Source organism: Dendrobates tinctorius, unplaced genomic scaffold (genome assembly GCF_039654945.1).
Source record: "Dendrobates tinctorius isolate UK_male_01 unplaced genomic scaffold, ASM3965494v1 ptg000064l, whole genome shotgun sequence".
In the NCBI taxonomy this organism is placed as follows: Eukaryota; Metazoa; Chordata; class Amphibia; order Anura; family Dendrobatidae; genus Dendrobates; species Dendrobates tinctorius.
In genome coordinates this window covers 28,386,699-28,458,787 of record NW_027361732.1, presented here as the reverse complement: position 1 = coordinate 28,458,787, position 72,089 = coordinate 28,386,699, and positions in this window count along the sequence as shown.

Genomic DNA, 72,089 nt, shown 5'->3' with positions numbered 1-72,089 from the left:
GTATCAAAGTGTCCTATTTTCAGTGTTGTTCCATTATAAAATGTAATAAAATATTTACAAAAATGTGAGGGATGGACACACGTTTGGGACATACAGTATATAGAGGGCAGCAAGGTTCAGCTGTGGACAGTGAGCTGTAAGGTAAACTACAGCAGCAGTCCTTAGGCAAAAAATAATGGAAAAGTAATGAAACAATAAGTGTGTGTGATGTGAGGAGATTGGATTATAAGTGTTACCTTTCTTGACCATACTTACCTATGATGACCCAGTTGTTGTATGGTTCAACTCACTATACTAAAGAAACCATGGTAAGTATGATAAATCAACATTTACCATCATCAGTCTACATATGTTTTGCCAGTGCTGTCTCTACCCTCCACAACCCAGCAAAGACTGTCAAGTTCTCAATGATGTAGCCCAAACTTGTTATATACCTGTTCCAGCAACTGCAGATTGATTTCATATAATGTGTCAAAGTAGGCACAGATGAGTATGTCTTTTTCTGTTTGGCTCTATATTGAGGATGGCCTGGACATTGTGCAAAAGCAACAGCAAAAGCTATGGCTAAGAAGCTGACCATGGAAGTAGAGTTGAGCGAATATCTTCGGTTCCTAGCTTATTTGGCAGTCTATAGCGTTACCGAAAAAGCTACAGCAGGAACCCAGCTTCTTGGATCGAGCCAACTGAATGGCTATAGCTTGCCGAATAAGCGGGGAAGCAAACATATTCGCTCAACTCTAGTCGGAAGTAGCATGACAACCATGGTTAAACTGGAAAAAAAAAACCCTTTTTCACTGTAAAATAGTTTCAATAATGACCAATTTGAGTCAGACCACATTATTTATGTGTTTCAAATAAGTGCTTTTGTGCTAGTTCTAATCACATATGAGGCTATAGACAAGTATCACCAAGAAAAGAGGGAAAAGTGGGATAAAATGTACTTAACATCATAAAGCTATAGTTGAATTGACTAATCTTACAAACTGTTGGCTTTGTACTCTTGTAAATAGTTCAAGTCAATGCCCCTGTCTAGCTGTTCTTTTTATGTACAGTAAGTGAAGTTGATAGTCACTGAATAATAGAATCATAGAATCATAGAATCATAGAATCGTAGAGTTGGAAGGGACCTCCTGGGCCATCTGGTCCAACCCCCTGCTCAAAGCAGGATTCGCTAAATCATCCCAGACAGATGTCTGTCCAGCCTCTGTTTGAAGACTTCCATTGAAGGAGAACTCACCACTTCTCGTGGCAGCCTGTTCCACTCATTGATCACTCTAACTGTCAAAAAGTTTTTTCTAATATCTAATCTGTGTCTCTTCCCATTCAGTTTCATCCCATTGCTTCTAGTCTTTCCTTGTGCAAATGAGAATAAAGTTGATCCTTCTACAATGTGACAGCCCTTTAGATATTTGTAGACAGCTATTAAGTCTCCTCTCAGTCTTCTCTTTTGCAAACTAAACATTCCCAAATCCTGCAACCTTTCCTCATAAGACAGGGTTTGCAGACCGGTCACCATTCTGGTCGCTCTTTTCTGAACTTGCTCCAGTTTGTTGATGTCTTTTTTAAAATGTGGTGCCCAAAACTGGACACAATATTCCAGATGAGGTCTGACCAAAGAGGAGTAGAGGGAAATAATGACTTCACGTGATCTAGACTGTATGCTTCTGTTAATACATCCTAGAATTGCATTTGCCTTTTTTGCTGCTGCATCACACTGTTGACTCATATTCAGTCTGTGATCTATTAGTATACCCAAGTCTTTTTCACATGTGCTGTCACTTAGCCCTATTCCTCCCATTCTATATATGCTTTTTTCATTTTTATTGCCCAGATGTAGTACTTTGCATTTCTCCCTGTTAAAAACCATTCTGTTAGTTGCTGCCCACTTCTCCAGTTTATTTAAATCTTTTTGAATCCTCTCTCTCTCTTCTCTAGTATTAGCTATCCCTCCTAGCTTTGTGTCATCAGCAAATTTAATCAGTTTACCCTCAATTCCTTCATCTAAATCGTTGATAAAGATGTTGAACAATACAGGGCCCAGGACAGAGCCCTGTGGTACCCCACTTGAGACATTCTTCCAACTGGATGTGCAGCCATTTACGACCACACATTACGACTGACTACACCATTCTACATATTTTCAAAAGATGTAAGGCTCAGTTATGAAATTATCCCTTTTTTTAATGTTTTTGACATCCTGAATTCAAATTTGACAAGGAAAAATTTTAGCAGGCTCTTGTTTCTGTGATAACAAAGTGTTTTCCTTTCACTGCTACATATTAATGCATTAAAGCAGGGCCGGACCTAGGATTACCTGGGCCCTGGGCGAAAGAGTCTCAGTGGGCCCCTTTAACACATACCACCATTCATGATGCACAGATACAGCAGAGAAATATAGGTATAGTACAATACCAATGAATTCAATTACTTTTTACATTACATGAGTTTTAGCTATTGTAAATTCTACAATACTGTAAGTCAGAAACCTCACAGCACACAAGACATAGAATGGCTGCAGACTTATCATTTTAGACTGGACAGTATAGTCCTCCATACTGTATTATCGGCACCACACAGAGCTCCATACAGAATAATGAGCCCTATATATTGCTTCATACAGAATAATAAGCCCCATATATTGCTCCATACATTATTATGGGCACCACATAGTGCACCATACAGAATAATGAGCCCCATTTATTGCTCCATACGGTATAATGAGCCCCATATATTGCTCCATACAGTATGATGAGCCCTATATATTGCTCCATACAGTATTATGGGCACCACATAGTACTCCATACAGAATAATGAGCCCCATATATTACTCCATACAGAATAATGAGCCCCATATAGTGCTCCATACAGAATGATGAGCCCTATGTATTGCTCCTTACAGTATTATGGGCACCACATAGTGCTCCATACAGAATAATGAGCCCCATATATTGCTCTATACGGTATAATGAGCCCCATATATTGCTTCATACAGTATGATGAGCCCTATGTATTTCTCCATACAGTATTATGGGCACAACATAGTACTCCATACAGAATAATGAGCCCCATATATTGCTCTATGCAGTATAATGGGTCCCAAATATTGCTCCATACAGTATTATCGGCACCTCATTGTGCTCCATATAGAATAATGAGCCCCATAAATTGCTCCATACTGAATAATGGACCCCATATAATGATCCATACAGTATAATGAGCCCCATATAATACTCCTTACTGTATCATGAACCACACACATTGCTCCATACAGAATAATGGGCTTAATATAATGCTACATACAGAATAATGGACCCCATATAATGCTCCATACAGTATAATGAGCCCCACATATGGCCGTTGCAGCTGAAAAGAGGAAATCGGTAAACTGCGCGCCTGATGGTGCACGAATTTTGGCTCATTTTTCATCGTTTTGAAATCTCTTTAACAATAACAATATGGAAGAGGCCAGGAGCCATTTGGTGAGCTGCATTTCTTGCTACATGTTCACTGACTTACCAGTGGAAAAGCCAAACTTCACATGCCACAAATGCAAGCTTGTGTCGCTGTTGGAGGAAATGTTACAAAATCTCGAAGAGAGGTTAGCTAAATTGAAGATCATTAAGGAAGGTGAAGAGTTCTTAGACAGAGCAGAATTATCTCTTCATGTTACAGAAAGAGAAGAAATTCAAAGGGCACCTGAAGAAACAGAAGAATGGAAAAGTGACCCAGAGAAGCAGGAGGATCGGGAGGCAGTCAGCTCTCATACTGCTAAGGAACCAGTACAAGGCTCTTACACAGGAGAATGATGAAGAAATACATCAGAATTAGACTTTGCCCACAAACAGCAACCTTGTACGCCTTCAGAATCCTCCTGGATGGAGAAAAAAAATGTTGTGAAGAAGAACCGAAGAGTGGTGGTCATGGGAGATTACCTGTTGAGAGGAACAGAGGCCGCTATCTGCAGACTGGATATAACCTCAAGAGAAATGTGCTGTCTTACAGGTGTTAAAATTAAAGATGTTACTGACAGGATATCAGGACTCTTCAGACCTACTGATGACTACCCATTCCTGCTAAGACATGTGGGGACAAATGACACAGCAAGAAACGACCTGGAAACCATCTGCAGTGACTTTGAAAACTTAGGAAAGAAAGTGAAAGAACTGGGAGCACAGGTGGTCTTCTCTTTCATCCTCCCAGTGGATGGCCATGGAACAAGGAGGTGGAATAAGATTCTGCAGGTGAACATCTGGCTACGTTGATGGTGCTGTCAGCAAGGATTTGGATTTCTGGATCGCGGAGTGAATTACCTATATGATGGACTACTTGTTAGAGATGGGGTGCACCTTACAAAGACTGGAAAGCATGTATTTGGAAGTCGCCTTGCTACACTCATCAGGAGAGCTTTAAACTAGAACAATGTGGGAAGGGAAGCAAAAGGCCAGAAAAAGACATACACCTGACAAAAGCTATTGAGAACTCTGCTATTAGAAGTGGGAGGAAAGAAAAAAGACAAAAAATCTAAATAATAAAAATATTGGAGAAAGAGAAACCAATCACAAACTAAAATGTTTCTATACTAATGCACAAAGCATGGGCAATAAACAAGTAGAATTTGAACTACTAACTCAGGAAAAGAAATATGATGTCATTGGAGTCACTGAAACTTGGTGGGACGATTCACATGATTGGAATACAAGGCTAGAAGGATACAACTTATTTGCAAGAAACAGACTTGATAAATGAGGAGGAGGTGTCACATTGTATGTTAGAAACACGTATATCTGCACAGAGATTGAAGCTTCAGAGACTGGGAGTTCTTTGGAAACTGTTTGGGTAAGAATGCAAGGACAGAACAATGGAAAGGACACCATTGTAGGCATTTACTACAGACCGCCTGTGCAAGCTGAAGATATGGATGAACTCTTTATGCATGAAATGGCCAAGTTCTCCAAAAAATATGACATAGTTATCATGGGAGATTTCAACTGTCAACTATCCAGACATTTGTTGGGAATCTCTCTCAGGCAACACTAACAGGTCAAGGAAATTCTTATCCTCTCTTACTGACAACTTTATCTTCCAAAAGGTAGGGGAGAAAGCAAGGGGAACTGCTACCTTGGATCTAATCATTATAAACAGGGAGGAAATGGTTGAGGAGGTAAAAGTGGCTGGGACCCTAGGAGGTAGCGACCATGCTATTTTAGAATTTTGGATAACTAGAGGAGGAAGACCTGTGAAGACTCAGACGTCAAGGTTAGATTTCAGAAAGGCAGATTTTTAGGGATTCAGAAAGAGAATTGGAGGCATCCAATGGCTGGATATCCTTAAGGACAAAAATGTCCAGGAAGGATGGGAAATCTTGAAAAATGAAATTCTCAAACCACAATTGTTAACAATTCCGAAAAGAGGGAAGAATAGGAAGCGTTTAAGGAAACCAGGGTGGATGAACACAGAACTTAAGCACATGCTAAAAAGGAAGAAAGAAATGTTTATAAAATGGAAAGAGGAAGGCATATCTAAAGAAGAACATAATGCTGTCTGTAGAACCTGCAGGGCACGAATCAGATTATCTAAAGCTGACAATGAATTCAGGCTTGAAAGAGACATCAAAAGCAATAATAAATGATTTTGGGGATATGTCAAAAGTAAAAGAAAAGTCAAAGATACTATAGGATTTTTACAAGATGAAAATTATGAAATGGTAAAACAGGATGTTGAGAAGGCCGAACTTTTAAATTCCTGTTTTGCATCTGTTTTCTCTCAGAAAGGAAATGTAACATCAACTGTTCTTCACTGTCCTATTAAGGGAATAGAAGAATCCAGGATATCTATAAACAGAAAGCTAGTGAGGAAACATTTAGCTAACTTAAATGAATTCAAGTCTCCAGGTCCAGATGAATTACACTCCAGAGTCCTGAAGGAGATAGCAGAAGAAATTTTTGAACCCCTCTCCATAATCTTTGAAAATTTTTGGAGAACAGGAGAAGTCCCTGAAGACTGGAGAAGAGCAAATGTTGTTCCTATCTTCAAAAAGGGGAAGAAGGTGGACACAGGCAACTATTGGCCGTTGAGTCTGACTTCTATACCAGGAAAGATCTTTGAACAAATTATTAAATAACATGTATGTAAGTACCTGGATAAGAATGAAGTGATTAAACAGAGTCAGCATGGGTTTGTAACTAATAAGTCATGTAATACTAACTTAATTTCCTTCTATGACAGAATCACTGATTGGGTGGATCAGGGAAATGCTGTTGATATAGTATATCTTGACTTCAGCAAAGCATTTGACAAAGTATCTCACACAATCCTTATTAAAAAAATGACTAAGTATGGAATGGACAAGGCAACTGTTAGGTGGATTCATAACTGGCTTAGTGATCGGACCCAACGAGTGGTGGTAAATGGCTGCACATCCAGTTGGAAGAATGTCTCAAGTGGGGTACCACAGGGCTCTGTCCTGGACCCTGTATTGTTCAACATCTTTATCAATGATTTAGATGAAGGAATTGAGGGTAAACTGATTAAATTTGCTGATGACACAAAGGTAGGAGGGATAGCTAATACTAGAGAAGAGAGAAGATTCAAAAAGATATAAATAAACTGGAGCAGTGGGCAGCAACTAACAGAATGGTTTTTAACAGGGAGAAATGCAAAGTACTACATCTGGGCAATAAAAATGAAAAAAGCATATACAGAAAGGGAGGACTAGGGCTAAGCAACAGCACATGTGAAAAAGACTTCGGTATACTAATAGAGCACAGACTGAATATGAGTCAACAGTGTGATGCAGCAGCAAAAAAGGCAAATGCAATTCTAGGATGTATTAACAGAAGCATACAGTCTAGATCACATGAAGTCATTGTTGCCATCTACTCCTCAGTTTTGGGTGCCACATTTTAAAAAGAACATCAACAAACTGGAGCAAGTTCAGAAAAGAGCGACCAGAATGGTGACCGGTCTGCAAACCCTGTCTTATGAGGAAAGGTTGCAGGATTTGGGAATGTTTAGCTTGCAAAAGAGAAGACTGAGAGAAGACTTCATAACTGTCTACAAATATCTCAAGGGCTGTCACATTATAGAAGCATCATCTTTATTCTCATTTGCACAAGGAAAGACTAGAAGCAATGGGATGAAACTGAATGGGAGGAGACACAGATTAGATATTAGAAAAAACTTTTTGACAGTTAGAGTAATCAATGAGTGGAACAGGCTGCCATGAGAGGTGGTGAGTTCTCCTTCAATAGAAGCCTTCAAACAGAGGCTGGACAGACATCTGTCTGGGATAATTTAGAGAATCCTGCATTGAGCAGGGGGTTGGATTAGATGGCCCAGGAGGTCCCTTCCAACTCTACAATGCTATGATTCTATAATTCTATTGCTCCAAACTGTATAATGGGCCCTATATAATGCTCCATAAAGAGTAATGAGCCCCATATATTGCCCCATATATAATAGGCCCCATATAATATGCCATACAGTATAGGATGGGCCCCATAGAGTATAATGAGCCCCACAAATAGCTCCATATAGTATAATGAGTCCCATATATTTCTCCGTACAATGTATAATGGGCCTCATATATGATGCTCCAGTGTATGATGGGCCCCATATATGATGCCCCAGTGTATACTCGGCCACATACAGTATATGATGCTCCAGTGTGTAATGGGCCCCATAAATGATGCTCCAGTGTATGATGGGCCCCATATATGATGCTCTGTGTATGATGGTCCCCATATATGATGCTCCTGTTTATGATGGTCCCTATATATTGCTCCAAACATTAAAAAAAAGAAAATGAAACACTCATCTTTCCTCGCTTTCTGCTGCTCTGGTATGGTCTCCTCAGTGCCGCCATCTTCCGGTTATCTGCACTGTGAGTGTTCAGGCAGAGGGTTTATAGACTTAACGATATTGTGCCCTCTGACCTGAATGTTGCAGTCAGGAGATGTGGAAGTATCGCAAGTGTCGGGTCCCTGAGCAAGCAGGGGCCCTTTCTTGGGTTCTGACATTGGCACAGGCACCAGGCGCCCATAGCATGCCGGTGTTCCTGATGGCCAGTGGACCTCCTACCTGCTCAGGGCTCTGGCACTTGATCGGGTGCACAGGGTGCTTATGCCGACCCTGGCTTTGGGGGGCCATCCCCCCGCTCATTCCCCCCGGCCCCGCCGCTACTCATTCTCAATCTGGCTCATTCTCCCCCACCCCCAGCTCATTCCCCCCAGCCCCGCCGCTCATTCTCAACCTGGCTCATTCTCCCCACCTCTGGCTCATTCTTCCTGCCCTGAAACCGCTCATTCTCTACCCAGCTCATTCTCCCCCACCCCCAGTTCATTTTCCACTCTGGCCCCGCTGCAGCTCATTGTCAACCCAGCTCTTTCTCCCCCACCCCCGGCTCATTCTCTATTCGGGCTCATTCACATCCTCACCTCCCCTTGTATGCATGGCTGAGTGCCGGCTGGGAACGCGGCTCACCTGAGTCCTGGCACGGTCCCTGCATGTATGTCCTGCCAGGCACTGTTATCTTTTTCCTGTGAAAGCGCGTGGTCACGTGGTACCGCTCATTGAGGTCATGGATATGGGCGCCACACCTATGGGAGTGGAGTGGCGTCCATATTCATGACCTTAATGAGCGGTACCACATGACTGCTCACACAGGAAAAAGATACCGTCACCGGAGACCATTGGAGCTGCAGGCACGGCTGGAGGTGAGTATGATGTCTTGCGGAGGGCGGGGGATCAACCACGGACTTATAAAAAAAAACCTTGCTCCGGTGCCAAGTGGGCCCCCCCATCTCGCCAGGGCCCTGGGACTTGCCGTGGAGCGCCGGGTGCTGATGCCAGCCCTGCATTAAAGTTTCATTACTTTAAAACATGATTATTTTTGCAAATACAAAGATGCAGAATATTTTGCTATGCTAATTTTCTTATATTTATTTAGAAGAAAGTAGGCAATAATTCAAATACCTAAAACATATTTACATACTACTGTGAATTGTAAAGAGTTGCAAGAAATTCCACTAAAATATTTGGTCATCATTCAGTGATGTCTTTTTTTGCTTGTCTCTCACACCCATGCATAGGATCATCTCTTACAATTGTCCAACAGTAATCTGCAAGCATTGATGAATTCCATTTTCCTTGATATCTTTTCTCCATAGCCACAATATCTTGCTGAAATCTCTCACCATGCTAATTGCTGACTGCCCTGCAGTTTGATGGAAGAAATAATATCTGATAACAGCAAGAGCAGGTGTCCACTGATGAGAGTATTCATCAGCCGATGCCTGTGCTTTAAATAAATAAATTTAAAAAAAAATGACGTGAAGTCTTTTCTATTTTTGATAACCAGTGTAAGAAATGCCTACAACTGTGGTCTGCAACTCTCAGCTGTCAGCTCTAGCAAGTTCTGCTTTTCAAGAATAGAGGGGTCCGCATTCCAATTTTTTAACATAATTTAAATAATTAAAAAAACTGCATGAGGCCAACCTCATTTTTGCGAGACAGCCAAGCTGAAGCACATATCAACTGGAAAAAACAAAAAATAATAAACAACCATAATACTCATATTTTCACCTAATCAAATGAAGACCGTGTCTCCTGGAAAAGAAGAAAAATAATAACCATGTCCCTCACTTGTCCAACGTGAAGATAATAATTACTGTCCCATGATGGTCCGGATGATTTGGAGAGTGGTCACATTGGTGATTGCTCTCCTTGCCAGCCTGCTCACGCTGAGACAGGATAATCATGCTCCTGCAGTGTGTAGAGCTAAACTGCCATTAGAAAGGTCACAGGAGTTCACAGCTGATGAACACCGGTGACCTCACTTATGATACTGCTTGCTGCGTGAACATTCTCATGCAGCGAGCGGTCCTACAAGTGAGATCACCAGGGTTCATCAACTATAAACTCTGGTCAACTGTCTCATGGCAGCTCAGCGCTATACACTTCAGTGTGAGCCAGCTGGCGTGGATAGTGGTCACATGATTGATGTGACTGCTATCCAAATCATCCAGATCTTTGTGGGACAGTATGGATTATCTTCACATTGGACAGGTGAGGGATATGGTTGTTTATTATTTTTTCTTTTTTCCAGGGGACATGGGCTTCAATGGGTTAGGTGTAATATTGAGTATAACTGTGCTTTTTTAATTTCAAACAAAGGTGTCAGTGTTTTTCTTTCAATTAAATGATGTTATGTCTTTTACAATCTAACCATGGGGTTAGTTATGGGGTTGACTCATATACACCTCTCCATTACTAGCCCCTGGGCTTGATGTCAGCTGCCAAAATAAAGATGACATCAATCCCACAACTATTATCCCACTTGCCACCGCACCAGGGCAAGTAGGAAGAGCGAGGGTAAGTGCCAGATTTGTCGATTTTATTTATGCACCATTTCTGGGAGCTGATGTTTTAGTCTGGGAGGGGAAAAATATTCATGGCCCTTTCCTAGGTTATTAATATCAGTCCGCAGCTGACTGCATAGTCTTTGCTGGTTTGCAGGTCATTTTTTGGGTGGATCTCCCTATAATAACCAGTAAAGGCTAAATAAATAGCTGTGAACTGATATTAATAGCTCGGGAACCTTTATGGCTATTTGCTCAGTCCAAGAATATTAACATCAGCCCTTAACCGTTGGCTTTCTCTCTTTCCCAATTCGTCTCCCCATATGGTGCCAACCTCCGCAGCCAGGTAGGGAAACAAAGTATCAGTTCTATTCCCTAGATATATATAATTTCAATATAATATTTGATCTGATTTATGACTACTGTGTACTCTTACATACCTATGTCTGACCCTCTCGCCAAATTGTTTTTTTTTAGAGTTTGGAGCTTTTTAGAGGAATATGTGATTAAAAGCTATTTTTTACGTCTGATTTATTTTGTTTTTTTCATACTGTTGGGGTTCAGCACCCCAAACATCAGTCCAGTTTTTTTAACATGATAACGCCACTTAAATGTTAAAGGGACAGTTTGTGATATATGCCAACGTCATTGTGAAAGAAGAAATAAAAAGAAGCCTTTTGTGAGTGGAAGTCACTGTGTTTCACTTGTAAGTTACCTTTATATGTAATTTTGTTATGATAATGAGATGACTACTGAAAATTGAAGTGTACAGAACAGAATGTGCTATTCTTTTATTTAAACAGTAGGTTATGTTCTCATAACAATACTCTGTAATAATATATCCACTTTAAGAAGTTTTATGGTTCCACAAAAAGCAGAAAACAAAATATTGTATTAAAAACTATTAGCAAAAACAGAATAATGTTGGGAAAATCTTGTGCTCTTCTTGTGTCTGTTTGCTGCCTTACTCCAAAACCTTGCAAGCACTGTAGAGTTGCCAATGACTTTATCCCTGTCAAATATTATGAAATGATTTTATCCCTGTCAAATATTATGAAATTGCACTGTTCAAAAAATAAAGGGAACACTAAAATACCACATCCAAGATATCACTGAATGAAATATTCCATTTGCAAATCTTTATTCATTACATAGTGGAATGCATTGAGAACAATAAAACAAAAAAATATGATGAATGTAAATTAAAATTCATATCCCATGGAGATCTGCATTTGGAATGATACTGAAAATCAAAGTGGAAAATCAAGCCACATGCCAATCCAGCTTCTGTGGAAATGCCTCAAGACAAGGGAATGATGTTCAGTAGTGTGGTGGCCTCCACATGTCTGTATGACCTCCCTTCAATGCCTGGACGTGCTTCCGATGAGGCGGCGGATGTTCTCCTGACGTAACTCCTCCCAGAACTGGGAGGTCAACTGTACAGACTGCGGTGCAATGTGGATGGAATGAGACGTGATGTCCCAGATGTGCTCAATTCAGGTCTGGGAAACAGGCAGGCCCATCCATAGCATCAATGTCTTTTTCATGCAGGAATTGCGGACATACTTCAGCCACTTGAGACCTAAGATTGTCATTCATCAGAAGTAACCCTGAGGAACTCATCCTGGTACCTAATAGCAGTCATGGTACTCCTGTTTAGTGCATGAAGGGCTGTAGGGACCTCCAAAGAAATGCCTCCCCTTACCATTACTGACCCACTGCCAAACTGGTCATACTGAAAGATGTTGCAGGCAGCAGAACATTCTCCATGGTGTTTCCAGACTCTGTCATGTCTGTCACATGTGCTCAGTGTGAACCTGCTCTCATGCATGAAGAGCACAGGATGCCAATGTTGAATCTGCCAAACGTGGTGTTCTCTACAAATACCAATCACCTTGCATGGTGTTGGGTTGTAAGTACAACACCCTCTTGTGGATGATGGGCCCTCATACCACCCTCATTGAGTCTGTTTCTGAAAGTTTGAGCAGACACATGGATGTTAATGGCCTGCTGAAGGTCATTTTGCAGGGCTCCGGCACTGCTTCTCCTGTTCCTCCTTGCACAAAGGAGGAGATAGCAGCCCTGTTGCTGGGTAATTTCCCTCCTACGGCCCCCTCCATGTCTCTTGGTATACTGGCCTGTCTTCTTGTATCTGCTCCATTCTCTGGACACAGCTACCCTTTTTTTTTTTATCACAGCTGGCATTGATGTTCCATCCTTGATGTGCTGCACTACCTGAGCAACTTCTTTGGGTTGTAGACTCTGCCTCATGCTACTGTACAGTACCTCTAGGGGTGAGAGCAATGACAAAATGCAAAAGTGACCAAAACAACAGCCAAAAAGGATGAGAAGAGAGAAATGGTCTGTGGTCACCCCTGTAGAACCACTCTTCTAAAGGGGTTGTCTTGCTAATTGCCTATCATTTATACCTGTTGTCTGTTCTATTTGCACAACAGCAGGAGAAATTGATTAACAATCAGTGTTGCTTCATAACTTGACAGGTTGATTTCACAAAAGTGTGATTGACTTGGAGTTACGTGGTGTTCTTTTTAAGTGATTATTCTGCTTCACAGAACTGTGTGAGTGCGGGAAGTGTCTGTACTCAGACAGTTCTGTGAAGCAGAACGATCTCACCCAGAAGTCAGACCTGTGAGTGCAGGGGGGAGAACACTGACATGCTTCTGTGCTTCTCAGCAATATACTCCCTTCACTCGCTGTCAGGCCTATGTGAGGTAAGCGCAGGGATCATAGTCGTGCACTATGGGGGTAGCGAGAGTTGGGGGAACTCATATTATGACAGAAACTAAGCATGCTCGGCCAGCTGATTGGCCATTCGACCATTCGGAGTACAGATAAAGCTTGCAGACAGAATAACGCCAGGGGAGCCAGGAGCATACTTCAGCAGATGAAAGGTTGTTATTTTTTTTAACTGAGCATAATTTTTAATAACTGTAAAATACAAAGCCATTTATTTCCTCCTTTTCTGCTTAGTTAAATGTATTCTTTATGATGGCCTTTAAATATTCCTTTTATTTTTTGCGCAGTGTATATTGTAAGCATCGCTAGTTTTGTAGTACAAATCACATTTCATGCACTGCTTGTGAATATGTTGTAACTATGAAAAGAAAGTAATGGGAAATAAAGTGGATTCCATTAATTTAAGGTCTAGAAAATCCAACAGATTTTTTCGTGGGGATAAAGTATACAATAGTTGACAATACCAGCAACTACTCGATTAGCTCCTGTAACGCAGCAGCAGCAGCAGATCTGGAACTAGAAGTTGAAACCCATAAAACAGTCTTGTCTTTCCCTAGGGTGCCATGATAAGGAAGGAGATTTTTGTGATGCTTTAAATTTGTTTCTAATCGTCTTGTAATCAGGGAATAAATTGTGCTAATTCCCAGCACTGTTCTACCATGTGGAAATGATGTTGAAGTATCTCAAGACAGTCGTGCCTGTGCTGTGACTTAGATACGTGCAACCAGTGACTTGTATATTGTGAAAGAATAAAATTAGGCACATCACTGCTCCAGACATGAACTACTTGCTTCATTAGAGGAAAACTCTAAGGGATAACTTCAAGCTCCAGTAGAGCTAGGCTTCAAGACAAAACTTCAAGCAGTGAGACAGCCATCTCAGAAGAGAAGCTTTGCAAAAACGATTAGTCTATAATATAACACTTATTTCAAATAGCTAATCTAAATGGTACATATACGTGGTTCCTTAGCACACCTTTATGTATTGTCAGAAGGCAATATTGTATTGTCCTTGCTATTTGTTTCCGTACTGTACTTTTATATTATAAATATATGTTATTAATCAAGATTGAATAGCTATACAACACTTCCAGTTAGAACACAAATGGCGTACCTTCAGTTTTATTGATACAGATGAGCTCCTACATTACAAAATACTGTGATAAGTGAGGTGCAATGATTTGCATGATAATAGCTAAAGTGTTTCTTGTACCTGAGATTAATACATAGGAGAAAGATTCCCAAATAACATTTCCAGTAGAAAGATGTTTTGTATACAGATTAATGAAAAATATAGCCTTAAAGAGGACAAATATGCTCATAAAAGTGCCTGTTGTAGCATAGAGACTCCCAAAAATATACAAATGCTGAAATATAATTTCTTACAACCTTGCATTGCACTCTTCCTCTGTATTTTCTTCTAGAAATATATGAATATATTGACAAATGGGTGGTACTGGCTGAAAGTGTGGCCCTGTACACTTTGTAGAGACACACCTCTTGGAACATGTAGTACCTAGTTTTCCATGTCTTCATAACATTTTTAGAAAGCGTGGCAAAACTCAGAATTGTTTCAGAATGTTACATTATAGGGAATAAAAATATTTGCTGAAACAGACACATGAGGATTGGCAATGGTTTCCCTCTAAGGGCATGTTCATATGTTAAAAACATTTTGTATTTCCTTCCAAAAGTGTATGAATTTCCATTTTGATAATATATTACATTACCCGTTTTAAACTTATTTTGAGTTCCATCTTGTAAAAATATTAGAAGCTTTTGCAATTGTAATAGTTGTCATGGAAAGCATCATATTTAGAGTTGAGCGATACCGTCCGATACTTCAAAATATCGGATCGGAATGGATCGGCCGATCTTTAAAAAAAAGTATCGGTATTGCCGATGCCGATACCGGAAGTCCCATTCAAGTCTATGAGACTTCCGGTATCGGAATTGGAAAAACCCTTTCCTGCCCTTGTACAGCCTCTCGGGGGTCTGTACGGGCCTTCCGGGGGTCTCTGCCGGCCTGCCGGGGGTCTGTGCCGGCCTGCCGGTGGGCTGTGCGGACTGCCCGGGGTCTGTGCACCCTGTGGGGGTCTGTACCGGCCTGCCGGGGGGCTGTGCTGATGTCCGGGGGTCTGTGCAGGCATTGTCCGATGGGACTACAAGTCCCATCGGGCGATGCCTGCTACCATGACAGTGATTGACACATTAGCCAATGATGGGACAGTAGTAGTCCCATCATCCGGCTAATGTGTTAAATGTAAAAAAAAAAAAAATACTACATACATACATACTACATGCATGCTACATACATACTACATGCTACATACATAGTACATATATACTACATGCATGCTACATACAAACTACATGCTACATACATACATATATACTACATGCATGCTACATACATGCTACATGCTACATACATACTACATATATACTACATGCATGCTACATACATGCTACATGCTACATACATACATACATACTACATGCTACATACATACTACATACATACATGCTACATACATACTACATATATACTACATGCATGCTACATACATACTGCATGCATGCTACATACATACTACATGCATGCTACATACATACTACATGCTACATACATACTACATACATACTACATGCATGCTACATACATACTGCATGAATGCTACATACATACTACATGCTACATACATACTACATGCTACATACATACTACATATATACTACATGCATGCTACATACATACTACATGCTACAAACATACTACATACATACTACATGCATGCTACATGCATACTACATGCTACATATATACTACATACATACTACATATATACTACATGCATGCTACATACATACTGCATGCATGCTACATACATACTACATGCATGCTACATACATACTGCATGCATGCTACATACATACTACATGCTACATACATACTACATGCTACATACATACTACATATATACTACATGCATGCTACATACATACTACATGCTACATACATACTACATACATACTACATGCATGCTACATGCATACTACATGCTACATATATACTACATACATACTACATACATACTACATATATACTACATGCATGCTACATACATACTGCATGCATGCTACATACATACTACATGCATGCTACATACATACTACATGCTACATACATACTACATATATACTACATGCATGCTACATACATACTACATGCTACATACATACTACATACATACTACATGCATGCTACATACATACTACATGCTACATATATACTACATACATACTACATACATACTACATATATACTACATGCATGCTACATACATACTGCATGCATGCTACATACATACTACATGCATGCTACATACATACTACATGCTACATGCATGCTACATACATACTGCATGCATGCTACATACATACTACATGCTACATACATACTACATATATACTACATGCATGCTACATACATACTACATATATACTACATGCATGCTACATACATACTACATGCTACATACATACTACATGCTACATACAAAGTACATATATACTACATGCATGCTACATACATACTACATATATACTACATGCATGCTACATACATGCTACATGCTACATACATACATACATACTACATGCTACATACATACTACATACATACATGCTACATACATACTACATACATACTACATATATACTACATGCATGCTACATACATACTGCATGCATGCTACATACATACTACATGCATGCTACATACATACTACATGCTACATACATACTACATACATACTACATGCATGCTACATACATACTGCATGCATGCTACATACATACTACATGCTACATACATACTACATGCTACATACATACTACATATATACTACATGCATGCTACATACATACTACATGCTACATACATACTACATACATACTACATGCATGCTACATGCATACTACATGCTACATATATACTACATACATACTACATACATACATATATACTACATGCATGCTACATACATACTGCATGCATGCTACATACATACTACATGCATGCTACATATATACTACATGCTACATACATACTACATATATACTACATGCATGCTACATACATACTACATGTTACATACATACTACATACATACTACATGCATGCTACATACATACTACATGCTACATCTATACTACATACATACTACATACATACTACATATATACTACATGCATGCTACATACATACTGCATGCATGCTACATACATACTACATGCATGCTACATACATACTACATGCTACATGCATGCTACATACATACTGCATGCATGCTACATACATACTACCTGCTACATACATACTACATATATACTACATGCATGCTACATACATACTACATGCTACATACATACTACATATATACTACATGCATGCTACATACATACTACATGCTACATACATACTACATGCTACATACATACTACATATATACTACATGCATGCTACATACATACTACATGCTACATACATACTACATGCTACATACATACTACATATATACTACATGCATGCTACATACATACTACATGCTACATACATACTACATGCATGCTACATGCATGCTACATACATACTACATGCTACATACATACCACATATATACTACATGCATGCTACATACATGCTACATACATACTACATACTACATGCATGCTACATACATACTACATGCTACATACATACCACATATATACTACATGCATACTACATACATGCTACATACATACTACATGCATGCTACATACAATACATTCATACAATACATACATAGACATACAGTACATATAACATAGAGTAACATACTTACCAATACTTGTCACATTGTTCTCCGAAGCCATTGTCATCTACGGAATAAATATTAACATAACAAACCACAAAAATACTCACCCATGATCCGAAGCAGTCCACGAGTGTGTCCCACGACGATCTTGGGTAGAGAACTGCAGCATCAGCTGATGCTGCCGCTCTCTACGGGCTGCAGGAATCCAATGACGGAAGGTAGGTATCCTTCCGCACTGTATTCCTCCGCCACTTAAAAAAAAAAAGTCCCTAGTCTCACTTTATGGTAAAATCTGTGTGGGAAATTCCCAGTAGTATATATGTGGTATGTATGTAGCATGTAGTATGTATGTAGCATGCATGTAGTATGTATGTAGTATATATGTGGTATGTATGTAGCATGTAGTATGTAGCATGCATGTAGTATGTGTAGTATATATGTGGTATGTATGTAGCATGTAGTATGTATGTAGCATGCATGTAGTATGTATGTAGTATGTATGTAGCATGTAGTATGTATGTAGCATGCATGTAGCATATAGTATGTATGTAGCATGCATGTAGTATATATGTGGTATGTATGTAGCATGTGGTATGTATGTAGCATGTATGTAGTATGTATGTAGTATTTTTTTTTTTTTTTTAACATTTAACACATTAGCCGGATGATGGGACTACTACTGTCCCATCATTGGCTAATGTGTCAATCACTGTCATGGTAGCAGGCATCGCCAGATGGGACTTGTAGTCCCATCGGACGATGCTTGCACAGACCCCCGGACATCAGCACAGCCCCCTGGCAGGCCGGTACAGACCCCCACAGGGTGCACAGACCACCAGCAGGCCGGCACAGCCCCCCCGGCAGGCCGGCACAGCCCCCCGGCAGGCCGGTACAGACCCCGGGCAGGCCGGCACAGCCCCCCCGCAGGCCGGCAGAGACCCCCGGAAGGCCGGTACAGACCCCGGGCAGGCCGGCACAGCCCCCCGGCAGGCCGGCAGAGACCCCCGGAAGGCCCGAAATGACGGCGCATCATGATGCGCACACACCGCGCATCATGATGACGTCATTTCGGCTGTCAATCAACTTTGAACTTCCGATTCCGATGCCCGATATTGAAAAAATATCCGATGTCGGTATCGGAATTCCGATACAGCAAGTATCGGCCGATACCCGATACTTGCGGTATCGGAATGCTCAACACTAATCATATTATTGAACAGTATATGATGTAAAATGGAGATTTTCTAAAATGCAAATATCACCACAGTTTGCATAGATACAGACTGTAACTGCAGATATGTCTAAGAAAGAAATATTTCAAGTTTGTTAATTTACTTCGCATTTACTCTCAACTTTTATACTTTGCCACATGGCTACTCAATTTTCTGTTTCCATAACCTCATTTATGGTTAGCCGCTTGGTACTTACACTTTAATAGGAAACCTAAAAATAAATAGAACAAAATCCAGAAGAGTAAATGAGCCAGTGAAGACTGGATAAAGAGTTCCCAATAAAGCAGACACAGAATGTATGAGAAAATGACTGCACATTCTTTCACAGTAACCCATTTAGCATTTTAGAAACAACATATTGGGCAAATTCTCAGTTTTGTAATATAGTGTCAATGGAACAAAATAATTACAAGTCAATAAGCACCATTTTTATAGAATTTTATCTTTGGAGATGAGAAGATCAATCTGCAAAGGATCGACTTTGAGACAAATTCCTTGAAATTCGCTGTTTCACGCAAAGTCAAACACGTTAATATTCGATTCGTAGTTTGGAAAAATAAAAAACAAAACTTGCCTGGCACCATTTCTCACACTTCTGAAGTATTAGGGGGTGGGCAAATTTCTTTTTGCATTGCTGCGTAGACTACTTCAAAATACCCTGCAGCTATGACATTTAGGCTATTGTCATATCTTGTACAGTGGTGGTCAGTACCTGGGTAATCACAGATCAGCGATTCCCAGTGTAGCATAGCTTTTATGGCAGAGTCACTTTCCAATTCCAAAGTCACTGGGTAAGTCTTTCTTTCCTTTACAGTGTAAACTCTTTTGGTCAGCAAGGTCTTCTTTCTCTCATGTAGAGTATAAGGTCTTATGGTCAGTGGGGTCCTCTCTCTCCTGTAGAATGTAAGCTCTTGTGCTCAGTAGGGTTCTTTCTCTCTATCGGTTTCTAGTATTGAGATTTGTTCAAAATTATTTGAATTAATTTTTTGAGGGAAAAATCTGATGCCTGTCCATTTGAATTTCAAAAAATCTGCTAAACTCTAGTGATTGATAAACAAACAATAATCCAACAAGCTGTTTGGCCATTGCAGAGAAAAACAGTGGCATGTAATAGTTTGGGCACCCCTGATCAAAATTACTTTTATAGTGAACTGTTAAGCAAGTTGAAGATGAAATAATTTCTTAAAAGGCTAAAGTTAAAGATGACACATTTGCTTCATATTTTAGGCAAAAAAATATTGTTATATTTTGCATTTTAAAAATTACAAGAAGGAAAATGGACCTGAAAGAGTTTGGGCACCACTGGAGATTTGTGTGCTCAGATAACTTTAAACAAGGTTTCATACCTTAGTTAACCTGTTAGTAGAGTTGAGCGACTTTGGTCGGATCGGGTTTCATGAATCAAAATTTGTTTCAGATGAAACTGGTTCGACTAGGGCAAAAAAAGTCAGAGTTTCGTCCGAAACCCGACCCCAATGAAAGTCAATGCGAAATAAGTCATCATTGAGCGGATGACATTCATCCACTCAATGCCAACTTTTATTTCCCATTGACTTGCATTGGGGTCGGGTTTCGGATGAAACTCCGACTTTTTTGCCCTAGTCGGACCAGTTTCATCTGAAACAAATTTTGCTTCATGAAACCCGATCTGACCAAAGTCGCTCAACTCTACCTGTTAGGGTTAAGGCGTGTTTACCATTATTGTTAGAAAAGGGCAGGTGATGCAAATATCCCAGCTTTATAAAACCCCAGCCTCCTCTAACCTTGTGCTACAAAACAGCAGCAATGGGTTCTTCTAATCAGCTGCTTAGCACTCTGAAAAAGAAAATGGTGGAAACCCACAAAGCAGGCGACAGCTATAAAAAAATAGCAAAGTGTTTTCAAGATGCCCTTTCCTCAGTTTGAAATGTAAAGTAATTAAGAAATGGGTTAACAGGAAGAGTGGAAGTCAAGATAAGGTCGAGAAGACTAAGTAAAATTTCAGTGAGAGCTGCTTATAGGATTGCTAGAGAAGCAAATCTGAATCCCTGCTCTATTGCAAAAGACCTTCTGAAAGATTAAGAAGACTCTGGAGTTGTGGTACATTGTTCTACTGTTCAGAGATGCATACACAAATATTTCCTTCATGGAAGAGTCATGAGAAAAAACCTCTCCTGCATTCTTACCGTAAAATTCAGAGTCAAAAGTATGCAAAAGAACATCTAAATAAGCCTGATGCATTTTGGAAGCAAGTCCTGTGGATTGGTGAGGTTAAAATCGAACCAGAATGATCAAAGGTATGTGTAGAGAAAAAAGGTCACAGAATTTAAGGAAAAGAACATCTCTCCAACCATGTGGATCAATCATGCTTTGCAGTTGTGTTGCAGCCAACAGCATGGGAAACATTTCACGAGTAGTGAGAAGAATGGATTCAATGAAATTTCCAAAAATTCTTGATGTAAACATAACTACATCTGTTGCAAAGCTGAAGTTAAAAAAGGATGGCTTCTACAATTGGATAATGATCCTAAATACTTGACAAAACCCACAATAGACTGCCTAAAAAGGGACAAGCTAAAGGTTTTACAAAGGGCCCTCGCAGTCCCCTAATATGGACATCATTGAAAATCTGTGTCTAGTCCTCAAAATAGCAGTGAAAGACAATCCAGGAATCTTACAGATCTGGAAGAATTTCCCAATGAAAAATGGATGAAAATCCCTCAAACAAGATTTGAAAGGCTCTTGGTTGGCTACAAAAAGTGTTTACCAACTGTGATACTTGCAAAAGTGGGTGCTACTAGGTACTATCCATGTAAGGTGCCCAATCTTTTACATTGGCCCATTTTCCTTTTTTGTACTTTTTAAAATGTTAAAAATTGCAATATATTTGTTTTGGGCCTGAAGCACAAAGGAAATGTGTCACCTTTAATAGTTAGTTTTGATCAGAGTTGCCCAAACTTTTAAATGCCCCTGTATAATAAGAAAAAGAAAAAAACAAATATTGATTTTTAGCAAGTATATACAATGGACTGCCTGCAAGTAGATTACGTGCTGCTTTTCAGTGTGTTACATTAATTACCTGAGTTGTGAAATATAAAGTACTCTTGGAACATTCCCAATGTATAGTCTAAGAAAGAGGCAAAACTAAATATTGAATTTTCCTGAGCAAATATTCTAGAATCTATTTTACGGACACAAACAAATCACCAGTTGAAGGCATTAATGTGTAAAGGAAAGCATTTAATGGATGTATTTAAACTGTTGCTATATAACTACAATCTGCATATAAATACATTTATATACTAGCTTTGCCTAAAAAGAGTTTGTACATATGTGCTGAATTTATATTCACCGAGTCTCTCACTTGCTAAATCTAGCCTTGTCTCTATCATATTGTTGCTATAGAAACTAGGACGAGAGGGAATCAATCTGTATTCCCAGCTCAATGAAGGCATGCATTCTGGTGCAAGGGCTCTATTGTACAATACTCTCTAGGCAAAAGAAATCTTGATGTGATGTGATGTGATTTCAGAACTTGCGTCCTTTGACTTCATAGTTTTATTTATGATTTTTTCATCAAACATTACAAAGTCTGTTCCTTTTCTACTTTCCTAATGTAGTTCATAGAATAGGCAAGTGTTGGGAAATTACCTGTCAATCTCTGTGAAAACGTGAAATTACATGGATTGAAAGCTACAGTAACTTATTGTTAAAGCGCCAGACTAATGAATTAGAGAAAAGTTGTGTTTTTCATATCAAATTAGAAATTAGTAGGTATAAGAATGTATTGCTAAATATTCTAATAAGTTCAATATTCTCAATGATTCCTGTGGACTTGAAAAGAATTTGGTTCTGAATTCTTCATTGCAAGCAATAACTATAATTTCTTTGAAAAAGTAAATTGGCAACTGTCAAAATGAGAAGTGTATGGGAATAATTATCATTTCTTTTTGGTGTAATAATTTCTGTTATAGTGCTGTGTATTCAATATCACTATCTCCTACACTTGGCGAGTTGGGAGGCGCATTACTATACCATGTCATTTCTCATCTTTTCTTTTAAATATTTGTTTAGTGTATATAATACAAAAACAAACCTGGTAATTCAACATACAAGCGAGAGGAAAGAGCTCAAAAAAGGAATTTGGGTTAATCATAAACAATATCTAATAGATACATAATAATTATATGTATGGGTAAAGATCCAAGAAAAATGAAAAAGAAGGTCTTATGAGTTACTATTGTTGTATTTAACCCCTTCCTGACATCTGATGTACTATCCCGTCCACGGGACCAGGGCCCTTATGCCCATGGACGGGATAGTACGTCATAGCGATCAGTGGCGCTCATGGGGGGAGCGCCGCTGATCGTGGCCGGGTGTCAGCTGATTATCACAGCCGACACCTGGCACTATGTGTCAGGGGCAGTCAAACATGATCGCAATGTACCGAGGGTTTAGGGAAGCATAGGCAGGGAGGGGGCTCCCTCCATGCTTCCCTGAGACCCCCACAGCAGCGCAATGTGCGGGGGCCTCCTTCCATGCATGTCCCCGGATCCAATATGGCAGCGGGGACCTTCGGGGGCCTGCAGGGAGGCGTCTTTCTCATTGCCTGCTGAGAGCAGGCTCTGAGAAAGACTGCAGCAGCTCCTGTCACATCGCTGATCTGACAGAGCGCTGTGCAACCTGTCAGATCAGCGATCTGACAAATTACAGTGATGTCCCCCCTGGGACAATGTAATAAAGTTAAAAAAAAAAAAAGTGTAAAAATAATTTATAAAAAAATCGCTTATTAAATAAAAAAAAAAATATTCTCTAATAAATTCATTTTTTGGAAATAAAAACCCCCCAAAAAACAATAAAAGTACACATATTTAGTATCACCACGTCCGAAACGACCCGCCCTATAAAACTATCCCATTAGTTAACCCCTTTAGGGAGCCCCTTAAAAAATAAAAATTAAAAACAAAGCAAAAAATAATGCTGCATTATCATACTGCTGAACAAAAAGTGCCATAACGCGCGATCAAAAAGATGGATATATATAATCATGGTACTGCTGGAAACATCATCTTGTCCTGCAAAAAACGAGCCACCATACAGCATCATCAGCTAAAAAATAAAAAAGTTATAGCTCGCAGAATAAAGCGATGCAAAAATAAATATTTTTTATATAAAATTGATTTCATTGCATAAAAGCGCCAAAACATAAAAAAAGACATAAATGAGGGATCGCTGTAATCGTACTGACCCAAAGTATAAAACAGATTTATCAATTTTACCGCACGCGGAACGGTGTAAGCACACCCCGCAAAAGAAATTCGGTTTTTGTTCATTCTGCATCCCAAAAATCGGAATAAAAAGCGATCAAAAAAGTCACGTACCTGTAAATGGTACCAATAAAAACGTCATCTCGTCCCACAAAAAATAAGACCCCACATGACTCGGTGGGTCAAAATATGGAAAAATTATAGCTCTCAAAATGTGGTGATGCAAAAACTATTTTTACAATAAAAAGCATCTTTTAGCATATGACAGTTGCCAAACATAAAAACCCGCCATATATAGTAAATCAAACCCCCCTTTATGACCACCTTAGTTAAGGAAAAATAATAAAATGTAAAAAAAAAATTATTTATTTCCATTTTCCCATTAGGGTTAGGGTTAGGGTTAGAGTTAGGGCTAGGGTTAGGGCTAGGGTTAGGGCTAGGGTTAGGGCTGAGATTAGGGTTAGGGGTGTGTTGGGGTTAGGGTTTGAGTTAGAATTGGGGGGTTTCCACTGTTTGGGCACATCAGGTGCTCTCCAAATGCAACATGGCTTCTGATCTCAATTCCAGCCAATTCTGCGTTGAAAAAGTCAAATGGTGCTCCTTCCCTTCCAAGCTCTGCCATGCGCCCAAACAGTGTTTTACCCCCACATATGGGGTATCAGCCTACTCAGGACAAATTGCAAAACAACTTTTGGGGTCCAATTTCTCCTGTTACCCTTAGGAAAATGAAAAATTGGGGATAAAAATATCATTTCTGTGAAGCACTTGGGGGGTTCCAAGTGCTCACCACACATCTAGATAAGTTCCTTAGGGGGTCTAGTTTCCAAAATGGGTTCATTTGTGTGGAGTTTCAACAGTTTAGGCACATCAGTGGCTCTCCAAATGCGACATGACACCCGCAGACCATTCCATCAAAGTCTGCATTCAAAAGCGTCACTACCCTTCCGAGCCCCGACGTGTGCCCATACAGTAGTTTTCTCCCACATATGGGGTATCAGTGTACTCAGGACAAATGGACAACAACTTTTGGGGTCCAATTTCTCCTGTTACCCTTGGGAAAATAAAAAAATTGGAGACTAAAAGGTCATGTTTGTGGAAAAAATAGTAACATAGTAAAATAGTTAGTAAGGCCAAAAAAAGACAGTCCATCCAGTTCAGCCTATAAAATTCTGTCAGAATAAATCCCCAGATCTACGTCCTTCTAAAGAACCTAACAATAACTGTAAGATACAATATTGTTACGCTCCAGGAAGACATCCAGGCCTCTCTTGAACCCTTCTACTGAGTTCGCCATCACCACCTCCTCAGGCAGGGAATTCCAGATTCTCACTGCCCTAACAGTAAAGAATCCTCTTCTATGTTGGTGGAAAAACCTTTTCTCCTCCAGACGCAGAGAATGCCCCCTTGTAACCGTCACCTTCCTTGGTATAAACAGATCCTCGGAGAGATATTTGTATTGTCCCCTTATATACTTATACATGGTTATTAGATCGCCCCTCAGTCGTCTTTTTTCTAGACTAAATAATCCTAATTTTGCTAATCTCTCTGGGTATTGTAGTTCCCCCATCCCCTTTATTAATTTTGTTGCCCTCCTTTGTACCCGCTCTAGTTCTATTATATCCTTCCTGAGCACCGGTGCCCAAAACTGTACACAGTACTCCATGTGCGGTCTAACCAGAGATTTGTACAGAGGCAGTATAATGCTCTCATCATGTGTATCCAGACCTCTTTTAATGCACCCCATGATCCTGTTAGCCTTGGCAGCCGCTGCCTGGCACTGGCTGCTCCAGGTAAGTTTATCATTAACTAGGATCCCCAAGTCCTTCCCAATGTCAGATTTACCCAGTGGTTTACCATTCAGTGTGTAATGGTGATATTGATTCCTTCTTCCCATGTGTATAACCTTACATTTATCATTGTTAAACTGCATCTGCCACCTTTCGGCCCAAGTTCCCAACTTATCCAGATCCATCTGTAGCAGAATACTATCTTCTCTTGTATTGACTGCTTTACCTAGTTTTATATCATCTGCAAATATCAATATTTTACTGTGCAAACCTTCTACCAGATCATTAATAAATATGCTGAAGAGAATAGGTCCCAACACCGACCCTGCGGTACCCCACTGATCAAAGCGACCCAGTTAGAGAATATACCATTTATAACCACCCTCTGCTTTCTATCACTAAGCCAGTTACTTACCCATTTACACACATTTTCCCCCAGACCCAGCAATATGATTTTGTTCTTTTCACGCCCGGGCGTTATAAACTTCTGTGAAGCACTGGGGGGGGTTTAAAGTGTTCACCACACATCTAGATAAGTTCCTTAGGGGGTCTTGTTTCCAAAATGGGGTCACTTGTGGGGGGTTTCCACAGTTTAGGTACATCAGGGGCTCTCCAAAGGCAACATGACACCCGCAGACCATTCCATCAAAGTCTGCATTCCAAAACGTCACTACTTCCCTTCCGAGCCCCGACATGTGCCCATACAATACACTCACTGGCCACTTTATTAGGTACACCTGTCCAACTGTGTGTTAAGACTTAATTTCTAATCAGCCAATCACATGGCGGCAACTCAGTGCATTTAGGCATGTAGACATGGTCAAGACAATCTCCTGCAGTTCAAACCGAGCATCAGTATGGGGAAGAAAGGTGATTTGAGTGCCTTTGAACGTGGCATGATTGTTGGTGCCAGAAGGGCTGGTCTGAGAATTTCAGAAACTGCTGATCTACTGGGATTTTCACGCACAACCATCTCTAGGGTTTACAGAGAATGGTCCGAAAAAGAAAAAAAATCCAGTGAGCGGCAGTTCTGTGGCCGGAAATGCCATGTTGATGCCAGAGGTCAGAGGAGAATGGGCAGACTGGTTCGAGCTGATAGAAAGGCAACAGTGACTCAAATTGCCACCCGTTACAACCAAGGTAGGCAGAAGAGCATCTCTGAACGCACAGTGCGTCGAACTTTGAGGCAGATGGGCTACAGCAGCAGAAGACCACATTGGGTACCACTCCTCTCAGCTAAGAACAGGAAACTGAGGCTACAATTTGCACAAGCTCATCGAAATTGGACAGTAGAAGATTGGAAAAACGTTGCCTGGTCTGATGAGTCTCGATTTCTGCTGCGACATTCGGATGGTAGGGTCAGAATTTGGCGTAAACAACATGAAAGCATGGATCCATCCTGCCTTGTATCAACGGTTCAGGCTGGTGGTGGTGGTGTCATGGTGTGGGGAATTTTTTCTGGGCACTCTTTGGGCCCCTTGGTACCAATTGAGCATCGTTGCAACGCCACAGCCTACCTGAGTATTGTTGCTGACCATGTCCATCCCTTTATGACCACAATGTACCCAACATCTGATGGCTACTTTCAGCAGGATAATGCGCCATGTCATAAAGCTCGAATCATCTCAGATTGGTTTCTTGAACATGACAATGAGTTTACTGTACTCAAATGGCCTCCTCAGTCACCAGATCTCAATCCAATAGAGCATCTTTGGGATGTGGTGGAACGGGAGATTCGCATCAGGGATGTGCAGCCGACAAATCTGCGCCAACTGTGTGATGCCATCATGTCAATATGGTCCAAAATCTCTGAGGAATGCTTCCAGCACCTTGTTGAATCTCTGCCACGAAGAATTGAGGCAGTTCTGAAGGCAAAAGGGGGTCCAACCCCTTACTAGCATGGTGTACCTAATAAAGTGGCCAGTGAGTGTAGTTTTCTCCCACATATGGGGTATCAGCCTACTCAGGACAAATTGTAAACAACTTTTGGTGTCCAATTTCTCCTGTTACCCTTGGGAAAATAAAAAATTGGGGACTAAAAGATCAAGTTTGTGGAAAAAATATGATTTTTTTATTTTCACGCCCGTGCGTTATAAACTTCTGTGAAGCCCGTGGGGGTTCAAAGTGCTCACCACACATCTAGATAAGTTCCTTGGGGGGTCTAGTTTCCAAAATGGTGTCATTTGTGGGGGGTTTCCACTGTTTTGGTACATCAGGAGCTTTCCAAACGCAACATGGCGTCCGATCTCAATTCCAGCCAAAAAAGTCAAATGGTGCTGCTTCCCTTCCAAGCTTTGCCATGCGCCCAAATAGTCATTTACACCCACATATGGGGTATCAGCGTACTCAGGACAAATTGCAAAATAACTTTTAGGGTCCTGTTACCCTTGGTAAAATAAAAATTGGAGGTGAAAAGATCATTTTTGTGGAAAAAATATGATTTTTTAATTGTGCGGCTGTACGTTATAAACTTCTGTGAAATCCTTGTGAGTTCAAAGTTCTCACCACATATCTAGATAAGTTCCTTGGGTGGTCTAGTTTCCAAAATGGGGTCACTTGTGGGGGGTTTCCACTGTTTAGGCACGTCATGGGCTCTCCAAACGTGACATGGTGTCCAATCTGAATTCCAGCCAATTTTGCAGTGAAAAAGTCAAACGGCGCTCCTTCTCTTCTGAGCTCTGCCATGCACTGAAACAGTAGTTCCCCCCCACATTTCAGATATCAGCGTACTCAGGACAATTTGCACAATAACTTTTGCAGTCTAATTTCTCCTGTTACCCTTGGTAAAATAAAAAAATTGGACCTGAATAATTTTTTTGTGAAAAAAAGTTAAATGTTCATTTTTTTGAACATTCCAAAAATTCCTCTGAAGCACCTGAAGGGTTAATAAACTTCTTGAATGTGGTTTTGAGCACCTTGAGGGGTGCAATTTTTAGAATGGTGTCACTTTTGGGTATTTTCTATCATATAGACTCCTCAAAGTGACTTCAAATGTGATGTGGTCCGTAAAAATAAAATGGTGATGCAAAAATGAGAAATTGTTGGTCAACTTTTAACCCTTATAACTTCCTAAGAAAAAAAAATTTGGTTCCAAAATTGTGCTGATGTAAAGTAAACATATGTGAAATGTTATTTATTAATTTTTTTGTGTGCCATATCTCTGTGATTTAAGGGCATAAAAATTCAAAGTTGGAAAATTGCAAAATGTTAAAAATTTTCCCCAAATTTCCATTTTTTTCACAAATTATTATTATTATTTATTTATATAGCACCATTGATTCCATGGTGCTGTACATGAGAAGGGGTTACATACAAATTACAGATATCACTTACAGTAAACAAACTAACAATGACAGACTGATACAGAGGGGAGAGAGGACCCTGTCCTTTCTGGCTTACATGCTACAGGATGGTGGGGAAGGAGACAGTAGGTTGGTGGGTTACAGCAGTTCTGGTGTTGGTTGAGGCGATATCACCGGTAGTGGTGAGAGAGAAGGATGTAGCGGGGTCAATGCAGGCTGTAGGCTTTCTTGAAGAGGTGGGTTTTCAGGTTCCGTCTGAAGGATCCAAATGTGGTTGATAGTCGGACTTGTTGGGGCAAAGAATTCCAGAGAATAGGGGCTATTCGGGAGAAGTCTTGGAGGTGGTTGGGTGAGGAGCGAATAGGTGTGGATGAGAGAAGGAGGTCTTGGGAGGACCGAAGATTACGTGAGGGAAGGTATCGGGAGATTAGTTCAGAGACATATGGGGGAGACAGGTTATAGATGGCCTTGTAGGTCAGTATTAGTAATTTGAACTGGATAAACTGAGGGAATGGGAGTCAGTGAAGAAATTTGCAGAGGGGAGAAGCGGAGGAGTAGCGAGGAGAGAGTTGAATTAGTTGGGTGGCAGAATTAAGGATGGACTGGATAGGTGCGAGAGTCTTAGGAGGGAGGCCACAGAAAAGGATGTTGTAGTGGTCGAGGCAGGAGATGATGAGTGCATGCACAAGCATTTTAGTAGATTGAGGGTTGAGGAAAGGACAGATTCTGGAAATATTTTTGAGCTGGAGGCGACAGGAGGTGGAAAGAGCTTGGATGTGCGGTTTGAAGGACAGGGCAGAGTCAAGGGTTTCTTCAAGGCAGCAGACTTCCAGTACAGGGAAAGTGTGATGTCATTAATTGTTATAGCTAGGTCGGGTAAGGAAGATCTGAGAGATGGAGGAAAGATGATGAGTTCAGATTTGTCCACATTGAGCTTGAGGAAGCGAGAGAAGAAGAAGGAGGATATGGCTGATAGACACTCTGGGATTCTGGACAGCAGAGAGGTGATGTCTGGGCCAAAGAGGTAGATCTGGGTGTCATCAGCATAAAGGTGGTAGTGGAATCCATGGGACTTTATGAGTTGCCCCAGACCAAGTGTATCGATTGAGAAGAGTAGGAGTCCTAAAACAGAGCCTTGGGGGACTCCAACAGAGAGAGGGTGGGATGAGGAGGTGGTGTGGGAGTGGGAGATGCTGAATGTGCGGTTGGAAAGGTATGAGGAGATCCAGGATAGGGTAAGGCCTTTGATGCCGAAGGAGAAGAGGATTTGTAGTAGGAGGCAGTGGTCAACTGTGTCGAATGCAAAGGACAGGTCTAGAAGCAAGAGTATAGAGTATTGTCCATTTGATTTGGCTGTAAGTAGGTCGTTAGTAATTTTGGTCAGGGCTGTCTCAGTGGAGTGATGGGGCGGAAACCAGATTGTAGATTGTCAAAGAGCAAGTTAGATGATAGGTGGGAGGAAAGTTCAGCGTGGACGTGCTGTTCCAGGACTTTGGAAGCGAATGGGAGCAAAGATATTGGGTGATAGCTGGACATAGCGGTTGGGTCGAGGGTTGACTTTTTAAGGATAGGCGTGATTGTGGCATGTTTGAAAGCAGAAGGGAACGTACCGGACGTTAGTGATAGGTTGAAAAGGTGGGTTAGGGATGGGATAAGTTTGGTGGTGAAGTTGGAGAGGAGGTGGGATGGGATGTGGTCGAGTGCACAGGTTGTGAGGTGCGATTTGGAGAAGAGATGATTAAGCTCCCCTTCAGTGATGTTGGCAAGTGAGGTTTTGGGGTTTGTTATGGGTCTGGTATACAAAGGGGTTGTGGTGGTTGAGTGATGAAGACTTGCCTTGTTTGGTCAATATTGTTTTTGAAGTGTGTGGCAAAGTCCTCGGCAGAGTTGAGGGAGGAGGCAGTGGTGGGCGGAGGAGGGAGTTAAAAGTTTTGAATAACTGTTTGGGGTTGTAAGCTAGGGAAGATACGAAGGTTGTGAAGTAGGCCTGTTTAGCAGAGGTGAGGGTAGATTTGAAATCGAGTGTTGCCTGTTTGATTGTGGTGAAGTCATCTTGCGAATTTGCTTTCTTCCAGCGCTGCTCTGCAATCCTGGACACTTGCCGGAGCTTTTTAGTGGTGTTATTGTGCCAGGGTTGTCTGTTGATGCGTTGCATTCTGCCATGAACGAGAGGGGCCACTGCGTCAATAGTTGATGCGAGAGTGGCATTGTAGAAAGCAGTGGCACCGTCTGTGTTATGGAGTGAGGAAATGGATGTCAGTGGTAGAGTCAGAGAGTGCGTGGGTGTCTAGGTGTGCAAGGTTTCTGCGGTGGTGCACGTGTTGCTGGACATGGATGCCAGGTGAGGAGGACAGGGATGAGAAAATGAGTAGATGGTGGTCAGATAGAGGGAGAGGGGAGGTGGTGAAGTTAGAAAGATTGCAGAGACAGGTGAAGACCAGGTCTAATGTGTGTCCATCTGTGTGGGTGGCTGAGGAGGACCACTGAGTAAGTCCAAAGGATGAAGTAAGGGACAGGAGTTTGGAGGCTGCTGACTGAAGGGTATCAGTGGGGATGTTGAAGTCACCCATGATGATAGTGGGGGTGTCAGTTGAAAGAAAATGAAGAAGCCAGGTAGAGAATTGGTCAATGAAGGCCGTGGTTGGGCCTAGAGGTCGATATATGACGGCCACTTGGAGGTTGGAGGGAGAGCAGATGCGGACAGAGTGGACTTCAAAAGAGGGGAGGATTAGGGAGGGAAGAGGTGGGATTGGATTGAAGGTGCAGTTGGAAGAAAGGAGTGTCATAATATCAGTGCGGGTTTGACTCGCACACGTGGGCTTAATGTCTGGAACCAGTGCTGATGACTGGCATTTCTGGGGTTAAAGGTTGTGATCCCAGTGCAGGCTTACCTGCACACCTGGGGCTATGATTGTGGCCTCTCCCTGGTTCTGGGAGAGGCTTCTAATAGCCTCAGGACGCTCCCATCCCCGTCAGTTATACTTTCGCCCTTGGTATTGTGTGGTGACCCCTGAGTGTGTTTGTGCTGTGTTCTGGTTGCTTGATTCTCTGTGTACGACTCGGTCTGTTCTCTGGATATTGCTTTGGATTCTGCTTGGTACCTTCTGTCTGTCTGTTTGGTTTTGACTTCTTCTTGGCCCTGACTATCCGTTCTGTCTCATCCCTGGTACTTTACTGATATCTCTGTGTATGACCTCCGTTTTGCCTGACTCTGAGTATTTCTGTATAGTGTCATGCCATCTCTGAAAGCAGGACGCTAAGCCCCGCCCCCTTGCAGTCACAGGACCGTTGGTCCTGTGACTGCTTGCTAAACTTCAGCGTCCACAGGTCCTGTGTATCTGTACTTTCTGGCTGTACCTGACCCCGGGCCCCCCTACAGTGCGGGTGAGTCCCTGCTCAGCGGAGGCTGCACGCCGGCACTGACAGGATCCTGACAAGTAGAAGACCCACTCCTTCACCGTGTCTGTTGCCAGGGCGAGGAGTGTGGGTGAAGTGGAGGCCGATGTAACCCAGCGCAGCAAGGGAGGCGGTGTCAGAGGGTGTCAGCCATGTTTCTGTAAGGCCGAGGAAGGCAAGATTGCGAGAGAGAAAGAGGTCATGAATCACATGGAGCTTATTGCAGATGGAGCGGGCATTCCAAAGTGCTCCCGAGAGAGGGAGCAGGGGGTTGGGTGTCAATGGCACAGGTTTTAAGTTGGAAAGATTGCGGTAGTTCTTATTAGATAGGGAGCGGTAGGAAGGGGAAGTAATGAGGGTATGAGCTGTGGGGGTCCAGGATTGGGAGATATGTCGCCAGCAAGTTATAACGCAAGTTATATCAATGAAATTTTACCACTAACATGAAGTACAATATGTCACGAGAAAACACTGTCAGAATCACCGGGATCCATGGAAGCGTTTCAGAGTTATTACCTCATAAAGGGACAGTGGTCAGAATTGTAAAAATTGGCCCGGTCATGAACGTGCAAACCACCCTTGGGGTAAAGGGGTTAAATAAATCATATGTTTTCTTGTGCAGGGTCATGTTGTAGTTATTGTTAAAAGGGTGGTCCAGCACTTAAAATGTATTTTTATCCATCTTTGCACCCTAACCACTATTGTAATTTATTTTATCACAAACTACCCTACACTTTTCCATATCTATCCTCTAAATGTGTTTTTTTACTGTTCTCCCAGTGAGGTTTCATTTGAGTCAAATCTCAAATGTGACATCAAAGGAGGCTGGGGCTGAACCCACTCCCTGCAGCATTCATTGTCCCTTCCGGAACAGGACATCACCAAGGGGCAGCGGTGCAGTTGCTCACTAGATTCTTGGATAGCTGACCCTCTGAAGACATCCTAGATCCTGGGTGATGGACACTGTGGCTGTAAGTGCAGAGTCAGCACTCTGCTTCTGTCTCTGCCACCAACGTATAATCTGCGAAAAAAGACACCATCAGGGGGAAGAGATATGAGTGGTGAATGACACCAACACCATCCTACAGCTTCTAACACAGCCCTCAAACGATTCGTCATCAGGATACGGTGATAGAAGCAGTGAGTGATACCAGTGCCTTTAACTCTGCCGCCCTGACTACGTCTTCTTTCACCCAGAATCCAGGATTTCTTCAGAGGGGGTGGAGATGCAAGAAACTAGTGAGTAACTGCAGGGCTGCCCCCTGTGATGTCCTGTTCCAGGAGGGGTGATGGATGCTGCGGGAGTGAGAGCAGCCCCAGGCTCCTGTGATATCACGTTTGAGACTCATCTCAGACAAAACATAACATAAAGTACAGTAAAAACACATTTAGAGATTAGGTAGATATGGAAAATGTAGGGTGTTGGGTAACAAAGCTCATTGCAAAAGTGGTTAGGGTGTAAAGAAGGATAGTTAGAAAATACGTTTTAGGGGCTGGACCACTCCTTTAACATGTGTACAATCACTTAGCAACGGTTACTGCAACAATATTGTCTGTGGTGAGGCTTTTGGTGATGCTGCAATGTGTGCATTCACCAAGTCTTTTTTACTATCTTGTGGCTTGAGAACACTTTACAGTAAATCGGAATCTCTTAGGCATCATTGTCTGATTTAGCCAGTACCAAGCTGACTGCTGTTATATTGTTCTCAGATCAGATTTTACTTAAAGAAATAGTGAGTATGTCGTATATCAGGGATTCTCAACTCTTTCTGCTGGGGTAACATCAGACAAACCAAGATAATACCCAGGCTTCACCAGACAGACCTAGTTGAAGTTCAGGATAAAAATTAAAAATCTCTCAATGTTCCTTTTTTTGTCTCATATACTCAATATTTGGTTGCTAAAAAGAGAGAAAAATATCAGCACACCTTCTCAATGGATACCACGCAAGGAAACCTGCAGTTCTACAGCTAGAAAACCATTTGTAGAAAATAGAAAAATATCCAGCTTGTTGAATAAAATTCAGAAGTCTTTATTGAAGAATTAAAAAGTTGCACCAGTGTACATGGGCAGAAAACATGTGCAAAACTAGCATGCGCGTTTCAGAATTTAATCCTTATTCCTTGCAATATGCTAGATTTGCATATTATTTCTGCCCATGTACACTGGGGAGACTTTAATTCTTCAATAAAGACTTCTGAATTTTATTCAACACGCTGGATATTTTTCTATTTTCTACAATATTTATTTGTGACCAAAAGTTTTGAGACTGACAAAATGTTGGTTTTCACAAAGTTTACTGCATCAGTCTTTTTAGATTTTTTTTACTCAGATGTTTCTATTGTGTACTGAAGTTTTATACTTTTATTGACACAAAAAAAATGTTTTTAAACTCAACATTTACATGTTGTTCATTATTTTTCAAGACTTCTGCAATTCGCCCAGGCATGCTAATATCAGCTTGTAGGCCAAATCCTGACTGTTGTCAACCCATTGTAAGCAGTATGAGTATTTTCTTTCATTGTTGTCAACCCAATGTTGAAAACAATCAGTGCTTGCAGATTGCCAAAACTTTGTTGCTTTTGTTTACCCTCCCATGTGCTCAGTGGGATTGAGATATTGGTACTGAGTATACCATAATACTCGGGTATTCGGTACGAGTAGCGAGTCCAATGATAGTCAATGGAAAATGCGAGTAATTGTCTGCTGGACCCTACAAAGTGGTCTGGGGGCTGAGGAAAATGCTAAAAAATTTGTAAATGTTAAAAAAAAGTATGCTGTAAACAAATGTATATAACATGGGGGCACCTGGTCAGGGGCTGCATGAGTGGTTTTACACCACTGCTTCACTAGAATGTACAAACACTGTTTGAAGTCCTGTGTTTTTTTGCCTGCAGAGCGGGACTCGAACGCCACTTACGCAGTGGCAGTGATATATCAGAAGTGCTGTAAGAGTGAGTGATGATGGAGGCAATCTTGACAGCTAAGTGCATAAGTGGTGTAAGGAGAGCAATCTGCCCTAGGGGCTGTGTTATGGTTAACGCAGGAAGAAGCCACCCATGATCATCTTCATCACAAGGGATTCACAATTATAAAGCTTGGACTACTGTCCTTGTTGTGCCACTGGCCAATGTGTAGGCATAGACAGAGTGTCTTCAAAACATTAGCCCTAGGGGCTGTATCATGGTTGAGACAGGTCTGAAGAGCCAAACAATTATGATGTAGCTAGGACTACTAGCATAGAGATTGCAGTGCCCAGTGTCCAGGCATAGCCATAGTGTCTCCAAAAAGTTAGCCCAAGGGGCTGTATCATAGTTGATGAAGGAAGCAAGACAGGTCTGAAAGGCCAAACAATTATGACACCACACAAGACAGCGGTGCTGGCTGCGTGTCAGTTGGGCAGTACCATGCGTGCGTCCTATTCACTGTGAACACAGCACAGCACCGCAACAGCACAAAAAAATTGTCCTGAGGTGTAAGGCAAGAATACGCACCGCAGACAACACACAAGACAGCGGTGCTGGCTGCGTGTCAGTTGTGCAGTACCGTGCATGCGTCTTATTCACTGTGAACACAGCACCACAACAGCACAAAAAAACTGCCCTGCAGGGGTAAAAGAGACCCCCAAAATATCTGGGAAAACTGTGACTACTCAGTTCCTGACCTTATACTTTCAGCTCTGAAAAGAGCTTTTGGGTTTTACAGAGGATTTCTGGATGATTTGCACAAAAAACACAGCTCTCCCTAGCAGCTGCTCACACTCTCCTTACACTAGCTGTGTTCTGCATGCATGGCGGCAGCAGGGCTTAGATAGAGCCAGGCTATGATGACTCATAGCCTATGATGCTGGGTGGCCAGCCAATCACAGTAATGCCACCCACAACCAAGAAGGCTGCACCATTACTGTGATTGGCAAATGCTGGGCTGGAGATCCGAGTAGTGCGAGGCGAGTAGTGAAATACTCGCTATGTACCGAGTATCGCAAGTACCGCATTACTCGATGAGTACCAAATACCCACGATTATGCTTGCTCATCCCTAGCCATGAACCCAAAATTTCAATAATTTGTTCATTGAGTGACACAGTAGCAGGGCCAGGGTGAGAGGTAGATAGTGTAGGTGCCTGACTAGGGTACTACCTCCTGCCTACCCAAGGGGGCACATGGCTGTAAGACACGATTACAATTGATGTGATACTGCTGACAAAGGAGCAGAGGTCTTGTAATCAGCTCCCTATTCAGCCAGGAACTCCAGCAGAACACAGGCCACTATTGGTCTGCTCCCTGATGGAGATGGGATGGCGCAATGCAGTGATGTAATTGTGTCATCCAATGCCCACTGCTGTACAGGGAGCCAGGATTAGGTATTAGCTTTTTTATATTTCTTATCTTGTATTTCCCCTGAAGAGGGGGCCATCAAAAGAGCCTGGCTGTGGGGCAACGATAATACTGGTGGCTGCGTGTGGGGGACATACTACTAGGAGCTGCTGGCTGTGAGGAACATATTGCTGTTGGCTGCTGGCTTTGGGTTACAAACTAATGGGGGTTGTTGGCTGTGGGGGACATACTACCGGGGGCTACTGACTGTGGGGGACATACTAATGAGTGCTGCTGGCTGTGGGGAACATAATACTGGGGGCTGCTTGCTGTGGGGAACATAATATGCTGCTGGATGTGGGGGTCATTATACTGGGGGCTGCTGGCTATAGAAGATATTAGGGGGTTGACTATGGGGAACATTATACAGGGGTCTGGCTGTCGGGTACTACCACACTGGGTGCTGAGTGTGAGGGACATTAGGGGGCTGGCTATGGAGGACTTTATACTGCGCCAGGTTGTGGGGGAAATTCTATAAGGGCTGGCTGTGGGGAATATTATATTGTGGGTTGACTGTGAAGACATCATACTATATAGGGGCTGTGGGGATATCATACTATATAATGGGCTGTGGGGTGCGTCATACTGTATAGGGGCTATAGGGGACACTATACTGAGGATTGTGGAGACATCATACTGTAAAGGGAGCTGTGATGAGCATACTGTATAAGGGGCTGTGGGGGACATGCTGGGGTATGTGTTGACCATACTGTATTGGGGGCTATTGTGATCAATATGTATAAGGGACTGTGGGGGACATTATTCTTTATAGGTGACTGTGGTGGACATCATACTGTGTATTGGAGGGCTGTGGTGAATATCACACTGTGTGGGATGCTGTGAGGGACATTATACTGTATACATTGGGCTATGCTGCCCATTACACTGTATCGGTTACTAGAGGCCTTTAATAATGTATAGGTGCTGTGAGGGCCATCATACTATATACTGTATGGGGGTTGTGGTGGTGATGATACTATATAATGGGGGGCTGTAATAGACATCTTACTGCATGGGGGGCTGTCCTGAACATTGTAGTGCATTTTGTGGGGCTATTGTGGGTATCATACTGTATTGACGCCCGTGGTGACTCTCATACAGTATAGGGGGACAGGATGAGCAGGGGGTACAGTCTGGAGGGGGCAGTCTGGTGGGCTATTTATGGGTATAGTGTGAAGAGTAGGCACAGAATTGATATGGAGAGGGGTTCAGCTTTAAATGGGGACAAAGTATGGAGAGAGGTTAGCATGGCGTGGGAACAGTGTGGAGATATAGAGAGTGCAACAGAAAACAGTGGAGAGGAGACATAGACCGTTGTCAATAAGGGCAGATGGTTGTGTGGTTGTAGCTGATAATGACAGATTGTGTGGTGGTTATAGCTCATTAAGGTGGAGAGTGTGGAGGCCATATGCCATAGAAGGCTTATTTAGGTCATAGCATAGAGAGATAATTTTATGCAGAGGGCATTTTAATTACTCTCTAATTTTAAGGGTACCATGTTGGGATGTGCTGCAGACCGGAGAAGATAAGTCTGCAGAGATGAGATGTGGATGTAAATAGTCATCATGGAGTCCGGACAAGACAGAGATTAAAAGAAAGAACAACTCCAAAGAGAAAATATGTCACCTATAAGGTACCTGAGTATAAATGTTTACTTGTTGATACTGACTTTGTTTAAATCGGTACTGTGGTTCCTGTATGGTCCACAGACTGATAATGACTAATAACAGCTCCTAACACCTCCTTATCATTGTAAATATAGTTTTTCAGGGATAAAAATCACTATTTGTCCCTTGCATTGTGTTAATGGTCCACAAACAATGAATGATTCTATATCTAACTTTGAAATTGCAATCCTTGTTGAGCCTCACCCCTAAAGTACACCGCTTTTTTTTTTACTTTGGCTGGTATTGTTTGGTGATAAAGATAACAAGGGGGAGTGTGTTAGGGGTTCTGGCACCTTAGTCTCTCACCCATTCCTTTGCTTGGGGACAGAGGGTTAATCAGTGGGGGGTGGAGTGGAGCACCACTGGCTTCATCTGCCTAGGGCACCAAAATGCCTTGTCAAGAATTATGCTTGAGAAAGAATTTTTCATTACCAATTTGCTACTGGATTGTTGAATGAAGGTCCACTTTGAGGGTGTTTATATATCATTCCTTACATTGCAGTGTTCTTAGGCAAAATTGTGAGTTGGCCCTCTCTCTTGGATGAAATGCATGAAGGGTGTCAGGATGACTTACTATTAGCATGACACAGTAGAGCTCACTTTTTTTTACTCTTGATATTTATTCTTTTTTTCAGATGTTCTAAACACTCTGAAGGAGTCTGTCCTTTGCAGTCCAATCTCTCTATTTCATCTAAAGTTTTTTTTCTCTGATGAAGAATGATTGTGCAGAGATGATAAGGTGAGCTCTACCATGAGTCCTGTGTCATGCCAGCAGTAAATGTCACTCACAATTTTGTTTAAGATCACTGCCTTAACAAAAGAATGTTATCTAAACATCCTCCAAGACCAACTTCTCAATATGATCCAGGAACAATTTGGCAATAAACAATGTTTTCCATTGGGCCCATGACCAGGAAACTCTTCAAATATCAATCTCATTGAGAACCCATGGTCAATTCTCAAAATGTGGGTGGATAAGCAAAATCTCAGAAATTGTGATAAACCTTAATAACTAATTACGCAAGAAAAGCTTTACGGTGATATCCAACATGTCAGGGAAGATTGCAGAAAATTTGAAAAATAAAGGTGAGCTCTGTAGATATTGAGTCTTTGCATAAATTTCATGTATTTGTCAATAAATATCTAAAAACCTATGAAATGCTTCAAGTTCTACTTAAGTAATCTCAGACACATCTGGGTAGAAGATCTAAACACAATGGAGCAGAAATCTTTATGAAAGTCTCAAAAGAATTACAATAAATGAGTCAATTGATCTTGCTAAACTAAATATTGCTACAGCCATATTAAGGAACCATTCAAAATATGATGAGGTCTATAAAAACTGCATCTCCAGCTATGTCTCACCGGTGAGGTCAGCCTTAAATTTTTAGAAACACTTTTGTATGCTAAATGTGATGAAAACATAAAGGCAAATGCAAAGAGTGGATTGGGGGCTTGAAGCAGATTCCAAATAGGTGATTAAAATCCAGTGTGTATTTATCCATACAATTATGGGAGAAGTGAGAATTTCAAGCATGTACCTAACCATGTCTCTGAACATATGAGAAACATGAGAAAGAGGGAGTCAGAATTGTTCTATTTACAGCAGAATGGACAACACAACTATTGTAGTTGGTTCACACTTTCGGAGTTAATACTGTAAAAGAGTTAGCTTGAGGGTCATAAATAATGGGCCAATGCTATTAAAGGTCAATGATATTTAAGGACCCATGAGCTTCAAATTACGTCACTGGAAGGCTTTATATCAGACCTACAGAAATTAGCCATCTCAAGGGCTACTTCATAGGGTCGTTCTCTTTCTCTTTTTCTACTATTCTGTAAGACCATTCCATATATGTTATTGAACACCATGTAATGCTTCATTTTCTATTTGTTGAAAAGAAAAAGGAGAGACGTGGACATATTCTTAGGAATGCATGCGTGTGGGGTCTGGAAATGTCCCCCTGCAGCAAAGTACACCTGCAGCTAAGTATTCAGCAGCCGTAGTTAATTCAACGGCCGGGAATTAACATCCATCTTGTCACGATCCATGCTGGATTGTGACAGATAAAAGTACATGTAACCTTTTTTTTTTCCTTTAAGCTGTTTGCTTAAAGTTAGTTTTGCCCCCAGTGGCCATTAGGGTCATTCTACAGTGGTGTCTTTAGTTCTAGCTTTGCCCCCGGTGGTGGCTAGTATTATTGCACGGGAATTGCTAGCAGGTGTGATGGCTCTGGCTATTGCCTATAAAGGAGAGTCAGGTAGTCTCACTCACTGTTGGTGATATTGGTCATTTCCAACCATCCTTGGTGGAGGAAGGAGCTAGAGAAGAGTTCCTTGCAGCACAGTCAAAGTCCTGGTGTGGAAAGAGCAACAGTGAGGAGTTCCTTGCAGCTCTGGCAGAGCTTTGGTGAAGTAGCAGCTATTCAGGAGGAAAGCTGCACTCAGGTGCTGGACTCTGTTGCTGGGAGTGTGACACCCCAGAGTCCAGTTGTCACAGTGACATTACCTCCCTTTAATGGGTAAAGTCATGCTGGAAGACAGCGTAGATCCACTCGTAGTACTAGAGGTCAGATCCCTGCCCGTTACAGAGATTACGTAATGTAAATAAAGTAATAAGAATATGTAGTTGTAACCGTTAAGCATGAGAGCCTACAGAGACTTACTGTATGAACCTTTTTTAAAGTATTCATAATAACCAGTTAAAGGACAATTGGGCCACAGGACTATGTGTGGTCAGAACTGTATTTGCAAATAGTTACTCCAAAAAGGCCTTAAAATTAAGCCGCCGGCGTGGCCGAAAAACTTGCCCATCTACAGAGTGCCCTGTAGCCACGCCAAGGGACGACACACAAAGTGGGTTAAGGCGGTTCCCACCAACTAAACTCCAGGTACAAGCGCAAAGACAATTCCTGGACAGCAGCGTAAGGACTGGTCGCTGCAGTAACTGTGCTATTGTTTTCTTTTTCTTGTCTGGTTTTTGATAATTTTTACATTTTTTAAGACTTTGTAGATTTGCATTAATTGTTGTTGTTAACAATTCTTTTTATATTTTCCTCAGTCCAGGAGTACTGAATTTAACTGGGGGGAATGTGACACCTCAGAGTCCGGTTGTCACAGTGACATTACCTCCCTCTAATGGGTAAAGTCATGCTTGGAGGCAGAAAAGGGACCCCATGCCAGGCAGCATAGATTTAATCACAATTTCCTGCTGCAGGTCAGAAAAGGGAGCTGCCTTATAAATTCTGGAAAGCAGAGGGGGTTGGTGAGTCAGCTAGAAATTAGCTGAGGGGGTTGTCATGGAAACAAAAGCAGCTGTGAGCTGTGAGGAAAAATGACAGTTACAACTTGAGGAGGTGAGGTAAAGAGATCTTTCTGGAAGATCCTGTCAGACGAAGACAGGGAGCTGATCAGAGAGGAGCTCGATAGACAGAGCTGATCTGTGAAGAGGGAAAGGACAAGAGCAGAGAATGAGAGACTCTAGGGAAGCTAAAATACTGCATACAGCAGACCCCTGAGTGAAGCGTTAATAAAGGGAAAAGGGACATCAGAGTCCTAGGCTGACAGGAACTGTACGCCCTGATAGCCGAATCTGAAAGTACAGGGGATTGTAATTTCTTGTGCAGATTGAACACCTGAGGGCATGTCAGCGGATAAGGAGCCCGGGGCCAACGGTGAAGAGAACGGTACCCGTGGAATAGGCTCACGCTGACAGCCGTACAGGTTAGTGAAACCATCACGAATAGAGGGTCACAGCATAGCTATATACAGCGGAAACCCACACACATAGCACAGAAAGGAAGGTCCTAAATCCCCACCTGGCAAGGTGGATCCCCTGAATGCCTTCAGGCGAGCCGGACTCATTCCATCACCTGTATGTGGTTATCCGGACTGCAACCTATTACCAGTTAAAGGTAAAGAAACTGCACCTCTCTGTGTCTTTCTCTCATTTATCTGCACCCCAATGTTTACAGACATTTTTACTATTTATTTAACATCTTTGCCCTGGGACTATAGCCCTACCTGTGGAGGGCTACAACATCATAGCTGCGCCTAACATCCATCCCAGAGAAGCAACACCACAGCGCTGGTCACTTCTGACTAGAAAACCACAGGTGGCGTCACGTATTTCACCATCTAATACCTTTATTTTCATTTTTACCACATAAATACCACACAACTTTCCCCTATTTTATTACTGGACGCCTCTGGGCCACGGACCGGGTCGCTGCCGCTCTGACACCGTCCCCCCATGGAAGTCGACGGGCCCGGTACCGAGTACCCCCAGGCCCTGCGGGGTGCGCCAACTGGAGTCACGAACAGGATTTAGCGAGCCTAGCAAAGCTGGGTACAAGGAGCCTGGCAAAACTGGGTACTGTGCACCATAGACTTTATTAAATTGAGTGCTAAAGACTTTACCGAGCTTTCAAATAACTGCCAAAACTGCGTCACACAGTGCGTGCGAGCAGAGAGGGGCGTGCCAGTGAGGCTGGAGCTGCGCTCTATTGTGAGCAGGTAAAAAGCAGGAAGAAAAATGCCCAACTCGGGTGGAGATTCAGCGGCGGCCGCAGCCGCAGCCCCCATATTGCCGCTATCAATGCCATATATACCAGGAGCGTCCTAGTTACCTCAGTACTCAGGGGAGTCGCACACCCTGAGTGATTTTAAAGAAAGACTATGTAGTTTGTTCAAAGTGTAACCCCTGTCAGAGAGCCAAAAACTCAATATCCTCATTGGCCAGTTAACTGGTGCGGCTCAGAGGGAAGTAAAGTCCTGGCCAGACACTGATAAAAGAACTGTCAAACAAATCTTAGCCAGACTGAAAGACACTTTTGATACCCGTACTGCAACAGAGATAAAAATGAGATTTTTGGGGTGCAAACAGAGAGTGCAGGACAGTATACGGGACTATGCCCTTAATCTTCAGGAGGCACTGCGGGCTGTAAAGCAGGTTGATCCTGAGAGCGTGCAAGATGAAGATAGATTATTAACAGAGCAGTTCATAGAGGGACTCCAGTCTAACAACCAAAGGACACAGCTGCGCATAATGGCCCTACAAAATCCTGAATTGGACTTTGCACACTTTAAGGATAGAGCCATCAGAGTGCTGCGTGAACCGAACCCTAGCAGCACAGAACCCTCTAAGCATCCTGCAATTACATACCAGCAGGAGGCAGCATCCTTTCAAAAGACCTCTATTGAGACTGACAAGCCGTCCCAAGATGATGATTTTGCTGCAGACTTACGTCTCCAAGTCAAGGAACTAACTAAAAGTGTGGTTACACTCACAAAAACTGTGCAGTCCCTGCAAGTGATTCCAAAAAAGAAGATCCAGCTGGCCTCCAGTCCAGAAGACGTCCCGTGGCGACTGCAGAAGAGGATCCTGCCGACCAGAGGGAGAGACAGCGATCGTTACGACGAGGACGGACAGCCCATCTGTCGCCGCTGCAACAAGGCGGGACACCTAGCAAGATACTGTAATTTAAACAAGCAACCCCTGGGGCAAAGGGCCAACCCCCAGGAGTAAGACGACCAGGCCCACCAAATTGGCGAGATAAGTACGTAGGAGGACGACCAGTCTTGCCTGTCGTGATTGAAGGTTTTCCGATGAACGCTTTACTGGACACCGGTTCCCAGGTGACAACGATACCATATGTTCTTTTTAAGCAGTACTGGGCAGATTCAGACATTACTCATAGCCCAGATAAAGACCTTACCATTTTTGCCAGTAATGGTCAGCCCTTGCCTCAGATGGGATATAAAGAGGTGACCATCAAAATTGTCCGAGTCTGATTGCAATTGCAAGGTTTGATAATAGTTGATATTGACAAACGAGAATGCCATCCTATGATCACTTTAGGCACTAATGTAATTGAAAATTGTCTTGGAGAAATTATTGTTTTGTTACAACAGGTAGCCAAGACCGCCAGCTCCAGTCAGCAAAGGGTCCTGCAAAAGGAGATCAGAGCCCTGATGCAGAGACAACAGGTAGAGCTGTCTGGTGGAGAAGTCGGCAGTGTCAGAGTAAGTGATCCTTTCCCCATTGCAGTACCTCCCAGAAGTGAAATGTTAATTTGGTGTCGGGCAGCAATAGGCCTAAGGGGTCAAGATTACCAAGCCTTGGTAGAACCCATGTATTCTGATAGTAGGCCCACTATCCTGACAGCCAGAGGGGTAGTTGATGTCCGCAAAGGGAGAGTACCAATATGCATCTTAAATTGTGGGGAGAGAGAGGTCCAGTTACCCCGGTATGTATGCCACCCTTGCTAAAATGTTCACCATCAGTAACAATACAATAGAGGCACTAGAACCCTTGCTTCCATCTGACAAGGTGGAAGAGAATGGCTCTGAAGGGCAACAGGAGGATTGGTGTCAGCAGCTACACGTAGGCACTGACTCCACCCCTTCACACCCAAAGCATGAGGCTTACCGGGTGGCTCGAGAATTTGGACGGGTCTTCAGCAAGCATCCTCTAGATTTTGGGCAGGCAAAAGGGGTTCAACATCATATCCCCACCGGAGATCATCCACCCATTAAAGAGAGACACCGGCCTGTACCCCCAGCACATTACCAATGTGCCAAGAGTATGTTACGAGAGATGAAGGAGGCTGGGGTAATCAGAGATAGTTGTAGCCCCTGGGCAGCTCCATTAGTCCTCGTTAAGAAGAAAGATGGTACTATGAGGATGTGTGTAGACTACAGGCGGAATAACAGCATTACACATAAAGACGCATACCCATTGCCTAGAATTGAGGAATTACTAGCTGCACTGAGAACTGATAATTATTTCTCTACCTTAGATCTCACCAGTGGGTATTGGCAGGTTCCTGTGGCAGAGGCAGACAAAGAGAAGACGGCGTTTACAACACCAATGGGCCTCTGCGAGTTTAACTACATGCCGTTGGGGCCAAGCAATGCACCAGGAACATTTCAGCGGTTAATGGAATGCTGCCTTGGACATAAAAACTTAGAAACTGTTCTGCTATACCTGGACGACCTCATCGTCTTCTCCAAAACCTACGAAGACCATTTGAAGCACCTAGCCGAGGTATTCGAAGTCCTGTCAAACTTTGGCCTGAAAATAAAACCGTCCAAATGTCACCTTTTGAAACCCAAGGTGCAGTACCTAGGCCATGTGGTGAGCGTGGAAGGTGTGGTACCTGATCCTGACAAAGTCACCGTTATCCGGGACTGGAAAAGACCCAGCACTATTCATGAAGTGAGGCAATTTCTTGGGTTAGTAGGCTACTATCGAATATTTATCAAGGACTTCACCAAGATAGCAGCACCGCTGCAAGATCTTCTAGTGGGCCAATCCAAGAAGGCCAAGAACAAAAATCTTTCATTCGAGTGGAACAAAAGGATAGAAGAGTCCTTCACCAAGTTGAAATTGGCCCTCACAGGAGCACCCTGACTATGACCAACCATTTGTACTTTACACTGACGCCAGCAACGTGGGATTGGGAGCAGTGCTGTCACAAGTGCAGAAAGGCAGAGAGAGAGTGATTGCCTACGCCAGCAGGAAGCTTCGTCCCACTGAGAGGAACCCCGACAACTACAGTTGCATTAAGCTTGAGTTCCTCACCATAGTCTGGGCAGTAACAGAGCCCTTCAAGCACTACTTGGCTTCTGCAAAGTTCACCATCTACACGGACAATAATCCGCTAACCCACCTTGAAATGGCAAAGCTTGGGGCACTTGAGCAGTGATGGATGGCCCGGCTGTCCAACTACGAGTTCACCATCAAGTACAGAGCAGGACATAAGAACGCTAATGCAGATGCGTTGTCCCAGATGCCCAATTCATCAGACGGGGGAGAAGATCCAAAAGAACTTGATGAAATTGAGTTACCAGCCTTCCACCGTCCAATTACAGCCCAGCGCTCTCAAGAAGTGAGGAATAAGAGCTTTGTTGTACGAGAGGTAATGCTGAATCCATTACCCCATCATGAGTGGGCAGAGACACAAGACAGTTACCCAGCTGTTCACCTAGTAAACAGTGGCTGGCAGAAGCTGATGCACACCCTGGTCCAGATGACCCACAGGAAGCACAGCAGCTATGGAAGGAAAGAGGCAAGCTGTTCATCTACAAGGGTAAACTGTGTCAGAGGAACATCAACTCGTGGACACACGAACTGGTCTGGCAGGTGGTCGTCCCGAAGAGGGATGCGCCAATGGTCTTAGAGGCGTACCACAATGGAGCAGGACACTTCGGTTGGAAGAAGTTGGAGGTCCTACTTCGTGAAAGGTTCTACTGGGTTGGCATGAGGAGTTCCATTGAGAAGTGGTGCCGAGAATGTGGCCCATGCAACCTGCGCAGAAAAGACTGAAACAGTCAGTGAGCCCCAATACAGCCGATCATCACAAAACAGCCACTCGAATTGGTAGCCTTGGATTACGTGAAGTTAACTCCGAGTAGGAATGGCTACACCTATGCTTTGACCATCGTGGACCATTACTCAAGGTTCTTGGTAGTCGTACCTGTTAAAGACCAAAGAGCGAAGATAGCAGCCAAGGCATTTCAGCAACACTTTTGTCGACCGCACGGATACCCTGAACAAGTGCTCACCGACCAAGGTCCAGCCTTTGAGGCAGAAGTGTTTCAGGAGTGCTGTAACATGTATGGTTGCAAGAAAATCAGAACGAAGCCATACCATCCACAGACAAATGGCATGTGTGAGAAGATGAACCAGATGGTCATTGACTTATTGAAGATCTTACCTCTGGAAGAACGAAACCATTGGCCAGAGAAGTTGCCAGATCTGATAGATCTATATAATCATATACTGGTAAACTCTACAAATTGCACTCCGGCCTACTTGATGAGAGCAAGACCTGGCAAGTTACCTATTGATTTAGACATGGGAGTCTTAACACCTGAGACAACATCACCAGACTGGGATACAGAGCGGCAGCAACAATACCGCAAAGTACAAGAATGAGTGGAGAAAAGTTTGTCCCAAGCAAGACAGAGACAGGAAAGAAATTACAACCAACACGCCCCTACAGTTCCCTTGACACCAGGAGAACAAGTACTTAAAAGAAAGAGACGTGTTCACAAACTAGATGACCAGTGGGAAGCAGAGCCATACACCGTGATACCTTCAGACTTTAATAACACCAAAGTATGTATCATCAGCAAAGATGGAGGAGAAACCTTCGAAGCAGTCTCAAGAGATCATTTAAAGATGTGCCCTGATCAATTGAAGGACAAGAAAGAAGTCCAAGACACTCCACAACCCATAGTAGAGGTGGAAGAAAAGATCCATACTATACTTGGAGAATTTCCTCGGACGTGGACACAAGTAAATCAGGCAATAGTAGTACCAGTACTAACCTTTCATCAGCCTACTGCACCAGATGAAGAAGAAACTCTAAATGAAATGGCTCCAGTAACAGATCTGCAGAGGAATGCGGAAATCTGTCCCCTGCTAACAGCGAATCTGACAATCTCATGGTGAGTCTAGGAGTAAAGAGAAGGCAGTCTAGAATACCTATCTTACACAAGTCTACTTATAGCGTAGTGACTAATGCCCCAACAGTAGACATCAGAGAACAGGTCAGGTCATCAGAAATACCTATACTGCGTAGATCCACTCGTAGTACTAGAGGTCAGATCCCTGCCCATTACAGAGATTACGTAATGTAAATAAAGTAATAAGAATATGTAGTTGTAACCGTTAAGCATGAGAGCCTACAGAGACTTACTGTATGAACCTTTTTTAAAGTATTCATAATAACCAGTTAAAGGACAATTGGGCCACAGGACTATGTGTGGTCAGAACTGTATTTGTAAATAGTTACTCCAAAAAGGCCTTAAAATTAAGCCGCCGGCGTGGCCGAAAAACTTGCCCATCTACAGAGTGCCCTGTAGCCACGCCAAGGGACGACACACAAAGTGGGTTAAGGCGGTTCCCACCAACTAAACTCCAGGTACAAGCGCAAAGACAATTCCTGGACAGCAGCGTAAGGACTGGTCGCTGCAGTAACTGTGCTATTGTTTTCTTTTTCTTGTCTGGTTTTTGATAATTTTTACATTTTTTAAGACTTTGTAGATTTGCATTAATTGTTGTTGTTAACAATTCTTTTTATATTTTCCTCAGTCCAGGAGTACTGAATTTAACTGGGGGGAATGTGACACCTCAGAGTTCGGTTGTCACAGTGACATTACCTCCCTCTAATGGGTAAAGTCATGCTTGGAGGCAGAAAAGGGACCCCATGCCAGGCAGCATAGATTTAATCACAATTTCCTGCTGCAGGTCAGAAAAGGGAGCTGCCTTATAAATTCTGGCCAGCAGAGGGGGTTGGTGAGTCAGCTAGAAATTAGCTGAGGGGGTTGTCATGGAAACAAAAGCAGCTGTGAGCTGTGAGGAAAAATGACAGTTACAACTTGAGGAGGTGAGGTAAAGAGATCTTTCTGGAAGATCCTGTCAGACGAAGACAGGGAGCTGATCAGAGAGGAGCTCGATAGACAGAGCTGATCTGTGAAGAGGGAAAGGATAAGAGCAGAGACTGAGAAACTCTAGGGAAGCTAAAATACTGCATACAGCAGACCCCTGAGTGAAGCGCTAATAAAGGGAAAAGGGACATCAGAGTCCTAGGCTGACAGGAACTGTACGCCCTGATAGCCGAATCTGAAAGTACAGGGGATTGTAAATTCCTGTGCACATTGATCACCTGAGGGCACGGCAGCGGATAAGGAGCCCGTGGCCAACGGGGAAGAGAATGGTACCCGTGGAATAGGCTCACACTGACAGCCGTATAGGTTAGTGAAACCATCACGAATAGAGGGTCGCAGCATAGTTATATACAGCGGAGACCCACACACATAGTGCAGAAAGAAAGGTCCTAAATCCCCACCTGGCAAGGTGGATCCCCTGAATGCCTCCAGGCGAGCCGGACTATTACCAGTAAAAGGTAAAGAAACTGCACCTCTCTGTGCCTTTCTCTCATTTATCTGCACCCTAACGTTTACAGACATTTTGACTATTTAACATCTTTGCCCTGGGACTACAGCCCTACCTGTGGAGGGCTACAACATCATAGCTGCGCCCATCATCCATCCCAGAGAAGCAACACCGCAGTGCTGGTCACCTCTGACTAGAAAACCACAGGTGGCGTCACGTATTTCACCATCTAATACCTTTATTTTCATTTTTACCACATAAATACCACACAACTTTCCCCTAGTTTATTACTGGATGCCTCTGGGCCACGGACCGGGTCGCTGCTACCGTGACTCCGCCCCCCATGGAAGTCGACGGGCCCGAGTACCCCCAGGCCCCGCAGGGCGCTCCAGGAGCAATAACAACAGAGCAAAGCTAAGTGGTTTTTCCCTGTTTGTAACTTTCCTTATGTGTGTTTTAGTGCAGTGGTGGGATTAGTCTGCACCGTACAATTCATTAGATAGGGATAGGTGCAGGGCGAGCTAGGGTTTTTATGTATCCTGCTCGTCACCAGGTGTGGAACCTGCCTTGGGACCGTAAGGAGTGTAGAGACACTGACTCAGGGGAGTGCAGGAGGTCTCCACGTCCCCGTTCCCTATTGCAGGGCCCTCCAATGTGTCGGTTTCCCTGGTGTTTCCCTTATCTCTGTAAATTCGCCCTGCTGGAGGTGGTGTATCCAGATACACGTGTAACTATTGAAATTCGCCTGCTGGAGGCGGTGTATCCGGCTGCACGTTTCATTGTTTAAATTTGCCCTGCTGGAGGCGGTGTATCCAGGGTCACTGGTGTCTTAGAAATTTGCCCTGCTGGAGATGGAGTATCTAGTCACCCGTGACATCACACATCTCCTCTCTTCACACTGGTATAACTCTGCTTGCTGTCTATCATCTGCTGCTTATCATCCTGCAACATTTTTCAATGGTATAACTCTACTTGCTGTCTATCATATGCTGCTTATCATCCTGCAACTATTTTAATGGTATATAACAGTGCCTGCTGAATCTTTACTATAACTCATTTGTTGTATTGTACTCAATACTCACTGCTGTATATTCATGTTTGGGGTCACTATAGATATTATCTGGTTAAAGGTTTTATAATATAGAGATGTAGCCAGGCCCAGTTTCTTTGATCATCTATCCACTCCTGGTGTGCTGGCCAGCTGCTAATTTATCCCAAACAAGCTCCCACAATCCCTCTCACCTGATCCTCCACTCAGTCTTATAAATGTAGTAGCATTCTAAGGAGTGCATGCGTGTGGTGTCTGGCACTCATCCCCCTGCAGCAAAGTACACCTGCAGCTAAGTATACAGAAGCTGCAGTTAATTCAATGGCAGTTAGTCAAGCCAGGAGTCAGGGCCCCACACTATGTATCTGTCTCCTTTGGGTATGTCTACTGAGTAAGCACTTCTTATTACTTGGACCCAGCTTTTCTATTAACCCATCTTACTCCTTCACCATGATTACATATGCCCTTACTGTGTTTGCTCCACTAATCCTCACTCTCCTTCGTTATCCCCAAACTTCAACACTCTCTAACCAAATATTCTTCTCCCCTTCCCTCTTAACTCCCCACCTGACCTCCTCTGTTTACCCATTCCTCAACCTCAGATCTGTCCTAATAAAACATAAAACAAGCTGGCCACTCTCTCTGCTTCACCTCCCTGCTGGTGACATATCTCCCAATCCTGGACCCCCACAGCTAATGCCTCCCATTAATTTCCCCTCCTACCGCTCCCTATCTAATATGAACTACCGCAATATCTCCAACATAAAACCCCTGCCCTTGACGCCCACCCCCCTGCTCCCTCTCTCTGGAGCACTCTGGAATGCCCACTCCATCTGCAATAAGCTTCATGTGATTCATGACCTCTTTCTCTCTCACAAACTTGCCTTCCTTGGCTTCACAGAAACATAGCTGTCACCCTCTGACATTGCCTCCCCTGCTGTGCTGTGTTACGGCGGCCTCCACTTCACCCACACTCCTAGCCTCGGCAACAGACATGGTTGAGGAGTGGGTCTTCTCCTTTCTACTAACTGCACCTTTAACCCAATCCCCCCTCTACCCTCCCTTATCCTCCCCTTTTTTGTAGTCCACTCTGTCCGCATCTACTCTCCCTCCAACCTCCAAGTGGCCACCATATGCCAACCTCCTTGCCTGGCCACTGCCTTTATTGACCAATTATCTACCTGGCTTCTTCACTTTCTTTCCACTGACATTCCCACTATCATCATGGGTGACTTCAACATCCCTACTGATACCCTTCAGTTAACAGCCTCCAAACTTCTGTCCCTTACTTAATCTTTTGGACTTACTCAGTGGTCCTCCTCAGCCACCCACACAGATGGACATACTGTACATTAGACCTGGTCTTCACCCATCTCTGCTCTCTATCTAACGTCACAACCTCCCCTTTCCCTCTATCTGACCACTATCTACTCACTTTCTCATCCCTGTCCTCGTCACTTGTTACTAGTGTTGAGCATTCCGATACTGCAAATATTGGGTATCGGCCGATATTCGCTGTATCGAAATTTCGATACCGAGTACCGATATTTTTTCAATATCAGATATCGGAATCGGAAGTTCCCATAATGCAATGAGCCACTGTTGTGGCTCTGATTGGCTGCCGAAATGACATCATCAAGTCCCATCGGGCGATGCCTGCTACCATGACGGTGATTGACACATTAGCCAATGATGGGACAGTAGTAGTCCCATCATCCGGCTAATGTGTTGAATGTAAAAAAAAATACATACTACATGCTACATACATACTACATACATGCTACATGCAACATACATACTACATATATACTACATGCATGCAACATGCATACTACATATATACCACATATATACTACATGCATGCAACATACATATATACTACATATATACTACATGCAACATGCATACTAAATATATACTACATGCATGCAACATACATACATACTACATATATACTACATGCATGCAACATACATACATACATACTACATATATACCACATGCATGCAACATGCATACTACATATATACCACATATATACAACATGCATGCAACATGCATACATACAACATATACACTCACTGGCCACTTTATTAGGTACACCTGTCCAACTGTGTGTTAAGACTTAATTTCTAATCAGCCAATCACATGGCGGCAACTCAGTGCATTTAGGCATGTAGACATGGTCAAGACAATCTCCTGCAGTTCAAACCGAGCATCAGTATGGGGAAGAAAGGTGATTTGAGTGCCTTTGAACGTGGCATGATTGTTGGTGCCAGAAGGGCTGGTCTGAGAATTTCAGAAACTGCTGATCTACTGGGATTTTCACGCACAACCATCTCTAGGGTTTACAGAGAATGGTCCGAAAAAGAAAAAAAATCCAGTGAGCGGCAGTTCTGTGGCCGGAAATGCCATGTTGATGCCAGAGGTCAGAGGAGAATGGGCAGACTGGTTCGAGCTGATAGAAAGGCAACAGTGACTCAAATTGCCACCCGTTACAACCAAGGTAGGCAGAAGAGCATCTCTGAACGCACAGTGCGTCGAACTTTGAGGCAGATGGGCTACAGCAGCAGAAGACCACACTGGGTACCACTCCTCTCAGCTAAGAACAGGAAACTGAGGCTACAATTTGCACAAGCTCATCGAAATTGGACAGTAGAAGATTGGAAAAACGTTGCCTGGTCTGATGAGTCTCGATTTCTGCTGCGACATTCGGATGGTAGGGTCAGAATTTGGCGTAAACAACATGAAAGCATGGATCCATCCTGCCTTGTATCAACGGTTCAGGCTGGTGGTGGTGGTGTCATGGTGTGGGGAATTTTTTCTGGGCACTCTTTGGGCCCCTTGGTACCAATTGAGCATCGTTGCAACGCCACAGCCTACCTGAGTATTGTTGCTGACCATGTCCATCCCTTTATGACCACAATGTACCCAACATCTGATGGCTACTTTCAGCAGGATAATGCGCCATGTCATAAAGCTCGAATCATCTCAGATTGGTTTCTTGAACATGACAATGAGTTTACTGTACTCAAATGGCCTCCTCAGTCACCAGATCTCAATCCAATAGAGCATCTTTGGGATGTGGTGGAACGGGAGATTCGCATCAGGGATGTGCAGCCGACAAATCTGCGCCAACTGTGTGATGCCATCATGTCAATATGGTCCAAAATCTCTGAGGAATGCTTCCAGCACCTTGTTGAATCTCTGCCACGAAGAATTGAGGCAGTTCTGAAGGCAAAAGGGGGTCCAACCCCTTACTAGCATGGTGTACCTAATAAAGTGGCCAGTGAGTGTATACTACATGCATGCAACATGCATACTACATATATACCACATATATGCTACATGCATGCAACATACATATATACTACATGCAACATGCATACTACATATATACTACATGCATGCAACATACATACATACTACATATATACCACATGCATGCAACATGCATACTACATATATACCACATATATACTACATGCATACTACATATATACCACATGCATGCAACATACATATATACAACATATATACTACATGCAACATACATACTACATATATACTACATGCATGCAACATACATATATACTACATATATACTACATGCAACATACATACTACATATATACTACATTCATGCAACATACATACTACATACATACTACATATATACTACATGCATACTATATATATACTACATGCATGCAACATACATATATACTACATATATACCACATGCAACATGCATGCTACATATATACAACATGCATGCAACATACATACATACTACATATATACCACATGCATGCAACATGCATACTACATATATACTACATGCATGCAACATACATACATACAACATATATACTACATGCATGCAACATGCATACTACATATATACAACATATATACTACATGCATGCAACATACAAATATACTACATATATACCACATGCATGCAACATGCATATATACAACATATATACTACATGCAACATGCATACTTCATATATACTACATGCATGCAACATACAAATATACTACATATATACTACATGCAACATACATACTACATATATACTACATGCATACTATATATACCACATGCATGCAACATACATATATACAACATATATACTACATGCATGCAATATGCATACTACATATATACCACATATATACTACATGCATGCAACATACATATATACTACATATATACCACATGCAACATACACACTACATATATACTACATATATACTACATGCATGCAACATGCATACTACATGCATGCAACATACATATATACAACATATACTACATGCAACATACATACTACATATATACTACATGCATGCAACATACATACTACATATATACCACATGCATGCAACATGCATATATACAACATATATACTACATGCAACATACATACTTCATATATACTACATGCATGCAACATACAAATATACTACATATATACTACATGCAACATACATACTACATATATACTACATGCATACTATATATACCACATGCATGCAACATACATATATACAACATATATACTACATGCATGCAACATGCATACTACATATATACCACATATATACTACATGCATGCAACATACATATATACCACATGCAACATACACACTACATATATACTACATGCATGCAACATGCATACTACATATATGCTACATGCATGCAACATGCTACATATAACACATATATACTACATGCATGCAACATACATATATACAACATATATACTACATGCATGCAACATGCATACTACATATATACCACATATATACTACATGCATGCAACATACATATATACTACATACAGTGGGGAAAAAAAGTATTTAGTCAGTCAGCAATAGTGCAAGTTCCACCACTTAAAAAGATGAGAGGCGTCTGTAATTTACATCATAGGTAGACCTCAACTATGGGAGACAAACTGAGAAAAAAAATCCAGAAAATCACATTGTCTGTTTTTTTTTTCATTTTATTTGCATATTATGGTGGAAAATAAGTATTTGGTCAGAAACAAAATTTCATCTCAATACTTTGTGATATATCCTTTGTTGGCAATGACAGAGGTCAAACGTTTTCTGTAAGTCTTCACAAGGTTGCCACACACTGTTGTTGGTATGTTGGCCCATTCCTCCATGCAGATCTCCTCTAGAGCAGTGATGTTTTTGGCTTTTCGCTTGGCAACACGGACTTTCAACTCCCTCCAAAGGTTTTCTATAGGGTTGAGATCTGGAGACTGGCTAGGCCACTCCAGGACCTTGAAATGCTTCTTACGAAGCCACTCCTTCGTTGCCCTGGCGGTGTGCTTTGGATCATTGTCATGTTGAAAGACCCAGCCACGTTTCATCTTCAATGCCCTTGCTGATGGAAGGAGGTTTGCACTCAAAATCTCACGATACATGGCCCCATTCATTCTTTCATGTACCCGGATCAGTCGTCCTGGCCCCTTTGCAGAGAAACAGCCCCAAAGCATGATGTTTCCACCACCATGCTTTACAGTAGGTATGGTGTTTGATGGATGCAACTCAGTATTCTTTTTCCTCCAAACACGACAAGTTGTGTTTCTACCAAACAGTTCCAGTTTGGTTTCATCAGACCATAGGACATTCTCCCAAAACTCCTCTGGATCATCCAAATGCTCTCTAGCAAACTTCAGAAGGGCCCGGACATGTACAGGCTTAAGCAGTGGGACACGTCTGGCACTGCAGGATCTGAGTCCATGGTGGCGTAGTGTGTTACTTATGGTAGGCCTTGTTACATTGGTCCCAGCTCTCTGCAGTTCATTCACTAGGTCCCCCCGCGTGGTTCTGGGATTTTTGCTCACCATTCTTGTGATCATTCTGACCCCATGGGGTGGGATTTTGCGTGGAGCACCAGATCGAGGGAGATTATCAGTGGTCTTGTATGTCTTCCATTTTCTAATTATTGCTCCCACAGTTGATTTCTTCACTCCAAGCTGGTTGGCTATTGCAGATTCAGTCTTCCCAGCCTGGTGCAGGGCTACAATTTTGTTTCTGGTGTCCTTTGACAGCTCTTTGGTCTTCACCATAGTGGAGTTTGGAGTCAGACTGTTTGAGGGTGTGCACAGGTGTCTTTTTATACTGATAACAAGTTTAAACAGGTGCCATTACTACAGGTAATGAGTGGAGGAAAGAGGAGACTCTTAAAGAAGAAGTTACAGGTCTGTGAGAGCCAGAAATCTTAATTGCTTGTTTCTGACCAAATACTTATTTTCCACCATAATATGCAAATAAAATGAAAAAAAAACAGACAATGTGATTTTCTGGATTTTTTTTTCTCAGTTTGTCTCCCATAGTTGAGGTCTACCTATGATGTAAATTACAGACGCCTCTCATCTTTTTAAGTGGTGGAACTTGCACTATTGCTGACTGACTAAATACTTTTTTTCCCCACTGTATATACTACATGCAACATACATACTACATTCATACTACATATATACCACATGCATGCAACATGCATACTACATGCATGCACACATTGCTGTGTGAGAAATTTCCCACGCAGCTTTTGCCATAAAGTGAGACTAGGGACTTTTTTTTTACAGTGGCGGAGGAATACAATGCGGAAGGATACCTACCTCCCGTCATTGGATTCCTGGAGCCCGTAGAGAACGGTAGCATCAGCTGATGCTGCTGTTCTCCACGCAAGATCGTCGTGGGACACTCGTGGACTTCTGCGGATCAGGGGTAAGTATATTGGTGGTTTGTTATTTTAATATTTATTCCACAGATGACAATGGCTTCGGGGATCAAAGTGACAAGTGATGGTGCGTATGTACTCTATGTTATATGTACTGTATGTCTATATGCATGTATTGTATGAATGTATTGTATGTAGTATATATGTATGCTGCATGTATGTATCATGTATGTAGTATGTATGTAGTATGTATGTTGCATGTAGTATATATGTAGTATATATGTATGTTGCATGCATGTAGTATATATGTAGTATATATGTAGTATGTATGTTAGATGTAGTATATATGTTGTATATATGCATATTGCATGCATGTAGTATATATGTTGTATGTTGCATGCATGTAGTATATATGTAGTATGCATGTTGCATGTAGTATATATGTAGTATATATGTATGTTGCATGCATGTAGTATATATGCAGTATGTATGTTGCATGCATGTAGTATATATGTAGTATGCATGTTGCATACATGTAGTATATATGTAGCATGTATGTATGTTGCATGCATGTAGTATATATGTAGTATGTATGTATGTTGCATGCATGTAGTATGTATGTTGCATGTATGTAGCATTTATGTAGTATGTATGTAGTATGTATGCAGTATGTATTTTTTTTTTTTTACATTCAACACATTAGCCGGATGATGGGACTACTACTGTCCCATCATTGGCTAATGTGTCAATCACCGTCATGGTAGCAGGCATCGCCCAATGGGACTTGTAGCCCCATCGGACGATCCTGCACAGACCCCCGCAGCCTGCACAGATCCCGGACAGTCGGTACAGACCACCGGCAGGCCGGCACAGACCCCCGGCAGGCCGGTACAGACCCCCGCAGCCTGCACAGACCCCCGGACAGTCGGTATAGACCACCGACAGGCCGGCACAGCCCCCCGGCAGGCCGGTACAGACCCCCGGCAGTCGGCACAGACCCCCGGGCAGTCGGCACAGACCCCCGGTAGGCTGGCACAGACTCCCGGCAGGCCGGTACAGACCTCCGGTAGTCCGCACAGACCCCCGGGCAGTCGGCACAGACCCCCGGGCAGTCGGCACAGACTCCCGGCAGTCCGGTACAGACCCCCGGCAGTCCGCACAGGCCCCCGGCAGTCCGCACAGGCCCCTGGACAGTCGGCACAGATCCCCGGGCAGTCGGCACAGATCCCCGGCAGGCCGGCACAGACCCCCGGAAGGGCCGTACACCCCCCCGAGAGGCTGTACAAGGACAGAAAAGGGTTTTTCTTATTCCGATACCGGAAGTCCCATAGACTTGAATGGGACTTCCGGTATCGGAATCGGCGATACCCAATACCTTTTTCGTATCGGGCCGAAACCATCCGATCCGATATTTTAGGGTATCGGATGGTATCGCTCAACACTACTTGTTACCCATGTCCAGCAACATGCGAACCCCACAGAAACCTCTCACACCTAGACACCTACATGATCTCTGACTCTATTCTACCACTGGCAATCATATCCTCACACACGACACAGACAGTGCCACTGCTTTCTACAATGCCACTCTTGCATCAGCTATTGACACGGTCGCCCGTTTTGTTCATTGCAGAGTGTGACTTATCAATAGACAACCCTGGCAGAATAACATCTCTAAAAAGCTCCGGCAAGTGTCCAGGGTTGAAGAGCGACGTTCGAAGAAAACAAATTCATATGACGATTTCACTGCATTCAAACATGCAACACTAGCTTTCAAATCTTCCCTCACCTCTACTAAACAGGCCTACTTCACAAACCTCGTATCTTCCCTATGCTACAACCCCAAACAGTTATTCAAAACATTAACTCTCTCCTCCTCCCACCACTGCCCCTCTCCAACCTCCCTCATCTCTGCTGAGGACTTTGCCACACACTTCAAAAATAAGATCAACCCAACAAGGAAAGTCTATATTGTTCAACCACCACAACCCCTTTGTATACCAGACCAATGTCCTTCCCCCAAAACCTCCCTCTCCAACATCACTGAAGGGGAGCTTAATTGTCTCCTCTCCAAATCACACCTCACCACTTGTGCACTCGACCCCATCCCATCCCACCTCCTCCCCAACTTCACCACCACGCATCCCATCCCTAACACACCTCTTCAAGCTATCACTAACTTCTGGTACCTTCCCTTCTACTTTCAAACATGCCACAACCACGCCTATCCTTAAAAAGATAACCCTCAACCCAACCGCTATGTCCAGCTATCGCCTAATTGCGCTGCTCTCATTCGCTTCCAAACTCCAGGAGCAACACATCCACGCTGAACTTTCCTCCCAACTCTCATCTAACTTGCTCTTTGACAATCTACAACCTGGTTTCCGTCCCATCATTCCACTGAGACTGACCTGACCAAAATTACTAGCGACCTACTTACAGCCAATGCTAACAGACAATACTCTATACGCCTTTTAGACCTGTCCTCTGCTTTCGACACAGTTGACCACTGCCTCCTACTACAGATCCTCTCCTCCTTTGGCAACAAAGATCTCGCCCTATCCTGGATCTCCTCATGCCTTTCCAACGGCAAATGCAGCGTCTCACACTCCCACACTACCTCTCTCTGTTGGCGTCCCTCAAGACTCTGCTTTAGGACCCCTACTCTTCTCTATCTATACCCTTGGGCTGGGACAACTCATAAAGTCCCTTGGATTCCAGTACCAACTTTATGCTGATGACACTCAGATCTACCTCTCTGGCCCAGACGTAATCTCTCTGCTGTCCAGAATCCCGGAGTGCCTATCAGCCATATCCTCCTTCTTCTCCTCTCGTTTCCTCAAGCTCAATGTGGACAAATCGCAACTCATCATCTTTCCTCCATCTCACAGATCTTCCTTACCTAATCTATCTATCACAATTAATGACATCACACTTTCCCTGTACAGGAAGTCTGCTGCCTTGAAGTAACCCTTGATTCTGCCCTGTCCTTCAAACCGCACATCCAAGCTCTTTCCACCTCCTGTCGCCTCCAGCTCAAAAATATTTCCATAATCTGTCCTTTCCTCAACCCTCAATCTACTAAAATGCTTGTGCATGCACTCATCATCTCCCGCCTCGACTACTGCAACATCCTTTTCTGTGTCCTCCCTCCTAAGACTCTCGCACCTATCCATCCTTAACTCTTCTGCCCGACTAATTAATTTCTCTCCTCACTACTCCTCCACTTCTCCCCTCTGCAAATCTCTTCACTGGCTCCTATTCCCTCAGCATATCCAGTTCAAATTACTAATACTGACCTACAAAGCCATCCATAACCTGTCTACTCCATATATCTCTGAACTAATCTCCCGATATCTTCCCTTACGTAATCTCCGGCCTTCCCAAGACCTCCTTATCGCCTCCACACTTATTCACTCCTCACCTAATCACCTCCAAGACTTCTCACGAATATGCCTCAACCTCTGGAATTCTGTTGTCCAACACGTCTGACTATCAACCACATTCAGATCCTTCAGATGGAACCTGAAAACCCACATCTTCAAGAAAGCTTATGGAGCGCTCCACAGGGTTGTGGGGTACTCAGAACCGTGGCCCTGGGCATCCAGTAAAGTTAATAAAAGAATGATGATGATGGGGTAGATAAAAGGTATTGATGATGGGGTAGTTTATAAGGGGTTTAGTCGTCACGCTACCTGTGGTTTCTGGCCAGAGGTGACCAGCGCTGCAAAGCAGATCCTCTGGGACGGATGGTAATGCAACAAAGTTGTTACAGCTCTCCACAGGCAGAGCTTTGTCCCAGGGCAGTTGGGATGTTATAAGAAAAGATGGTAGCTGTGGTGCGGTGCAGGGCAGATGAGATGCGAATGACACAAAGGACACAGCAGGGTGCAGTTTCAAAGGTTTACTCACTGTTCTGGCATGCACAGGTGCCCACTTGGTGCCATGTCCTCCAGGTGAGGGGTCCAGCAAACTCCCAGGTAGATTGGGAAGCTCTTTACCAGGACTCCTTTCTGTGTGTCCTTCCTGGCTGTCTCACTGCACTGATTTTCACTTCTCTTGCTCAGCACCTTCACATCCAGTGTCTCCAAGCCAACAGCCGCGGACCTTGTCGGGCGATGTTCTCACAGTCCCCTTGCTCCTAAATGGCTGCCTTTTTAGGGAATGGATGTCGTTGTGGCTGAGGTACTTACAGTTACCTCAGCCTCCGGCTTGCCAGCTGAGTTTGGTGATATCTCCACTGGGCTCGAGGGCCGGTACACCACTGCGTCCTGGTCCCTCCACTTCTGGATACGGGCCCCACGGGTGGCTTCTGCACTTCACGTGCCCCTAGGACTCCTTCTGTTCTCACATGATCATCTTTCAGGCTCCCCTCACAACTCACTCTCTCTAGTTCTTCCTACTTCAGTCCTTCTCCTTCGCTGTCCCGTCACCAACTGACTAAGGCTAAGTGCACACGTACCGGAACTCTCGTGGAAATTACCGCGAGAATTCCGGAATTCCATTCCGCGGGAAAATCGCATTTTAAATTCCCGCGATTTTCCCGTGGAAAAACAAGCATTTTGCAAGCGTATTTAGCTTGCAAAATGCTAGTGTTTTCCAAGCGATCTGTAGCATCGCTTGGAGAACTGATTGACAGGTTTGTCACACTCGTCAAACATAGTGTTTGACAAGTGTGACAAACTTTTTACTACTGAGGCCACCTATGCAGCATCAGTAGTAAAAGATAAAATGCAAAAAAAAAAAAAATGGTGTTATTCTTACCTTCCGACATCCCGCGCAGCCGTTCCCAGTAATCCTTTGCGAAAATGCCCTCGATGACGTCAGTTCTCTCGGGATCGCGATGTCTCGCGGTAATTCGCAATGACGTCTCGCGAATGACCGCGAGACTTCGCGATCCCGCGAGAACGGACGCCATTGCGGGCATTTTCGCAAAGGATTACTGGGAACGAGAGCGTGGAGAGAAGCAGGAAGGCTGCGCGGGACGCCGGAAGGTGAGAATAACAATATTTTTTATTTTAAATTCTATTTTTTACAGGGATATGATACCCAAAGCCCGGAGGACAGTCTCCTCTCCTCCAGACCATGGGTACCATCCGCAAATGTTCTGCTTACTTTCCGCATGGTGTGCACAGCCACATGCGGGAAGTAAGCGGAACAATGCATTCCTATGGGTGCGGGATCGCCGTGATTCCGCAAAATTAATGAGCATGCTGCGGTTTTTACCGCGAAGCGATTCCGCCGTGGTAAAAACCGCAGCATTAGCACAGCATTGCGGAATCCTATAGGAATGCATGGGATGCTTATTTTTTCGCGTTTTCGTGGCAAAATCGCGCGGTTAAAACCGCCGCGGAAACGCGAAAAAAACACCACATGTGAACTCAGCCTAATTGTCACTGCTCACTCACTTTCATCTTCTAAGCTCCTCCCCTCTTTACATACCATCTCCATCCACCACTCAACACCCTCTACTACTCAGCCAGGGATGAGACCATCCTCCCGTAGGGTACATTCAGGTTACCCTGCTGCTATAGTGTGTGTTGGGTACAGGTGTTAGAGTCCTGATTGGTGCTCCCTCCTTACCTGAGAGTGGGTACCACACCTCTGGATGAGTTGCAGTACCTCTGTGGTGACTTGACCCTCAGGGGCGCCACACTTTCTGCCTGGAATGACCCCACTGCCTCTTCACCACTACCGGAGCTACCGCCTCATCAACACCGAAGCTGCTGCAACCCCCCAACCTACTGACTCCTTCCCCACCATCCTGTAGAATGTAAGCCCACAAGGGCAGGGTCCTCTCACCTCTGTATCAGTCTTTTATTGTTAGTTTGTTTACTGTAAGCGATATCTGTAATTTGTTTATAACCCCCTTCTCATGTACAGCAAGATGAAATCAATTGTGCTATATAAATAAATAATAATAATATAGTATAAAGTAGAGGAACTTAGCAGGAGGTGAGGTGGGTGCTCACCTAACCAGGTTGTCCATGTCACAACCCCATTATATGCCCGTAGATTATACAGCTGAGCTGCTGCAATCAGGAAGGAAATCTACACCTGCAAGCGTATTGAGTAGTAAAAGGAGATGGACGTTTCTGGCTGACGTGTTAATGCTGGAGAAGTAGTTGTTCCAAGCTGTGGCAGTATGCAATAGTAGCTTTATTACGCTTTTCAATTTTGTGCCAAACTCTTTTTAAAACCATAGACTACATAGGGTATGTAGTCTATTTCTAAAAAAGAGTTTGGTACGAACTTGAAAAGCGTAATAAAGCTGCTATTGCATACTGCCACAGCTTGGAACAACTACTTTTTCAGCAGCAACGCGTCAACCAGAAACGTCCATCTTCTTTTACTCATCAATACATTTTCTATTTGTTAGTGATGTAAGTAAACCTACATTTGCTGCTCTTTCTACAGAAATCACAGCTGATTATTTGGAGTCCCAGTATTAGGACAACTTGCTTAATGCTCTTTGCTGAAAAAAAAACAAACAAAACAAAAATATTGCTATCCAATTACTGTAGAACATTTAGATTTGTAAGTGTGCTCATTTTTTGAAACTTAATTTCTTCAGTGCCTCAGTGCTAGTATCAAAACAAGGCACAAAACATCTTTTAGTAAATTTTAGTGTAGCTGCTATATTCAAAGTTATTTTAGCTGCCATATGACTTTTATAACTTGACCTTTGCCTACAATTAAACAAAACCTAAACCAAAACATGGTTTTCTGAGAACATCCCTTATGAATAAATATATATGTAAAACCCATTGTTGATCATTAAAATAGCATTCTGTAGAAAGTTTTAAGTAATACTGGTATTACAAGCATCTAATATGGAATCTTGTGTGCTTGGGGGTAATTTGAAACAGTCCCTGACTAATCGATACTGAGGTAAGGGCACTCCAAACAAAGTTATGCTCTTACATGAACCTTTTGTACTGTATTTGAAAAGTATCCATCAAGTCAACAGGGCCACCACAGACCGTTCTAGTATTAGCCATTCTACCTATTAGGTCCCATGGGCTTTCTGGTGCTCACTAGAGTTGAGTGAATCGATTATGCACAAATTGAGTTTGGTATACATTTGTAAAAGTGTCTAAGTTTCAGGTGAGTCAGGCAGAGAGGTCGGATCCTTGACCTTGAGGGTGTCTCAGCAGGCTTCCCCATACTGTTTTGCAAATTAGTCCATTCTATAACACAGCAAATAATTAGAGACTAATTGGCAGTGCTAATAGAATGGACTGATAGAGGTCACTGATAACTCATAGCCACTATAAACACTCAAACAGGACATGTTGCTGCCATTTTGTGGGGAATGTTGTTAGAAGAGAGAACCCTAGCACTTAGTCAGAGAGACATAGTACACATTGGGAGAATTGGTGTGTGATGAGAAAAGAATGGATAGGTATAATCGGAAATAAAACAGAGAGAGAAAGAGAGGAGAGTCATTGACACTGTGATAGGCAGGGAGCTGCTGTTGTCAGTGCTACAACTCACTAAGGCTGGTTTCATACTTGCGTGTTTTTGCGCATAAATGCGCATGCGTTTTTTCCTATACTTAACATGGGTGCGCATTGGCATGCATTTGTACGCGTTTGTATGCATATGCGTTTTTTTGTAGTGTGCACCCGGGCGCACAAAATGCATCCTGTTGCATTTTTTGTGCGTCCGACCTGTCTCAAAAAAACGCATGTGCACGCAATGCGCACGAAATTCACTCAAAAACACATTAAAGTCTATGGGAACGCTGACGTGCGCATAGTCATGCGCACATCAGCGTTTAAAAACACATGCGTTTTTTTCCAAAAACCATGCACAAAAAAACAGAAAATGCATTAAAAATGCATGATGCATTTTTTTATGCACGCCTGCATTGCGCACGAAGTGCAGCGCAAAAAACGCAAGTGTGAAAGTAGCCTTACACAGTTTGTTCTTGCATGACACTCATCTTTTTGTACCTGTCCAGTGCAAGCGTTTTCATCACTCATTTATATATATTTTATTCCCTGCAGTCGTCGTTGCTAAATGAATTGTTGGATATATCTTACCTGAGGTCCTCAACACCATGAAACAAAATTAATTTCTGTCCGTGGCCCATTTTATGATCATTCCCCAGATGGGTTAAATATTAGAAGCATATCTAGTCTAGCATTTTTTTACATTAGTGGGTTCTTGGGCATTATTTTCCCCATTGAAATACAACCTTTCATCTGTACTAGCATAGTCTATGGGTCACATTTGTCTCTAGACTTTATTACAGTCTCTGCATTTTTTGTCTGCAACTATAACTTTGCTGCCCCTTGCTATATTTCCATTTTTGTACTTTTGCCTTATTATTTACTATTACATATTACTATTATTTGTACATATTTATTACAGCATGGTGAAAATCTGAATTTTAGGGCCAAATTGTTATTATTTGGGATTATACAATAAAACTGAAGTTTCATGAACTACACCTGATGAGTGCTAGATTTTTTTTGCCCGGCTGTGTCGATGTATCATATGCTAGATGGTAGAGCAAGTTGAGGGAACACATAGAGAGGCAAGTAATGACAATGTCATATTAGCTTTGTCAAGTCTTGTGGGTCAGATAGAGAGATATTCGACAGATGTGTCCCTGGGTATAGAGAGGCAAAGTAAAAACAGTGTCATATTAGCTGTGTACAAGTCTTGTGGGTCAGATAATAATAATAAATTTAATAATAAATTTTATTTTTATAGCGCCGACATATTCCGCAGCACTTTACATTTCAGAGGGGATTTGCCCTTCATCAGGATCTGCCCTGATGAAGTGAGCCAGCAGGCTCAGGAAACGCGTTGGCTGAATAAAGAACCCTTTACTCTACCAGAAGCAAGCGCAGTCCTTATTGCACTTCCACGTCATTTCTGCAATTCTGTCCTAGGACCCTGTGCAGACTTGCTGCTGCTTCTTTAGCGTTCATGGGTGTTGTGACTTCCTCACAACCCCAATAGGTGAGCACCTTCCTTACTGTTCCACAATTTTAATTGTTTTATATGGATTTCACACAGTGGATGCGCCCTGTATCTCTCCTTTTGGTAAAGAAAGGTAGTGAGCCTGATTATCAAACACCTGAGCCTAATGATGATGACTGGCTGAGTGGAGTTACTGACTAGATATAAGGACGCCGATGCCCTTCTGCCCTGCGGGTGATTTCTCTGTGGGATCCTTGGAGACCAGTCTGAATTCCTGCTCTTCTAAAGCTAAGTTTTCTGCTCGGCTTTTTGCATTTGTGCTTTGACTTTGTTTTGCTTTGTTTTTCTGGATTTCTGCCATTCCCTGCTGGGGTGAGCTGAATTCCTTTAGCTCTGTCTTCTGAAAATACCTGAGTGCTGATTTAGTTTTTGAAGCCTAGCTGCTTCAGGGTCTTTTTCCATATCAGCTTGTTGGCTTATGTTTTTGATAGGGTTTTGGCAGATTGCAGACAGCAACCTTCCTTTCCTGTTCTGTTTAGTTAGCTTGGGCCCCATCGTTTGCTCAGCCTGTCTTTCTATCTGTGTGAGTGTTTTTTCATCTTGCTTCACCGTCATTATATGTTGGGGGCTGCCTATTGCTTTGGGGTCTGCTCTGGGGCAGTTTAGATTTCCCTTTCTGTCTTTAGGCTATTTAGCTCTCCGGCTGTGATCGAGGGGTCTAGGGCACCGTAGGAACCCCCCACGGCTACTGCTAGTTGTGTTGATAGGTTCAGGGGTCTGCAATCTGATAGTTGCCAACTTCTCTGGTTTTCTGGACGTAGCTTCTATTTTTGCGCCTGCCTCCTACGGTGACTCAATCATAACAGAATCACCCGCCGTACCACAGATCCTAGGGTACTCAATAGCAGGAAAGAATTGTAAAAAAAAAAAAAAAAAAAAAAAAGAGTGTGTATATTTTTTCCTCTATATCTCTGAGGCCGTAGGGGGAATTTTTTTTTTCTCTCAATGGAGATAAAGCAATTGTCTGATCGTGTGGAGCAGCTCGCTGCGGGAGTGCGGGGAATTTCCGCCTACCTTGCTCATTCACATGCTGCTGAACCAAAGATTCCTACACCTGATGTATTTTTTGGGGATCGGTCTAAATTTTTGAATTTCAAAAATAATTGTAAATTATTTTTTGCCTTGAAGCCTAACTCGTCAGGGAGCTCCTCGCAGCAAATTAAAATTGTCATCTCTTTGCTGCGTGGCGATCCCCAGGATTGGGCGTTTTCTTTGAAACCAGATGATCCTATCCTGACTAATGTGAACGCATTTTTTCAAGCCTTGGGGTTGTTGTATGATGAACCTAATGCCATTGATCAGGCTGAAAAGACCCTGCTGGCATTGAACCAGGGTCGAGATTCTGCAGAATTGTACTGTCAAAAATTCCGAAAATGGGCAGTACTTACTACCTGGAATGATAATGCCTTGGCTGCTCTCTTTCGGAAGGGGTTGTCAGAAGCCGTAAAAGATACTATGGTGGGATTTCCTGTTCCCTCTGGTCTTGACGATTCTATGTCATTAGCTATTCAGGTTGATCGGCGTTTGCGCGAACGCAAAACTGCACGAGAGGTGTTGCCACCTGTTGAACAAATGTCTGAACCTATGCAATGTGATAGAGTTTTGTCCAGAGACCAGCGTCAGGAGTTCAGAAGGCGTAATAAGTTGTGTTTTTTCTGTGGAGATGCCTCGCATATTATTTCTGTCTGTCCTAAACGAGAGAAACGCTTTGCACACACGTTTTCTGTTAGTGGTGTTCAACCTAAGTTTCTTCTGGCTATTACTCTGATCTGCTCCCTGTCCACATTTTCCGCCAAGGCTTTTGTGGATTCGGGAGCAGCCCTAAACCTAATGGACTTGGATTTTGCTAAACATTGTGGATTTCCGATGACACCTCTGCAGACGCCTATCCCTTTGAGGGGGATTGATGCTACTCCTTTGGCTAAAAATAAACCTCAGTTTTGGACCCAGGTGGTAATGTGGGTCGCCCCAGACCATCAAGAAAATTGCAGATTTTTGGTGTTGCATAATCTGCATGATACTATTGTTCTGTGGTTTCCCTGGTTACAAATTCATAATCCAGTTTTGGATTGGAAATCTGTGTCTGTGGTGAGTTGGGGTTGTCGGTGTGCCTTTAGTGAGGCTCCGGTGTTTTCCACCTCTCCTCAGTCGCATGATGTTCCTGATTATTTGGTGGACTTTTATGATGTATTTAGTGAGAATGAGTCTGCGTCTCTGCTTCCTCATAGGAGTTATGACTGTGCAATTGAACTGAGCCAGGGGTGTAAATTTCCCAAGGGTTGGCTCTTCAATTTATCTGTACCCGAGCATGAGGCTATGCGATCCTATATTAAGGAGGCATTGGAGAAGGGTCATATTAGACCATCCTCGTCACCCTTAGGTGCCGGTTTTTTTTTTGTAGCCAAAAAGGATGGATCATTAAGACCTTGTATTGATTATCGTGCCCTCAACAAAATTACTGTTAAATATCAGTATCCGTTACCCCTGATTTCTGATCTATTCTCCAGAGTTAAAGGTGCTTGCTGGTTTACCAAGCTTGAAATCAGGGGGGCGTATAATCTTATTCGCATTAAGCATGGGGATGAATGGAAGACGGCGTTTAATACTCTGGAGGGACATTTTGAGTACCTGGTGATGCCTTTTGGGCTCACTAATGCCCCTTCTGTCTTCCAGTGCTTCATGAACGATATTTTCCGAGACTTTGTCGATAAATTTTTGATTATCTATCTGGATGATATTTTGATCTTCTCCAAGGATTGGGATTCTCATGTGGAACATATTCGGACTGTGTTCCGGATCTTGAGGGAGAATTCCCTGTATGTCAAAGGATCTAAATGCCTTTTTGGAGTACAGAGGATTTCTTTTTTGGGATTTATTTTGTCCCCGTCAACTATTGAAATGGACCCAGCCAAGGTACAGGCCATTTACGATTGGGTTCAGCCCACTTCTTTGAAGGCCCTCCAGAAGTTCTTGGGTTTTGCTAATTTTTATCGGAAATTTATAGCAAAATTTTCTAGTATTGCCAAGCCATTGACTGATTTGACTAAGAAGGGTGCTGATGTGTTAAATTGGTCTCCGGAGGCTGTTTCTTCCTTTCAGGAGCTGAAGCGAAGATTCACCTCCGCCCCGGTTTTGCGGCAACCTGATGTCTCACTTCCGTTCCAGGTAGAGGTGGATGCTTCTGAGATTGGTGCAGGAGCAGTTTTGTCCCAAAAGGATCCTGTAACATCTAAAATGAATCCCTGTGCTTTCTTTTCCTGAAAGTTCTCTCCATCCGAACGCAACTATGATGTGGGGAATCGGGAACTGTTGGCCATGAAATGGGCATTTGAGGAGTGGAGACATTGGTTGGAGGGAGCTAAGCATCAAGTCGTGGTCCTCACTGACCACAAGAATTTGATTTACCTAGAGTCGGCTAAGCGCTTGAACCCTAGACAGGCTAGGTGGGCCTTGTTTTTTACACATTTTGATTTTGTGGTTTCTTTTCTTCCTGGAACTAAGAATGTCAAGGCAGACGCCCTCTCTAGGAGCTTCTTTGCTGATTCTCCTGTGGTGACCAAGCCTGCTACCATCTTAGGCGAAGGGGTAGTTCTTTCTGCCATCTCGCCCGATTTGAGATGTGCTCTGGAAGAGTTCCAGGAGGACAAACCTGAGCGTTGTCCTAGTGGAAAGTTGTATGTTCCTGACCAGTGGAAGAAGAGAGTGATGTCTGAAGTTCATTGCTCTGCTTTGGCTGGTCATCCAGGTATTTTTGGTACTAGAGATCTGGTGAGTCAGTCTTTTTGGTGGCCCTTCTTGTCTCGTGATGTCAGGAATTTTGTGCAGTCCTGTGGGACGTGCTCCCGGTCTAAATCGTGTTCTCGCTCTAGTGGGTTGTTGATGCCTTTGCCTGTCCCCAAGAGGCCATGGACCCATATTTCAATGGATTTCATCTCTGATATGCCTGTCTCTCAAAGGATGACTGTTATTTGGGTGATTTGTGATAGGTTCTCTAAGATGGTTCATCTTGTACCACTCCCTAAGTTGCCGTCTTCCTCTGAGTTGGTGCCCCTGTTTTTGCAACAGGTGGTTCGCTTGCACGGGATTCCTGAGAACATTGTATCTGACAGAGGAGTTCAGTTTGTGTCTAGATTTTGGAGAACTTTCTGTTCCAAGCTGGGAATTCAGTTGTCCTTCTCCTCTGCTTTTCACCCTCAGACCAATGGGCAGACAGAGAGAACAAACCAGACCTTGGAGTCATATTTGAGATGTTTTATTTCTGCTGATCAGGATGATTGGGTTTCATTTTTGCCCTTGGCCGAATTTGCTTTAATTAATAGAGCTAGTTCTGCCACTTTGATGTCACCTTTTTTTTGTAACTTTGGGTTTCATCCTCGATTTTCTTCAGGGCAGGTGGAATCCTCTGCCTGCCCAGGTGTTGACACTGTGGTGGAGAGAATGCACCAGATCTGGGACCAAGTGGTGGATAAGTTATCTCTCTCCCAGGAAAAGGCCCAGCGGTTTTCCAACCGACATAGGACCATTGGTCCCCAGTTTAAGGTTGGTGATATGGTGTGGTTATCATCAAAAAATATTGCTATGAAGGTGGCTTCTCCTAAGTTTAAGCCTAGATTTATTGGACCTTACAAGATTTTGGAGATTATTAATCCGGTCTCTTTTCGTTTGGCTCTTCCTGTCACATTTAAAATCCATAATGTGTTCCATAAATCTTTGTTGAAGAGGTTTGTTGAACCTGTTGTTCCGGGGGTGGCGCCTCCAGACCCTGTATTGGTTGAAGGTAACATGGAATATGAGGTAGAGAAAGTACTGGATTCCCGTCTGGCTAGACGGAGACTCCAGTATTTGGTTAAGTGGAAGGGTTATGGTCAGGAGGATAATTCCTGGGTCTCTGCCTCTGATATTCATGCCAAAAGATTGGTGCGTGCCTTTCATCGGGCTCACCTGGATCGCCCTGGTGGCATGGATGAGGGTTCGGTGACCCCTCCTCAAGGGGGAGGTACTGTTGTGAGTTCATTTTCCCCTTCACTGCTGAGGCCCGATGAACTCCCTCTTCTGGTAAAGAAAGGTAGTGAGCCTGATTATCAAACACCTGAGCCTAATGATGATGACTGGCTGAGTGGAGTTACTGACTAGATATAAGGCCGCCGACGCCCTTCTGCCCTGTGGGTGATTTCTCTGTGGGATCCTTGGAGACCAGTCTGAATTCCTGCTCTTCTAAAGCTAAGTTTTCTGCTCGGCTTTTTGCATTTGTGCTTTGACTTTGTTTTGCTTTGTTTTTCTGGATTTCTGCCATTCCCTGCTGGGGTGAGCTGAATTCCTTTAGCTCTGTCTTCTGAAAATACCTGAGTGCTGATTTAGTTTTTGAAGCCTAGCTGCTTCAGGGTCTTTTTCCATATCAGCTTGTTGGCTTATGTTTTTGATAGGGTTTTGGCAGCAACCTTCCTTTC